This window comes from Erithacus rubecula (assembly GCF_903797595.1).
Source record: "Erithacus rubecula genome assembly, chromosome: 12".
NCBI lineage: Eukaryota > Metazoa > Chordata > Aves > Passeriformes > Muscicapidae > Erithacus > Erithacus rubecula.
The window spans coordinates 3,409,310-3,481,074 of NC_136664.1; the positions used below are offsets into that span (position 1 = coordinate 3,409,310).

The window sequence follows — 71,765 nt, forward strand, 5'->3', positions numbered from 1 at the left end:
ATGGCAAAGCTCACAGTGAGTGCAGGCACAGCCTCACCTGGAATGGGCACAGGGGAATTCTCACCACCCCAGCCTGCCTTTCCTTCACATTTCCCATCCTGGTTTTACATGCACTCAATTCCCTCCAGACACACCAAATATTCACTGGCAGCCATTGGGACAAACCTGGAAACCTCTGTTTAAACATGATGACACAAAGATAAGAGCTCATCCTCTTTATCAGGGCAAGAACAAGGCATTTTGCAGTGAGTTTAAAAATCAGAATATATGGTTTAATATTAGTTTTGGGTGCAGGGATTGAGCACTTCAGTACATGACATTAAACACCAGGAATAAAACATTCAGCCTGTAGGTTTGAAAGTGAGAAAGCTTCCAAAATGGGGATAAAAGAGTAAAGACACAAAAAGCAATGGCTTTCTGACGCTGATGTGTCAGATGGTTTTTAAAATATTCTCAATCTCCCATCTCTCTTGTTCCAGCCACTCTTTGCAACTTTTCACTTGTCCTGCACTCCTTGCTTTAGCCTCTCAACCTTATTCTGATTTGGAATATGTCAGATATCTCCTGAATGATTTTTGGTTTTATGCTTTTCCTTTGCACACACTCAAGATGTAAATTTTATCCCAAAAGAGAGTACAAACTTCTGAGGAACCTCTATGATAGTGCAAGATATTATGATTTTTAGCCCTGGCCAAAAGGTAACAAAAACATCCATTGTGAAACTAATTTTCATCCCAAATCTTCTCTAAATTTGTCACTTAGAATTCCCTGTACAGCTGGCATGTTGCACTTTGAGTCAAGTGAAATATTTTATTTCCGTACTGTCTTTTTAAAAAACATAATATCAAAATTAACACCCTAAAAAAAACCAACACACCAAACCACAAGTTCTTTGGAAGTGTTTTGACATTTCTTGAAATGATTCATTTTGACTTCTCTTTCACAACTACAGTTTCCTGAAGTGGGTATGGACTCATGCAAAGTTTTTATTCTATTCTTGTGACAAAATATTCTTGGAAAGTTTCAGATACTGAAATTGCTCTGTACTTGCTGCTTTTTTTTTTTTTTTTTTTTTCTGCTCCTCCAGGTCTCTGTTTGGATTCCCAGCTCCAAAGTAATTTGTTTTTGTAACTGAATAACCCCAAACCTCACTGAGGATCCTAAAAATCGTGTTGGATAAACAAATGCCCATTTAATAATAATAAATGGCCAATGAGATGGGCATGAAACAAGCTCAAAAGTGATGATTTTAGTGGAATTTATACTAAAAGGCCCAACAGAAAACCAGATTATGGGGGTAGAAAAACAGGTTTGTGCAAATCTAGAGCAAAAAGTTCCTTCCCCAAAGTAACATCTGAAATAAAACTGCTTGAAGGGACATATCCAGCCATAATTTTGTTGAAACATTGCATCTTCAAATTCATCCTTGTATTTCAAATAAAAGTGATTAAAGTTGCTGCTTATTCAAGCTTAAATATTTCAGTTTTTGAGACATTTAAATTTTTTAAAAGTACTTAACTAGAAGCATTAGTTTTAAAAACTGCCACAGGAGTTCTGAGTTTTCATGTTTCTAGAATAATAACCTATAGAAAATATATTTTTGTTGCATTTGTATTTGTTCCATGCTGTTGATAAATATCATAAATACAAATTAGCAAGGGAGCTGGCCTTCTGCTTTAAAGGAATATTATAATAGAATTACAACAGAAATAAACAAAAAGCCAGAGGTTGTCTGCTCTGCAAACACGACTTTTTCCATTTTATAAATCAACAGTTTGTCTTAATCTAATAGAGCAATGCCTATGGATAAATGTGTTTATCACATCACATAAATATCACATTGTCTGCAATGTACTGCAGTATCTCTGAACTCCCAAATGCCAACGTGCAATAAATAGCAAACATTGTTACAGGAATTAATGTCTGTCACAGCCAGAAGGATTTTACACCAGATTTAGATTTTTCAGAAAGTTGCTTTTATGCAATTTTGCAGAGAAGCTTCTTATTTTATAGCATTATAAGATGCTCTTATAGCAGGAGGAGTCTTGTCTTTGCTCAGATCCCACAGTGACAGGGTTAGAATGGCACAGAAAGCAGCTTTGGGAGGCTGATGAACCTACAGAGAGCAAAACCCCAATCAGGGAGCATTTATTATTTTTTTATTAATTTATTTAATATTTATTAATTATTTATTAATGAGAATTTATTTTCACATCCCCCTAAGTTCCCAGCCTTGATTACCAAACCCCTGCCCTGCCCTGGGCTGGGGTGAAAATCCTGCAGCAGTTTGTGGTGCTAAAAACCCGTGGGTGTTGCTTTTTAGGGTTTTTCCATCATGAATTCTCCCATGCCACCTCCAACAGCAATGGGAAAATCCATCCAGGGTCTCTCAGCTTTTCCCTCAAGTATTTTTCAGTGTCCCACAGTTTCCTCACTGCTGCTTTGTGGTTCCAGATGAACTCCAGCTCGTTTTGGGATCATTTTAGCACCACATCTTCAGGATTCTTTCAGGACATTTGTTTTCCACCCAAACCTCTTTCCCTCACCCGTGTGCACCCAATGCACAGCCTGAATAACTGAGGGTGATTTCAAATGAACTTCCACAGCTCTTTCATCTCTGAAGGAGCCCTTGGCCTCTTTTCTCTTTGCTCTCTTTGGACAGGGATGAAGTCAGAATCTTCTGTTTCTTCTTTAATAGGTTTTGAACTGAAACAGTTTTAGGTTTTGACAAGAAAAGGGAAGAAAAAAAATGTCCTTTCAAGTAGTAATTTTCTACTTCATAAGGATCAAATTCTTAAGATTCCTGCCTTAAAAGAGAGGAACACTGCAGGAAAGAACTGAGGTAATGAACATTTCTGTCACTCACCTCACAAACTCATTTTTATTCTACATTTTATTAGATGCTTGCCTTGCTCTCCTCCTTAAACACAAATGACAGATTATATTAGATGCATAAATTATATGGATTATATTTCTGTCACCAGTAAATTAGCTGTTAAATTTAGTTTGCATGATGCTATTGACAGGTCTCTGATTTAAGAACACTTTTTAGTATTTTTTTTTTTCTCCTTTTCTTCTTTTCTCTTTTGTCAAATTCTCCATCACAGTTTGGAAGAACCCAGCAAAGGTTCTTAATGTATGACACAGAGTTACAAGGACAGAAAGGCTGTGTTTCCCTTAGACAGGTGGGGAAATGAAGGCTTGTGAGAAAATATTTAATGCCAGGGAATTTTAGGATTTGCCATCCCTGGAAGTGCCCAAGGCCAGGTTGGATGGGGCTTGGAGCAGCCTGGGACAGTGGGAGGTGTCCCTGACATGGCAGGGGTGGGACTGGATGAGCTTTAATGTCCCTTCCAACCCAAACCATTCTGTGATTCTACGATTCTGTAAATTAAATAAATATTACATGATCACGCTGTGCAATAAATGCAGCTCTCGGTGCAATTCCATGTTTTAGTGCACTTATTTTCTTTTTGTCCAAAATATTCCCAAGCCCAAGGAGTGTTTCTGTCCCAAGGAGGAACCACACACCTGATACATTACAGATTCACTGAGGTTTAAGGTTCACTGTGGCTCCTCAATCTGGTTTTGCTTCCAGACCTCTGCCAAGAAACCATTCCTGCAGACCATGAGCAGCTGGAAAGTTAAAGCACATTTCATTTGAGCTCCAGAGCTCCAAAGCTCTGCCTGGCAAGGTGCAAGTCTCCCCCTGACCCAGAGGGATTGTCACTGGGGTTTGGACCCAGGGTGAACACATCCCCATGGGCATGGCTGAATGTCACCAGTGCTGCTTGTGCCTTCTGCTTTGGGAACTCCTCCCAGGCTGTGTGGTCCATGAAATACTTTCAGAGAACAGCCAGCATCTCCCACCCAAAATTCCAGAGGCAGAGTTCTGTCCCCATCCCAGCCCAGCTGGACAAGGGCTAAGCCTCAAGCTGCTGCTTTAATGAGTTATCAGGAAGCAGACAAGCACTTATACAAAGAGATGTGATGCCACATGTGCTCTGATAAGCAGTTTGCTCAAGTTCAGCAACTTGGAAAAGCTGATTGCTCAAAAAATTTACAGATTCAGCTCACTGTGCACTCCTGTATTTTCATGACAAATCTCCAAACCACCTCCCCTTTAAAAAATTTGTTGTTGTGGAAACCCCAGGAAGTTATTGACATAATCAAGCTTTGCTGATGTTATTATATTTGCAAACTAGCAGAGTTTCTATAGACACAGAATCATAAGCAAAAGATCAGTTTGAAGATGAACAGTTCTTCCTGGAGTCCTCTTTATCAAAAGTCCCAAGTATTCCATCCCAGGAATTAACAAACAGATATTTCATGCAGCTCTTTCCTCACTTGCACAGAAATATTTATTCTTCCTGGACTTTCCATGAGCTATTGCACAGCCTGAGGGTAACTGTGATTTACAGATGCCATGAATAAATAGATGTTTTAATATCTGGGCTGCACTCTGCTCCAACATTCAATAACAATCTCAAGGCACTTTATGCTACCAAGAATTTCTTCTCCTGGAAACAGCCACATATTCTCAAAAATTTGACAGCACTGGTATTCCTGAGCAACAAGAGTTGTCAACTGCACCTTTGATTTCTTGGTGATACTTGGAACTATTTATGTTGCTTCTGGTTTTCCTAAGAAGGGAAAAATCTGTGGCACAGCAGAGCAGAAAACCAAGGAATTCCCTTGGTAACACAACAGAAAATTGGAACTTTCAGCATCATGATGAAGGAACTGGGCTCCAGAGCTCTTTGTGCAGGGAAGGGCAAAAATGCATCACAGAGTTCCCAGGAATAAACACTGGAGGGTGAGAAGGAACCTGGTCTGAAGCTTTTAAATGGATCTTTGAAGAACTCAGCTCTAAAGGTTTGCTCAAGAAGTATTCATCCCAAAACATTTTAAAGTTGGAACTTTAAATGTGGTTTTAGCATGAAATAAGTGCAATAAAATTTTAAAACAAAGCAGCCCAAGTACTGCTGTTCTGTTAATGTTCCCACAGATACTCTATGGACATTTGGCAGGCTCAGGTGTTTAACAACCATCTCTTTTTACCTTTTATGTTCCTTTTTTATCAGGAGGTTTGCTTGAACTCTGAACCAGAATATAGACTCTGGTTCCTGCACAGAAAAACAGGGGCACACCAGGACTGTACCAAGGGCTAATTAACTCTGTCCCCTCCTTCAGCTCCCTGATCCTTCCCTGTGTTTTACTGGATAAATAAAAACCAACCCCTGCAGGAACCACCCAGAGAACCACTGGGCTTTAACCCCTGCAGTTCAACAGCAATAATCATCTCACTAATGACACACATCCCTTGCAGGGGTTGGATTTTCTTTTAGGACTACTTGGATTTTTTTTGGGAGCAGTTCACCAGCAGAACCAAATCATACTTGGCAGAGAACCAACTGAAATTATCAAAGCAGAATTATAGACAGCCATTTCTTAAACCCCTCAGATTTCCACATCGACTCTAATCTCCTCACAGCAGCAATTTATAGAAGGTTAAAAATCAAGCATGCAGAACTATGAATTGTGAGGCAGGCTCATGGTTTTGCACTCCCCTTTTATGCAAACACAAATTCCAAGGGTAGTGTGAGAAAGGAAGCTTTGAAGCTGATTTGAAGCATCCCAATTTAAAGAGGAAAGTCAAAAGAGAAGGGAAAATGCCATTTCTTTCCTTGTGTGCCCACGTGGTTTGCTGTGGACAAGACAAGCTTAAAAGAAAGTATTTCAATTTTGCTGCCATTCATGAGAGATTCCCCCACACCCACAGCTCCAGACCCCTTAAAAACTCTCATCTTGTTGGATTTAAAAAGTAAGTTTTAATCCTGGCTCTGCCAATAATCTTCTGAATGACCTTGAGCAAATCACTTTGCCTCTGTTCTTTCAGCCTAGCTCTAAAGCTGGATTAATTCTCACCCACTCGTGGTGGTGTAAAATAAAGATTGGCAGGAATTCTGAAGCACCACAACACGCAGGAGATAAGCAGGACACACTCCAGGCTTTGCATGGACTTTGCAAAGATAAGCTTAGACACCACTGCCTGTGAGGTTTCCAGGGAAAATATCAACATTCTCTTTCCAAAAGGGTTTGCATTTTTCATTCCAAATGAATCCCACCTGGAACTCACCCCTCTCTAATTACAATTTAAAGACAGTATGTACACTTTTGATTTGTGTCAACATGAATGAAAACACTAATTCCCTTTTTCCCACATTGTACTTCCTTCCTTTCATGATGCAAGGCTCTAGACTTGACTAGAAGTAAGAAAACATTGGAGCAGCTCAGTTTTGCAGAGCTGGCATGCAAAGGGAGCACCTGTAGCATGGCAGGACACCAAATGGTGCAGGAGGATGGCTCAAACACCCACTCATCTCACTCGTTTTTCCAGCCAGCAAGCAATTAATTTATGTTTTGAAACACAGTCACAAACTTGTTTTGCAAAATATTCCTATTAAATGCAAAGCTATATTACCTAGCGTTCCCAATAAGAATTTTAATTAAACTGTCAGCTTTCTAAGGGCAGAATTATCTAAAGCCTGTTCTCCTACTGGTCTCATTACAGCTGGATTTTGTTTTCATTAGTTTCTTTCTTGTGCTGCCTTTATTCTCTGCTCTCATTACAGAGAAGTTTCATAGATCAAAATGACACTTTTGCAGGAAACCCCCAATTCAGCCAAGGCTGTGGTTGCTTACAAGAGATACAAACCTGCTTATCAGGAGCTGATTTCCTCTGCATAAATGAACAGGAGAATCACAGTGCTCCTCATCAGTGAAATCATTAAATATCAGCATGGGCAGAGAGAAACTGTCCCAAAGGATTACAGAACCAATCCAAGGGGAATAATGCCCACTGCCACACAGGTGTCTGCAGGAATTTTCATTGCTTTAAGACCATGGTCTTCTGCTCAGATATTGTTTGTTTCTAACTAAGAAAGCTGCAATAAAAACCTAAAAACAAACCCCAAACTCCCTGCACACGTGGGTTATTATGAACCAAAGAGTTTGGTCACATCTCAGCACACAGAGATTCCAGTTCTGGTCACCAAGGAGCTGTTCTTTCATTAAAAGCCACACTTCATTTTCACTGTTTGGCTCTAGTTTGATCCCTGCTCTCAAAACTCACGGATAGTTTGTCCATGGAGCTGTGAGTTTACTGAGGGACATGATAAAAACATCTGTAAGGTGAAGAGCTTCACTCATCAGGCTTCACAACAACTGCATCAAAAGCTCTTAAAACTACCACAGTGACTGAGCAGGATCTCCTCAGCCCCTAAGTTAATACAGCTTTTATTTAAAAGTCCTTTAACCTGGTCTTGTGTGTACAAACCCTTGGGAATAACTGAACATGGCACTGAAATCTTGTGTGGCTTCAGATTCTACTTGAAAGTGCTTTAAAATCTCAAGGGAACAGGGCAGAGCAGCACCATTGCTCTCCTGGCTGCCCCTGAGCTGAGTTTATTGACAATTTACAGCCCTCAGCATCACTCCCTGTCCCCTCCTGCCAAATGTCACTTTCTTCTCACATCTGCTGACACAAGCCCTTGAGTATTGCCCTCTGTCATAGTAAACCTGATTTTTCTTCTCTTGAAATCAAAGCTATTTTCTATTTCAACCAGCTCTTGTTCACTTTTAATAACGACATGAAGAAGTGCAATGTAGTTTTAAAATTATGGTATTAGCAAATATAAAGTTACAGAAAAGTCAATAATTACGCATTAAGGTGCTAAAATTTAAAGTTTTTGGGGCTGAGAGATACACCAGCTCTATATTTAGATATCCTTTGGACTGCAAATTCCAATGTTTTTGCAGGGATGTAACTCAGCCACACTTTTCATGTGGACACACCTTAAGGACAGCAATAACTGAAACAATTCATCCCTGAAAGGTGAAAAGTCAGAGGGATATTTAGTGTGGAATTTATAATTGTCCAGCTGAGGTAATTAGTCTTTTTTTCCCCTCCTCTCTATTTGCATTTGTATTTTATAGAACACAAGGAACAAGAGAGGCCATTTGAAGTTCAAACAGGTTACAAACATAAAAATCTGGGGTTTAGGGGTGCCCTGCTCTCAGCTGCCCATGGGTCAGTGGTACTTTCAACATCTGGAATTCCTAAAGCTCTGCTGTCACCTGGGGCTGGTGGCAGCACAGCTGGGGAAGCCACTGGGAATCTCTGTGAGCCATCAGTGCACGTGGCCTCTTGCAAGCTGCTTAAACTCAGCTCTCTGTTTACTAAAGAACCATTAATTTTCCATGCAGAGCTTTTCTGTGCTAAGCTGCTGAAGACAATGACACTTGGTAATGATCATTAGTGTCTGCAAAGGTTTAGACCTGAATTTAGTGCATTTTGAGATAAACATTCCAGGATGAGGACTATCATTTAACTTTACAGCACGCAGGTGGGCAATAATCCCTAAGCAATGGCCTAGGAGACCTCAAAAGTATGAAAAATGTATTTTTGACATCCTATGTGCATAACTGCTTTTATGGTGGCCCTCGAGTGCAGGCATCATAAACCACTGAATACCTCACAGATGATTTATAGCCAATAAAGAGCTGTGTTGACCTGAGATGCAGCACAAACTTACAGGGTGTCCAAGCTTGCCTGCAAAAGCACTGGAAGAGTGCTAAAAGTGGTCAAAAAAATTTTTAAAAAATAAATAATGCAGCTGGTTTCACACCACCATAGGAGGCACCCTGTATTTTTCAGTTATATGAGCTTGCTTTGAAGCAAAACTCATGGTTTTTTCTCTCCTTTTTTTTTTGGGTTTTGTCCTTGGGCTTGAGCAAAAATAGTCTGTGTGTCAGTGAGTTACAACAATGCCCTCATTTTTTTACATTAATGCAGTTAATGGTGCCTGGCAGTGTAAGAAGAATAAAAAACTGTGCACATTTACGAATTGCTCTTTCCTGTGCAGCATCCAGACCATATTCCCACATTTCCCAGGACCACTTCAGAGCTCAAGCCCAGCTCTCCTTGATGTCACTTTTCCATAAAACCACCCAAAGTGCCAAGGAAAACCAGGCAGCAGAGTCCCACCCTCGCAGAGTGAAGAACCCTGCTGCTGTTCCCATGCCCTGATCTATGGCTCAACAGCAGCACCAATAAAACACTGAACAGCCAGGATTTCTCTTGGCTGGCTACAGGGTGCAATGAAGCTTTTGACTTGATTAAATATCCCACTTCCACTGTGGGATGCAGGTTTAGCAGTTTTGAATTCTTCCCCAGAGCACCGTGCCAGGTTTTCACATAATTAAGTGGGGACATCCAGACTGTTTACAACTGGGATCCCTGATGGGACTATTGTCTGAAAACTTTATGTTCTTCTCAAAATTACATAGAGGCTGTCAAGTTCCCTAATAAATTCCCTTCTAGTGCTGTTCCAGAAAGAGTTTTAAGCAATTTATGATTAAGGAAGCCAAATAAGGGATTCTCTCCCTCTTTTTTTAATTTTTGTTTCTACTTTCATATTTTATTCTTCGCCATGGGTTAATGGGTCTTAATTACAGGAGTAATTGAGAAAAAGCTGAAACAGAGCTATCTTAATTTGAGGCATAGAAATGAGCCCATTTTCAATATATTAATCTGTGAGATAATTAAAAAGCAAAGAAGAAAACTTGAGTTCATGACTGACAGACCTGCAGCGAGAAAATTAAGTTTGATACATTAAAAAGCCACTAAATCTGAACCACTGTCACCAAAATACCTGTGACTGTGAGGAAATAATCTAATAGCATATGAAACAGGTCTCTCTGGATTTTTTTTTTCTCCCTCACAAATTTAATAAGATGCAGCAGTTCCTTTATTTACAGGTCTCCATGCTTTAGCAGTCTGCTATCCCCCTGTCACGTCTCGTTAGGATGCAAGCAAAAAAATCAAATGGGAAAGGGGTTTCAAATAAATATTTCATTAAGGAGAGCACAGCAGTAGTCAAGGGAGGAAATGTGTACACAGGGCAATCCTGCATTTAGAAAAAAAGGAAGTGACTGTCCCCATTGTCTGTGTTCAGTGACACAGCTGGCCCAGCCAGGTGACATCAGTGAATTTGTCTGATGAACACAACAGTGACCACAGAATAATCTGAACTTCAACTGCAGGTGATGAATCCACAGCCAAAGAGGGGGAAGCAGAGCAGAGTACAACAAACACTTGCAATAAGCAGTAACAAAACATCCACAAGGGAATCACAGCACTGAGCATTTGTCCTTCCTTTGTGTCACACCTGAATGCCATTTCCAGAGAGCTTCAGCACTTCAGAGACACCAGGGGCTCAAATTTCCATGTGCTCATCCCAGCCAGGGTATCATGCAGGTACCACCTCAGCAGTTCCTCCTCCAGCACATCTATAATGTAGAGATTGGCTTATTTGGAAGATAAAAAGTACAGTTCTAGTAATTTTAAAAGATCATATAATTCATTGTTATTCTGCTACTTAATCTTTTAAGTGTTTTCTTGTCCTGAATGAACATCATAAAATGTATTACACTTCATATTTTCTTCTAACTTCCATTCTAATCTTTGTTAATCCATCCAAACTCAAACTGCTGATAAAAGCTTCTACTTTGAAGGAAACATCAAATAGTACAGCAATTAGTATGTAAAACAAGATTATTTCAGTGGATCAGCCTGCAGTTCCTATCCCATCAATCACTCCCAACCAGAGCATATGGGCACATTGATCCATGCATCAAAGGTGATGTCAGCATTCCATAGGCAGGAAGGGTTATCCATGGAAACACCTGAGCCCTGTGCACACATCCTGCTGCCTTGGCCTCATCAGGGATGTGTGCAGCACTGCCCTCTGAAAGCTGGAAAGTTAAAATCCTGCACTGTGAGTGCAGAGAAACCCCCAAATCCATCAGCCCCAACCTCTGACCCCTGGAAAAAGGGAGGGCAGGAGCACTGCACCTCCTCAGCACCACTGCACATCCCTAGGGATTTACACACTCAGTTACAAAGGCACAGTCACACACCAAGGCTCACAAAATCAGTCCCTTCCCAAAAATCCTTTCCATTTCTGATTCTGTGTGCTGTAAATTGGGGTTGTGGCCCTCACTTATTCTACTCCATCCTTCAGAGATTTCACCAGTACAGTATTTGCAAAAAAGCCATCTGCAGCATCAGGAAAATCTCCTGAATATGCTTCTCCTCTCTGATATAACTGTATTTGCTATCACATTAAATAAAATACAAATCTGCACAGCAGAGATTCTTGTGTTCCAGTCTGTGGGCAATTTCTTTGGGGTCAATAATCAATAAAAGCTTAAATGAAAACAATGAGCTCTACCCCAGCAGTATTTAGATCTCTAAGCAATGGCAGAGAAGCACTTTCATATACATTAATTTAAAATTCAGAAAATATTCCTTCTTTCCCCACACCCCAGTGCTGCTGGATGCCAGGCTGCTCCTAAATTCTGCTCCCTGTGAAGCACAGAGTGCAGGGCTCAAGGGGAAAAGCCTTTTGGAAAGTGGGGACAAGCCCCAAGTATCTGCTGCTCTGAGCTGCTGGAGGAGCTCCTGAGATGGGGACAAAGTGACTCCAGGCTGGCAGCAAATCCTGCACAACTCTTGGCTGGCACACTCCAGCACTTCTCACCTCCAAGATGCATTTTATTAGTACATAAACTAGGATGAGATCTGTTGCTGGCAGGGAGAACAAATCTATTAATTAAGATTTGGTAATAATTACCTCAGCACCCACTGATGAGTCGACAGCCTGGGTCAGCAGCTTCCCCAGGCTCCCTCCTCTGGAGCTCAGGGAAAGCTCTGCCCCCTGTCCAGGAGCCCTGACTGTATCCTGGCCTTGGTAATTATGGATTTTATAGAGTTTCCTGCCCTGATTTGAAGGTCCAGTCGGTGGGGAGAGAGGAACACATTCAGTGTCCTTCTGGAAGAACCTCTTTCCTTCCCCTGACTGTAGAAATAAACCCAGAGAGATCAGCTGAATGTATTTCCCATTCACCAGGAATAGCTCCTCTGCAAACATCATTTTAAAAGGTTAGATTAACTGGCTGACAGAGCATTGATTTAATTGTTGTTGTTGTTTTAAATTTCACACTTGCAAAAATGTTAAGAAACCAAACAAACAGGGTGTAGGAAATGCACAGAAACAATAGAAATCACCAAAAGAAGCATCACCCTTTCCTCACTGTGATTCCCCCCTGCAGAACTGTGGGAATAACATGGAGACACCTTAGTGGTAATTGAGCTTTTAGAGGCTTTTAGAGTTGGTGACAGATTAATAGGTTGCTATCATAAATTCTGACATCCTTGCAATTTCTGTATTCCTGGATTTACACACAAACTGAACACTGTAAACACTTCAGTGCCCCAGCTGCTGCATTACACATCTGTTAAGGCCACTGGTAACTTTATGAAATAACACCATGTCACAAAGCAAGTCAGCAATTAAACTGAGTCCAGGAACCACAACGATTCCAACAGATAATTTTCCAAAGTAATTGCCTCAAGGAAACTCTGACAACACTAAAATCAGGTCTGTTGAAGACAACAGTGTAAAAGTACTTTCATTGCCAGTGGTATAAACACAAGAGACTTTAAAGGAATTTGTTTCCTGATTATTAAGTTCCATGCTGTGTAAAGCAATTATTACAGCTCTCAATTTCCCAATCTTTGTGTTTATTAAAACTAATGAATGCTTTTAGCATACAGGAGACTAAATAAATTTGCATAGGGTGTTATAACAGTCATCCTATACTCATCCCAGTAGGCTTAAACACTAACTTTAAAATAAACATTTTTCCAGTAAATAAGCAAGCTGAAAACTGAACTCCTTCTTTAACTCAGTCCAGATGAATTGGAGTGGGCTGCAAAAATATTGTGAGCACAGAGAGATTGTTTATCCAGGGCAGTGCCAAGGTCACTTTTAGATAATCCAACACTTCCCACATGATCCATCCAAGAAATCCAGCCTTGGCTTCAGTAAGACACCTGGATTGTCAGTCCTTTCCCTGAGCACTGCCCAGCTCAGACTCTGCTCTGGAATCAGCTATTCATCCACTTTGTTATGATGGAGAAGGTCAAAACCAGAAAGTTCCTGTGGGGTTCTGTAGTGTTCACTGCCTGAGGCGCAGCCCCAGGGAGCTCAGCCCCACAACAAATGAAAAGTTATGTCCTTCCCCAAAAATCACAAATGTTTTGTTGAGTTTCTCATCAGCTTCAGTGAGATTCCCTCCATATTCAAATCCTGCAGCTTCCTCTTCCTGGTGTCCTCTGTTCCTCTTCCTCCTCACTCTCTGTTCCATGGTGTTTAAATATCTAATTTTTACTGCAAGCTGGAGAACAGGGAGACAACTTCTCATTCTTACACCCAGCCTTCCTGTTTCTGCAGGCTGGAACGAGTTTAATTTAGTACTTAGATGCCCAATTTCACACAAGTGTAAAAATCTCTTCATTGTCTCAGCAATGAAGGAGAAAAACTCCAAACATCAGTTTGAAATAACTGCTATAAGGGAGAATTTGCTACTTCACTGAATGGTTTGTACTATAAGCATAAAAGTTTCATGCAGGAGAAAGCAACTTAATAATCTGCCCTGTAAAATTCTGTCCATCTTCCACTAGAGCCAGACATAATTAAAAGTATCTGCTTAAATCTTTAGCCTCATTTTCCTCTAATGTGCCACCTAAGCCTGAACAAGAATTAATATCAAGGAGCTAAATGAGCTGGTAAATGCTAACAGAAGATTTATCTAGGGATTGAATCACCAATGAAGACTTTTCCAAGTGAGGAAAATACAAAATAAGGAAAAAAGGAAAGGGACATTTGTAAAGAGGTGGTGAGAAAACAACTCTGGCTAACATTTACCTTTTATTTTTCATACTAAAAGAGAAATTAGGGAGTTTTTGCTCTTTTTCATGGTACCAACATAAATGAGGGGTGGGAAAAGTGGCTGGAAACCTCTGTGGGAGCAATCTCTGATAATTACAAAGATTCTGTGGTAACAAGAGTGAAGTAGACTGACTTACAAATTCATGTACTATATTCCACTTTTATTTACTATCAACACTGTAACAGCAAAACTGAGCGTCACATAATAAAACAAACAAATTCTATGTTCATATGAACATTAGCATCTTTCAACATTGTATTTAGGACCCATGGCTGAAAAAAAAAAAAAAAAAGTATTACAAACAGTTTGACTTGAAATATTAGGGACATTTCTTAAAATCTCCAAAAGCTTTAGTTTTCCTTTTAAAAAATAAATTATAAAACATTAGAAATAGTCTCAGTCCACTGTCAGTTATAAATATTCCTAAATTTTGTAGAAAAAAATACATGAAAACCAGGGTTTTATGATAAAAGTTCTGATTCTCCAGTGCCCTAAATAAAACTCCTCAGGTTCATAATTATTGCAGAGAACTGCTCGATAGAAAGAGATTAATCACTTGAAACAAATATTGCCATGATCTGATTTCAGAGGCAGACACCTCTGCTGTTCAGGACTTTGTGTCATTACCTGGAGAACAGCTCACTGCAGGCAAATTAAACAAGAAAACCTCACAAGAGCTGAAGAATCAGGAAGGAAATCCAGGCAGCACAAAAGAAAACTGTGCAGCTGCAGCTGATCCTGGAGGCTCTCAGTACAAGCCTCCTGTCTTAAAGCCAGGTAATTCTATAAAAGAATGTTGTTATTTATCTAAAATTCAAATTAAAGCTAAACACAGCTCTGACAGTGGAAAGTTGCTGTCTCATTTTAAACACCCAGCCTGGGGAGCTGGAACAAAACCACCCTCAGAGCTGCCTGTTGGGAGGGGCTGAATAATTGAACAGCAGAGCAAAAAGCTGCAAAGATCCTGCTTTTTACTCAAGAACTACAGCAAGTTTGCTTTTCCCAGTACCTTATGAGATTCATGAACTCTTCCAAATGGGATACTCGCTCATTTAAAGTAATTTTGCCAACTCTGTTCTGAGTTATTGCAAAATGTGTTCAGAGCTTGCAGCACAGTTTCCCACTCTGCTCTCCCACCACAAGCACTGTGGGGAAAGAAAAACAGAGGAGACTTTTTACTTCCTCTTCAACCTGAAAAGGGCTGGTTTTCAGTTGAACACATAGATATTTTTAATATTTTCCAATAGATATTTTAAAAAAAATCTTTAGTTTGAGAAGTCAGAAAGAGAAATTTGTGCATAAAACCCATTATCAAATGGATTATCCACCTTTAGGATGGGTGGGGAGTGATGACAAATCTCCCTTGGATGAAACTTTGCAGACACAAGAAGAGATTTATTGGAAATCATTGGCTCCATCTTGTTTCTTTTGAAGTGAACTGAAGCTCTGCTATTCTCCTGAATAATAGCACAGTCAGTTTCTCAGCTCAGACTCTTGTCCTAAATACATTTATGTGGCATTCTGCATGTGAGAGCAAATACAGAAAAGGCACAAAACAAACCCCAAGCCACGGGACTACCTTCATTTCCATCATAAATCAGTTTGATATAGTGGAATTATTGAGCAGAGAATCCAGGGCATGTATTTTATTTTTACCTAACATTTGAACAGATTAAAGAGAAAAAAAAAAAGGATCAGATTGACTTTCCATCTTTTATTAGCTTCTCTTTTTGCTTGGAGACAAAATTTACAATTACTGAAGTGCAATTAGGCTCTTTCAATCTCCAATTTTCTAGTAATAACATTCAGTTTTCAGTAATAAATGTTTTCAAGAATAAACATCCACGGTGGCAAGGCAAATCCAGAGAAGAGGGGCTGGAATTTGGGATGAGGGACCCCTGCAGCCATTGCAGGAGGGTCTCAAAGCCTCAGGCTGAGCTGAAATGGGGCTCCTGCCCCTGGAGAAGGTGCCAGGTGAGGCTGGGCAGGGCTGCTGATATCTCATGCTGCCCCCAGGTCCTGACAGACAGAGATGTGTTTTCATTTTCCAAGCAGCAGCTGAAGCACAGAGTAAGTTTTCCCAGGGGAAAAAAAAAAAAAAAGGAAAAAAAAATTAAAAAAATAAGTAGAAGGTTTCAAAAGAAATGCCTTACTTGACAAAGCCTTACAAGCTGCACCAAGAGGTTCCTGAGGATGAACAGTGCCAGGTGGTTTTTATGGCTGTGGGTCATGCAAGAGAGCTTTGTTCTTGCAGGAATCCTACCCAAGGCCAGCCTGAGAGTGCTGTCAAAAAGGAAAGAACAGAAGCATTTCTAGATAGGTTTTTTAAAAGGAATTGATCCTGAGAAATGCTGCCCATTTTCTGGCAGGCTGGAGCCTTCATCTTGCATCACCACTCTCCCTCTGTGCCAACATCTCTATCTCAGGCTGCTTGAAATTTCTGAGTCAGAAACTGAGCTGGTCTATAAGGCTTTCAATGAATAGAAAGATTAACTAGACTCATTTTAGCACAATTTTAGGGCTTATGTCAACCAAATCTACATCAGATTGTGAAGAAGTTTATTATAGAATCATACATCAAACAAACACAGTGAATTTAAGATCATTGTTATAGAAGGAAAAGTTGATTTTCTAGCTCTCCTTTGTTAAAAAAATAAAATAGTCTGTCCACCTCTTTTTATGAAGCATGGCTAAAAATGTTTTATTTTAGTTTTCAAATGTAAAAAAATATACTTGTTTAATGGATCCCTATTTAAAACTGCAGAATTGCTATAAAGAGTGCACATGGAAATATCATCATGATTTTTGGTGGAAGCTCTTACCTACTCTCTCTCCAAAGACATTATCCTGGGAATCTCTCATAGAGGCTCTTTTGGCAGCCCCTCTCCTGGGGAGGTGAAGGACAATGACTGTCCAGCCAAACTTAATAGCTTTTTATTTAGCTGAAAATTAAGTTTTAAAAGTGGGAAGGGATTTTCTGGAGCTTAATTCCTTGCCAGTGAGATTCACATTTTTTAAAAAGGCTTTTTTATAGATTTTAGTGTGTCTGAGTAATGTTTTTCCTCTCTTAAGGGTATGATAGTTTATCCTATGACCCTCAGCTCCCTTTTTTTTTTCCCCTTTTGTCCCCTTCCTTGGGAATCTCTAACATATTGTTCTAAAAATTGTAATTAGGCAGCACTCTCTTTTTGTCTCTTCACTGACAAAGAGGACTTGATTCTCTCCTCAATTCTCATTTCAAATGCTGAGAATTACAATTCCCTGTGCTTTTAAGGACAATTGCTGCTCAATTCTAATCTCACTGCCATCAATGTGACCTATGTGTTTTGCTGGTTTAATGTCTAAAGGAGGCAAAATCCTTAAAGCCCAAAGGAGTCTTACCTTTGTAAGCCTAATCTGGGAGCAGGGTGGAAATATTTAACTTCAGTCATGAAAAGTCCTGACACACTTGAGAGGACTTTGGGCTCATGATGAGTTTATTTGCTAAAGAAGAATTGCCTCAGGACATGGGGAAGCTGCCCTGGAAATCAGATTTTTTTTTGTGCACCAAGCCAATGATGACACACTCGAGGCACAGTGAATTATTTATTTCAGGGCTGAGTGCTCAGTGGTGTTCCACAAACCAAACCCAGCGGGAAATATGGGAATTACAGGGGAGGAGGATACAGCAGATGGTGTAAGGCCATGAACTGAGACAGGGGAGATTCAAATTATGTTTGAAAATAAATTTATTGATTGTTTGGGAGGTCGGGTATTGGAACAGCTGCCAGGGAGGCGATGGAGTCACCATCCTTGGAGATTTCATTTGGATCTGGCATTTATTGCTGTGGTTTAGAGGTTACAGTGGCAGCGCTGGGTGAACACTTGGACTGGATGATCCTAAAGGTCTTTTCCAATCTTGGTGATTCACAGAATCACAAAATCAGCTGGGTTGGAAAATACCTCTTGTGACAGAACACCAACTCCACCCGTGGCACCAAGTGCCGCCTGCAGGGAGGTGCCTGCACCGCTCCCCGTGCAGCGCAGAGTCCAGCCGCCCGTTCTGAGGGAACGCCGGTCACACCCAGCCTGTCCAACGCGACTCTCCGTTCCAAAGTGCAGCGCCGTGAGGAGGAGCAGCCGCGACCTCCGAGCGCCGCTCTCGACATGGCGGCGGGCACGCCCCTCACACACCCCCAGCCCCGCCGCGCTGCGCTCGCTCCCATTGGCGGGGCGCGCTGTCCGTCTGCGCTCGCGGCCAATCAGCGGCGCGGGGCGGGGCGCGGTGCCTGCGGCGGGTGCGGGATGAGGCGGCTGTGCCCGCGGCCGCTGCTCTGGGCCGCGCGGGGCCCGCGCCGCCTCTCCTCAGGCGCTGCCCCGGGCATGGAGGAGCTGCTGCGCCGCTCCGTGCCGCCGCTGCCGCCCTACGAGACCAAGGAGAAGGCGGTGCCGCCCGCCGAGCTGCGCGGCGCCGAGTTCGTGCGCTTCTACCGCTCGCTGCAGCCCGGGCCGCCCCGCGCCGAGCTCCTCACCCGCCTGGCCCGCGACTTCGGCGTGGAGCACGGGCGGGTGGCCGAGGCCGCCGCCAAGGTGCTGCAGGCCCGCGAGCAGCGCAGGGAGCCCGGGGCGCTGCTGCAGGCCGAGGACCGGCTCCGCTACTACCTGAACCCGCAGTACCGCGGGCTCTTCCAGCAGCTGGGCCGCCTGGAGGGCGGGCTGCGCTTCCTGGTGGAGCTCAGGGCAGACCTGATGGAGGGGCTGGCCAGTAAAGCGGTGGATGGGCCCCACGTCAAGGTGAGGGCTGGCCTGGGTGGCTCTCAGGGAGTGGGGGGGATGCGGTTCGGGGCCTCCCGCTGGTGCTGCTGCTCCTGGAGCCTCGTCAGGCTGGGAGCCAGTCCCGGGAACCAGCTCAGTGCCGGGGTTTTTCCAGGCCTCGCCGTTCAGGAAGGACATTGGAGTGCTGGAGTGGCTTCAGGGGAGCGTCTGGAGGCCGAGTCCGAGAACAGCGCCTGATGGAGCTGGGAAAGGGACTCAGCCTGAGAAAAGGAGGCTCAGGGGGAATTCCTGGCTCCCCGGCAGGAGGGGACAGCCCCAGGCCGGGCTCTGCTCAGGGACAGGAGCAGAGGGAATGGCCTCAGGCTGGGCCAGGGCAGGCTCAGCATGGAATCTGCAGGAATTCCTTCACATAAAGGGTGATTAAACATTAGAACAGACCCAAGAGTTGCTGGAGTCCCCATCCTTGGAGACATTCAAGAAACCTTGAACCTATGGCAGGTTGACGAGGTGGTGATGGCTCAGGGCTCGGTGATCCCAGATGCCTTTTCCAACATAAACGATTCCATGATTCTCTGGAGAGACACCCCAGTGTCATTCTGTGCAGTGAAGCATTATTTTTCATGATGCTGTTTCAGTTTTTGTCCTCTCTTACGTTCTTTTCATGTCTTCCCTTCCTTCTTTTCACCACAGGACACTCATTTTCCCCTGTCCTTATAAACAGTTGAATTTCTGATGCTCTCTTGCAATGCACAGCGTGAAATTTGCTTAAAATGTTTCAGGGGTGCAGCTCTTCGAACCCTCTCACCTACAACTCTTCACTTTTTCTGTGCATTTTCCTCTTGAGAGGTTTGTTACATTTTGCTTGCTTACTTATATTTCAGCCCTTGAAATATGACTCTGGTGAAAAATTCCCAACATTATCATCTCAGGTAGCAAATCATCCAACGATTGCTTTTAAAATATTCTTCATCTTTCCATATGATTTAGAAAAAGTCAGTGAAAAGTTCAAGTTGTTGGAAAAAGATAATGAAAAAGAGAGCGTTTTCGTCAAATGGATTTATCTGTAAACCTGCTTCCATTATTAAGCAGTAGTTGGAATGCTTGTGTTGATCTACTGGAAAAAAAAAAAAAAAAAAAAAGCAGCATCACTATTAAAAGTTCTCTCTACAAAGTGTTTAGTATTTGCCTATCAAAAGTCCTGGGTAGCCATTTCATTAGTGCAGAGTTGATTTCTAACATAAAGACAAAAGTGCAAGAAGAGTTTTATTATCTCTGTATATTTGTGTCTGCACTGACAAGGAAATGTGGGAATAAAATGAAATGGATCTCCTTGATGCTGGTGGAGAATTACAGAATGCATTATGTGGCCTCCTGGGATTTTGGTTTTGCTCAAACAATCTAAAATTTCTTAGTCAGTCCTTAGTTTTTTAACTCTGTAATTTGAAAGACCTATTAAAACCAGGATTGCCCATTGCTGTGTTGTAAATGTGAAATATTTTTCTGTTTCCTCAGCACTATCAGCATAAAAGCAACTTGGACTGTTCAGATATTGGGTGGTGAAGGATTTCTATTTTGTGTTTGTTCAACAGATTGCAGGAAAATATCATATTTAAGTGATTAAGTCACTTGAAAGTGCTTGAGCACAATGGACTCATTGTCCAAATGAGCAGAAATGGAGAGAGGGGAAGAAATAATGATTTTAATTTTAAGGATAAGATGTCCAATAACATAAACCACAAGAGCCAGGAGACTTTCAGCACTGCCATTATCACTGCAGTAATTACTATTAGCAATAAAAAAAGCACAAACCAGTCCCCTTTAAAACTTATTCCAAAAACATGGGAAAATTCAACTCTTGTGAGGGGTATTTTATTTAGTAGTTTGAGAGGGAAAGTGAAATAGTTCTCTCATCAGAGAGATAAGAATAAAAAATAATTAATTGCAGGTTTTCATAAGAGTTTTCCCATTTGTTGCCCACAAAACAGGTACTTGATGTGAAGATTAAAAATGTTGTAATTTGCTGTCTTGTAGCAAGAACACAACGAGAAAAAATAATCACAATTTATTAGACTTGGCTAATAGAAATTGCAGTAGAGTTGGTAATTTGAAATACTAATCTGAGTATGTCTTGTTGCTCAGATTTAAGACTGGGATGCTGAATAATGAATGTGCTTGCTTTTCTTTTTAATGAAGTGTTGCAGATGTAATCTTTATGACTAAAAAGGTCTCTGAACTTAAAATAAGAATTTATGTACCAATAAATTTACAAAATAAGAGAACCTGCCACTAAATCTGCAAAGAAGAGAACCTGCCAGTAAACTTGCAAAATAAGAGCCTGTCCTTGCTGGAGTGAAGTTTTTTGGAAATGTCCTGTACACTGAGATATTAAACACAAGTCAGAATCTTGTTTAGATGACTTGAATTAAAGAGTTTTGGATAATGAAAACTTCTATGTCTTCCTGCACTGAAAAGTTTTATCAGCACAGAATTGTGGAATCCTGGAAAGTTTTGGGTTGGAAAGGACCTTAAAGCTCATCCAGTGCCACCCCTGCCATGGGGCAGGGACACCTCCCACTGTCCCAGGGTGCTCCAAGCCCCATCCAACCTGGCCTGGGACACAATTTATTCCTGATATTATCCCATCTAAACTCCTCTCTTTCCATCTGAAGCCATTCCCCCATGTCCTGTTGCTCTAGGGTTTGGACTCAGTGATGGTGGCAGGTCCCTTCCACCTGCAGCTGTTCAATTCCTGCACAGTGCCCTGCTGTTCTCTAAAACCTCATTAGTCACAGCTGACAGGTTGGTTGAGTTGTAATTCCCCATAAACAATATTTCTTTCTGCACCCAGTTCCACCTCTGCCTGCTGCACTGCAGCTGAAATGATGTTCAAAAAGCACATGGATGACAAGAGAGCCATAAGAATCTCTTCTTTCCCCCCACATCTGACAACTGCAGCACATTTCTCTGGTTTACAGTGTGCCCCTACAAAAGAAAACAAACCAAACTGAATCTCTGGAGACTTCCACTCCACCAAGGGATATTTGACCAAAGTGATTCATGGTTATTACCTGGAAACTTCAGAGCTGTACAGAAAGGATTCACAAGGGAGGTACAGAATAAACAAACCAATCAGAATATATTTGTTTAGGAAAAAGGCTTTGAAAACAAATTACTATAGAGGATTGAATTGTTCTATGCAGATGAATGTCTGTTTCTTCTGGGTTTAAAGTTTTTTTTTCTATTATATTAAGGAATAAACCTGTCCTTTTATTCAGTCTTGGAATACTTGTAGCAGTTACTGTGGCCAGTAGAAACCTACTTTAATGTGTGTCCTTTGACAAGTGCCTCTGCAACTTTCATGTTGATTAAGTTATAATAGGAAATTTTTTTGCTTTTTATGACAGTCCTGAGACTACATCTGAACTTAGGAAAAACATATTAGGTTTTCTGATTAGATTTATGTTTTTTCCAGTTGTTTCTCTTTAATGTAGCAAGCTAAAGTACATTGGAGCTTAATTTTTTATCTCTTTTATGTGCAGCAGTAGCTATTTAATAAAAGTTTGAATAGAGGATGAAGAGTTTTTATTTTGAAGTGAGTGGTTATTAAGTTGGTTTCAGGTAAGCCCATGTTTCTGATCAGGCTGTTGGTAAGTTGGTGCTGGTACCACACTGTGTCTTGTGTACAAGGCAAATGGAAGAAAGAAAAACAAGCTCTGGGATCTCTTTTAGGAATATTCATGCTGTGCTGAGTTCAAGAATACTTGTTAAATTCAAATAAATTTAGACAGGAAATCTTTAATAATACAGGCAGCAGGAAAGTCACTGGTAGGGAGTATAAAAATCACTATTACACTGAATATTTCTGAAAAGGTTTGACATTACAGTTGGGTTTCATCTCATACTGTTCCAAAGCTGGTTTGATTTTTCAGTTCTATTGTCTTAATGCTGCTGGGTTTTATTTTTCTTGGTCAAATATTTTCATGTTTCTAGAGAAGAAAAATTCTGTCTGCATCCTGTTGAAAGATGGTATTGAAATCTGAGCTACTGTGCAACTGCAGCCTTGTGCTCAAATCTGCTCAAACCTTCTACCCATTATCTGCTTTTTGTCCAAGTGTTTTGCCTCATCTGCCCTGTCCTTGCTTGCACTACAGTCAGTCCCTTCAGGGATTTTCCTTGCTTCAACCCTAGTTTGTGGTTAATCTTCTCAAACAGATCCATAAGTTTCCTTTAAGTTCCCAGTGCTGTAGTTGGATCACTCAGAGTTATCTTTACTCCCATTCCCATATTGTCCCTTGCTTATTCAGCAGCTCATCCCACTGTTGTGTTTGCAGGAAATGAATGGAGTTCTCAAGAACATGCTCTCAGAATGGTTCTGCACAGGATTCCTCAACCTGGAAAGGGTCACCTGGCAATCACCTTGTGAAGTGCTCCAGAAAATCAGTGAGTAAGTGCTAGAGAATGGAAGGAGTCCTTGAGGAAGAGTGGTGGAATGCTTGGGACTGCAGAAATCCACTGTTCCCAAAACTCTGCTTTTCTGAACTGAAGGCAAAGTGTAATTATGAAATGTTTGCATTGACATGCTGTGGAGCCCAATTTTAAAAATGGATTGAAGTAAAAAGGGATAATTCATGTCATAATTTGATCCCACTGGTAGAGTGCTGTCTTTCCTTCCAACCTTCTCATTTCCTCTTCCCACATTCCCAGAGGTGCTGCAGTTTGGGAGGAACTGGTGAAGTGCCCAGGATCACTTGTAAACTACATGTGAAGAGAACACCTTGATTTTTATACAGTGTGCTCTACAACATTGATATGTCAATCTGCAACATTGATTTCTGAATCCATGAGATTGATTTCTGAATCTGCAGCATTGATTTCTGAATCTACAACATAGATTTCTGAATTTCTGTCAAATAGTCAAAATTGTGATGAAGCTGAAAATTACTAAATTATGTGGTGGGCCACCTTGTATAAAATCTTGAAGAAAAATAATCTCTAGAATGTTCTGAAAGTATGTTACTTAAGTGTGGATGAGGCAAAGAGATCTTGTAGAAGCTGAGTTTTCCAAATAAAAATAATAAGTAATATTTAAATAATCTTCAATTTTGCAAACACACTAGTGAGTGGGTGTGCAATATTCCTTTATCATCCACTTTGTCATTGACATCAGTGGCAGAAGTGCTGAGCTTGTAGGGCAGCTAAATGAAATAATAACAGCAATAACAACGATAATAACTGACAATAATGGTAATAAATTAATAATAATAGTCATTTTCTTGTTCAATTTTCTCCTGGAGTTCTGAAGCTGTGCACCCTGTCAGAAACTGGGTTGATATGAAGCGTCGGGTGGGCGCCTATAGAAGGTGCTACTTCTTTTCTCACTGTGCCATCCCAGGAGAGCCACTGATTGTCCTGCACGTGGCACTAACCAGTGACATCTCCAGCAGCATCCAGGTACAGCCACTGAGGCATTTGGTATGCAGCAAAGTGCTCAGATTGCAGTGTGCTTCTTTAAAAATCCACAATTCCCTATAATTTGGCAATATTTGCTTTTGGTTTGTCTTTTAAGAGATGAGAGAATTGCCATGGAAAACTTAACAGGGATGTTTTGTCTGTCTTGTGTGTTATGTAAATTGAAATTTTGAGGGTTTGCTCAAGAGCAAGAAGAATAAGAAAAGAAATATATATATAGAAAATGAGACTAAAGTTTCAAAGTGGTTACAATTACTTCTGAAAACTTTAAACCATGTTACAGTTTTTTCCTGCATTTACTAATGAACAAGCAGCTCTTCCTACTTTTTCATTAGATTTTTATTGACAGTGAATAAAACAGAGGGGGAAAGTGTTAACACATTCAAAAGTTAAAAATAAAAACTTCCCTATAATGATGCTAATGACTATTATTCACATTTTTCATTTTTAATCCTTATTTTCCCAGGCCATAGTGAAAGAAGTGCCACCATTAGAGACAGAAGATACAGAGAAAATCACAACAGCAATTTTCTACTCCATCAGTTTGACTCAGCAGGGCCTGCAGGGGGTGGAACTCGGGACTCACCTCATCAAAAGAGTTGTCAGGGAGCTGCAGGTGGGTGTGCCAGGGGGGGCTCTGTTTGTCCTCCATTAGTTCTCAGTTCATGACACTGCTCAGCCAGGAGCTGCTGAGGCTTCCCCTGCACTTGGAACTTCTCCCAGAGCAGCCTTGGGAGCTGTGGAGAGCTGGAAGAACATTTCCTGCTCTTGGCTGATGTCTGCCAGATGTAGGTTCTGTTCCACAGTGACACATTCTCTGTGAATTCCCTGTGTGGTTGCCTGAAGTCAAATGAGACCATTTGACACAGCTGTGTTCTGCTCTGATACAATTCACTGTTGCCTCTCAGTTGAGTGGCAAGAGCCTGATCAAGATATTCTCTCTTCAAAGTAGCTGCCAGTGCCTTTTCAAAAATCTTACAGCTACTCCAGGAGCAGAAACATTTCCTGTTCATTAATTAGTTCATAGTTTTGTTTGTTACATTGAATTGCCACTGGTTATTTATGCAGTGTGCATGCATGCCCTGAATACATCTGTTGAGAAAAATAAAAAGGAGAGAGATTTCTTTGCCCAGGTATGTCTTGCAATAGTAAAGAAAATGCCTTAAAAGTCAAAAGAATCTCTTACTTTTTGCCAGCCAGTTCTCTGAATTTTGATAATATTGCATGCAAAGGGATTGTTGTTAACAGCTTTAGTACTTGGGGAACTTTCTTCCAAGCAACTGGAGAAAGGAGTGAGAATTCATTTACAGAAAGAAAGAGACAGTCACATTCCTCCACATTATTTTATTTAATAGTCTTTACTACTTAAATTGCTGACAAAGCTACCACTTAAAAGTAATGATCACTGCTTGTGTTTATTGTTTCACATCTGGATTAGTAACATGTTTAAAAACTGTGATTTAGAACTTCAGTTCTACTTACAAAAATATCTTAAAATTGGATGCTGCAAACTTCTAGTGCCAGAAAGATAGATTATTTAATTGCTGCCCTGAAGTTTATTTTGTTTGTTTTGGTTTGTTTGTTTTTTTTTTTTTTTTTTTAATTTTAGTTTTAACGGATATTTTGGCTGCATTTTGTTGCTTCTTGCATTTGGAATGGCTTTTAGATTAATTGTTGAAAGTGCAGTAGTCCAGGTATAATTAGGCCATGCCATCTGTCTGATCTTGACTAAGGGGAAATTGGAATAAATTCATGGAGTTAGCTGCTTTCACATCTGAAAAATAATTTCTGGGTAATTGAGTTGCTGTCATAAAATAACCCTATTGACATTTTATCTGTGCATCACTAATTGCTTGCAACACCAGCAGAGTTGTGAGTTACAAAGGCAAACAGATACAACATGCTTAGATAACCTAATGCAAGTTTTAAAATTCAACAGAAAAGTGTGTTTTGTATTTACACTTATGGCAGAGATTTTACATTTCAGTGTTTAAAACCCAGCCCCTCTTTAGTGTTTATCATAGGAAACCCTTTGCTGAGATGCCTTGAAATACATTTTAATCATAAAATTAATCCCTCAAACAACTTCTTTAATATTGAAAACTTGAGTGGTTTCCATGCAATGCCAAAGGTGGAGAATCTTCCTCACTACTCAAATTTCCTACACTGCTTAAAGGTGATGTGAAAAACATGCTGGTAGGAAATTGTGTGATAAACTGGACATGGACTGAGGTTTATAAATTGTGTGACAAACTGGACATGGACTGAGGTTTATAAATTGTGTGACAAACTGGACATGGGCTGAGATTTATAAATTCCTGCAGAGTCAGGGTTGTTCAGGCCATGTGATGAGTAAACACTCTTGGCCTGTTTTGCCTGGCTCCCAACATTCTGGAAGTCCTTTTCCTGTGGATTAATTGCACACATGTGCTCTCTTTCTCTCTGCTCAGGTGCAAGCAAAGGACTTGCCAAGGTTGTCTCTATTCAGGGTGGACATAATTCTTGGGAGCAGCATTACAGTCACTTCAGGAGGGACAAATGGTGCCCAGGAGTGCTGAGTGGACTTGGTGACAGCAGCTGAAACCATCCAGCCTCAGCAGAAATGTCCTGGGTCAAAAATCACATCTCATTAAGCCAGCATCCAGCAGCCTTTGTAAAAATAGAGTGAGGTCTCTGATAGGAAGAGGATATTTTATATCACTTTGCATGGCTTTGCAATAAATACCTTTTTTTTTCAAATGCTGCTAGATCACCAAGTTTTCCAGGTTACAGAAGCTGAGACTCTCTTTAGTTTAGCTGGTAGTGAAATGCATTGGGAAGAGGAGACCATTTGAAAGGACCAAGGATTTTATTTTTAATTTTATTTAAATTGATTATTTGATTGATTGACTTTTATCAATTTCCATTTAAGTTGACTTTTGTGGACATTTAATTGATCTGCAGAATTCTATTTGAGTTGTGTTGTCCCAAAGTGCTGCAAGCTCTTAAACCTTCTTTACCTTTACCTGACTTCTACCTTAGTGCAACCTGCTCTGACACTTCTGCTTGTGCCACTGTAACCTCCAAACTGAAATCCCAGCTGTCATTCTTAGTGAGGAAAACTCCAAACTGGACCTGGTGGGAATGTGTGTCATTAGGTCAGGAAAAGACATGCACAAAGTTAGGAGTGTGCTGAGAACCTCTCTGCACCAAAGCTTTCATCTGACAGGATTTCAAAAAACTGTACTGAAAGCTTGATCTAAACTAGAAAATGATGGCTAAAAATCAAGTTAGAACCATACTCCTTAATATCTAATTAATAGATAATTAAAATAGAATTTAATTTTTTAGAAATCTTGCTAATTTGCCTGCATTAGTCATGTACTCTGCTAAACAGGAGCATGTGTGGGGCAGCACTTCTCACCTTCAAAGGATGCCAAGCACTGATTCCCTCCTGAAAACATTCCTTGCAAATGGGTTTTTCTTAGGATTGTTGGGAAAACTGGTGAGGATTTCACACTCCAGTGCTGAGCACTGTTAATATGGTGCACTGTGGACTAATTGATGCCTGCTGCTTTTGGGTCTCACTAATTGAAGCAGATGGAGGTGGATGAAGTTGTGGCACAAAATGTTCTTTCTGTGTGCACTGCTTGCAGTTGGAATCCTTAACCTTTACCTGGACATAAAGATTTGGCATTTGCCACAGGAATTGTTCTGTATAATTGGGTAGAGGGGGGGATGTTCTGGAGATCAGAATTGGACCTGGTGACACCTGCAAGGGGCATCTTGGGAAAAATTGTGCTGCTCTCAGGAGCAGGTTATTCAGTTTTTGGCAGTTTCTTGTACACAGATAATACAGAAGGGGTTTGTGTGCAGGCTTCTGTTGTTTCTGAGCATATCCTGTTGGGATTATTTTGGGATGAATTCATTAGGCCACTGATACCACTTTGATCCCAATTCTCCCTGTACAAATCTGGGAACAGGCTGTGTAGGCATTCCATGCAGTCTCTTGTTTATATTAATGTATATAAAGCAGGGAGCAGGCATGAAAAATGATCTCTTGTATTTCTGAAATTGAAGCTTGTGTTGTTCCCAGAAATGAATTGGATTTTGAAACTATTTCAGACAACTGCAGAAAACCAAACAAACCCCAAATGGAGTGCAGGCAGATCATTTCTAGCAAGCTGGTGGGTGCTGGTGAATGAGGAGGTGGATGGATTTCTCATTAGCCAGACATTTAATTCCCAGTGTGTTTATAGGCACTCACAACAGTCTGTGGCTCTGCAGAAGGTACATCATGGCAATTCAGTCAGCAGATGACAGACACAGATAACTGTGCTGAAGCCTTTGAGAAAACTGCTTAGGATTTTATAGCCTGTGGCATTTGAGGGAGAAAACTGATAGCTGCTGTGTGACTCAATAGAATACTCAACAATTGGTGGCAGATTTTAGCTTTCTGCTTGGGCTGTTGATAATTGCTACCTTAATTTGATCTAGGTGACCTGGGGAGATCATAATTTCCAAAACAGGCTTTGATTTCATTGATGAAAAATGTGACCTTGGACTGCAGCTTTCAGAGTGCAAGACAGTTTCAGATGAGATATGGATAATGGGAGAAATCTGTGCTCTTCTGCAAGGAAAGGGAAAAAGAAAACAATAACAAAAAGCAACAATCAAACACAGAAATCTACCCCGAACCAAAACTAGCAGCTGTTTCTTAATGGTTGTGTGGGTTTCTGACAGGAAAGTAAACATTAATGGATCTCCACCAATAGCCTCAGAAACCAGCACATCAATTTAGGAAAACATAAATGTGCTCACTCCAGTGCATTTATTTATTTTTCCCCCAAGAAATGGATGCCTCAGATAAGCTTCTAAAGAAAGCTTTTATCAGATATGTAGTAGTTGGTACTGTACCTTCAAAATGGGGTCACTTTGCCATGTCTTATCTGTCCTGAGAAGTAAAAAGCCCACTATTTCCCATTTTGTGGTTTTAATAGAATAAGAGCTACTAACCTCCTGTGAAGTATTTGGGGCTGTCTTGGTGAACAGGTCACTCCTGAAAGTGGTGATAAACCAGGAGCAGTCAACATCCCCAGGAATCCCTGTCAGTTATTTCATTAGGAATTTTGCAGTGGTTGTTTTTACCACAGAGAGAGGGGAAGAAATAATCTATTGTCCCTTTTGTCATGGTGGGTGGTGCACAGGTGTCCTCAGGCTCTGCAGGCTGGGAGATGAAACTGGAATTATTACCTTGTGGAAGCAATGGGCAGAGCTCAGCTGCTGAGTGAGAACCTTGTTAGCTCTGTGCAGGAGGAAAACAGTGTAAGAAATGTCTGTAAAGGAACTTTTTATTTTCTGAAATGCACTTGCATGGAAACCTGATAGTTGGATTTCACAGATGGGTCTTAAAGACATCAGCTTTGGAATTACTCTTAAAAATAAAATGCCATCATGTCCTTTAGTGGGAACAAGTTTGTACTTTACTGGTTTCTACCCCTTTTCTAGAATTTCACTATCCTACAGTGTGGTAGTTACAGCAGTTGTGAGCATGACCCAGTCAGGATCTCCTGGGAGCTCTGATTACAACAATGGTGTTTTATTCAATAAGATACAGAAATGAGGGTTTCAAATAATTTGCTTGGTTTTCTTTATCTGGTTCTCTAAGGAGATGAAGTGTTCCTTTGATAAGGTGACACTTGCTCTATATTTCTTGTCCCTGCCCGGTCCCAAATGAATTCTGAAGCTGCCATTTCTAACTAACAGTCCCAGAGCTTCAGCCCAGGGCAGGCAGTGATTCTGTGTCACCAAACTGCAGTGTCAGTGCTGGAAGGCTCAGGCAGCAGGCACATCTTTGGGAAGGGAGCAGGTTTGGTGAGTACCAGAGCTGGTGCTTGTGCCAGTGTCCCTGAGCAGGCTGCAGATGGCAGCTGTGTGGAGCTCAGCTGAGCTCCCACAACCTGGCAGCCCCAGCTGAGCCCTGATGGCTTTTTAATGTTACCTCGCTAATCCTCGAGGTAGAAAAAGCACCATTTGTAGTCATTTAAAGACAATTTTCTGCTGACATTAAGATGCTTCTGTAATGTTGATGAATGTCTTGGTTCTTACCACTTCTTCTGTTGGAGCAGTAATTAAACCAACACGAGGGTGGGTTCAGCTCAGCTCTGTCTTCCCTCTGTTCCTTGCCCCCCACTGCTCCAGGAGGATTGCCTGATCTATTTTTTGTTCATTCTAAGTGTCAGTGAGTTTATTCTTATGCTGGTGAGCCCCAGAACTAACAGACAGTTTCCTTATGCATGTTTTGCTTTACATTTTTTCATAGTTTAATCAGAAATTAGTTGGAGTAGAGAAGAAATTTTACTTGGTTAAAACAAGTGTTACACTTGTAATAAAAAAGGATATTCACATGGTCTGTATTTCTTGCTGGTTTAGGGAATATCATGAAAGGTAGCTGGTCTGTATAAAGAACTTCATTCAAAACTTCAGGAAATACTTCTTTCCATAAAAATCTACAAATAGTACCTCATGATTTTACAATACACTGAAATAAACTGCCCTTAATTAAAAAAAAAAAAAAGAGATGGCTACATATAAAAATAAATAGTAATTAAATGGTTTTCAAAACTTGCATGTCTGTTTAAAAGAAATACTTTTCAGAATAACTTTTATATGGCCTGTGGTTTTATTTGTTTATTTCTGCCTGTAAAAGGATAACAGCAGAACCCAGTGCTGCTAAGTAGTGCAGAAGTACTTTTATAGAGGTGGGGTGTGAGGAATGGCATTCAGTCAGTGTTAAAATTTTGTGTGTGCTCCCAGTGCCTTCTCATCACTGACCTGTTACTGCCAGGGGGATTTTTTACCTTTTTTTTGTGTGCATGTATATCAGTTCCTTCTCAGGTTCCCTGGGCTTCACTTGCCAAAAAGCAAAGGCCACCAGCTGCCCTTTCACTCAAACTTCTCTGTGTCAATCATGACCAAACTCATGATGTATTTTCTCTCTCCTTTTGTCTGCAGAAAGAACTCCCTCAGATAAAAGCTTTTTCCACACTTTCACCTATCCCAGGATTCACAAAATGGCTCGTTGGTCTCCTCTCCTCCCAGGCAAAAGAACAGGGAAGGAATGAACTTTTTACAGAATCCGAGTGGCAGGAAATCAGTGAGATCACAGGAGACTCCTCCAGCGAAACACTGAAGAAACTGTTGAGCACCAACGAGTGGGTGCGGTCAGAAAAGCTGGTGGGGGTGCTGCACTCTCCCCTGATGAGACTCTGTGCCTGGTACTTGTACGGCGAGAAGCACCGCGGCTACGCCCTCAACCCCGTGGCCAATTTCCACCTGCAGAACGGCTCGGTGCTCTGGAGGATTAACTGGATGGGGGACAGCAGCCCCCGCGGCATCGGGGCCTCCTGTGGCATGATGGTGAACTACAGGTATTTCCTGGAGGACACAGCCTCCAACAGTGCCCTCTACCTGGGCTCCAAGCAGGTCAGAGCCTCTGAACAGGTGCTGGCCTTGGTGTCCCAGTTCCAGCAGAACAGCAAGCTGTGATTAGGCAGCATGAGCACTCAGAGGGAATGTTGCTCACCATAAAGAGCTGTGATCATCTGCAGTGTCTTTGCCTAAATCAGAATGGACCTTGTAGGACAGGTGGGCTCAGTTCCCTGGGTTATCAGGGTCTTGCTCACATGGCTGTGTTCTCACCTCTGGTGTGTGCAGAGTTGGAGTTGTGTGTTCATGGAGAGTAAAAATCTCCTTCACCAGTCACAGCCCAGGGGTAACTGGGATGGAAAACACCTGAGCCAGCATTGTTCTGTTAGCAAGAAACTGTATAAGCTGTCTTTGAAAGGAGCTGCACTTTCTGTCAAAATGCTGCTATAGATTGTTCAGAATCAAAGTACCTGGAATAAAGGTAATTTTTGGGTCAAATATATTACCAAAACAGCTAAATGTCTGTCTTTTATTTCTACAATATCTATCTTTTATTTCTACAATATCTATCTTCTGCACCTTCAGGAAAATCTCATGTAAAATTTCCTGGTATATTTTCCCTTTTCAAACTAAAACTCACTGAATCCTTGCTTTGCTGGAGCATGGAGAAGCTTTTCACTAATGTTGAAAAATCAGGATCTCAGTACAGCAGGTATGTTATGTTATATTTGCATGTTTTGGCTGCTGAAATTTAATGAGCAATAAGGAAGTGTTCAAATAGGAGAGGAGAACAAGCCACATTGTTACTTGGGAATCAGCTGAGAACTTTCTAAATATGTATATTATATTTTTGCTGTGGTAATGTTTTAAGTTGATAAAGAGATTTTTTTAATAAAGAGGTAGGTGTGATTTATAAACCAATAAACTAATTTTCTCAATAAATCATGGTTTGTGGATTTCAGCATCTCTCCTCCTTCATTTAATGACCCTCCTTGATAACAGTTTCACCACACAGTCATTACAGGCTGCTCCTGTTTTTAACAGTGATCCATTCTCTTGGCCTTTCTAGTCTTTCTCAGCTGCCTTGGAATTCAGGTTTCAAGGTGAAATTTAGCTGCTTGTATAAACACATGCAAGCCATTCTTGGCTGGCAGGAATAGAGCAAGAGAACTCTCTCTTTGTTCAACTCTTCAAGTTTGAGGGAACCAGGTCAAGTGAAAGAGTTCTGAAAATGCAATGGTTTTGAAAGATGGTTTTATTTTTGAAGCAGGAGGAGGTGTGAGAGCAATTAAATCTGCATCCTCCTGGCCATAGTTCAAAAAGAGCTAATGCTTCTGCTGTACTGCAGATGGAAATACAACATAATCCCATATTCTTAACAGCTGGACTCGAAGGATAATGAGTTTTTCCACTTGGAGCCTCAGACAATTGTATGAGAATTGGTTCAGTGACATGAAATGATAGTAGCTTATGAGGGGGGGAAAAGCAAAGCTGCTAATGCTTCGTTAACACTTCAGTTATTTCCCAGACCTGCCTGTGCAGATCTCACACAAACACAGCTCAAGGGAAGCAGGCTTCTCTCTGTTTTTATTCTGCCAATCCCCAGATCAGGAGGATGGATGCTGGCATTGGAGCATGGCAAGGAGATTCCCACCTGTGGCTCCAGGAGTGCTTTCTCAGCTCTGGTTGGGCATGTCACCATCAGCTCTGTCCCTGTCACCTGTGCAGGTGCCACCTTTCTCTGGATGCTGAATGAACCCCCTGCATCACCACTTTCACCTGCTGCTATTCCCAGGAGTTGTGGGGCTGAGAAGGAGATTGCAAAGCTGCAAAGCCTCTTCTGGAGCTCTTGTGGCCAGGTTCATTTGTTAGGTGACATCTGGTCTCCATCAGAACCACTGCACCTGCAGAGTGGTTTCCTTCTCAGCAGTTGTGGTTGTTGGTTGTGTTGTGCTTTCTGAGGTCACATCATCTGTTACATTGTCAGCTTAGCAATGTGAGGCCAAAGCTCCTGCAGGGAGCTCTGTGTCACAATCACAGCACCAACCTGAGTGCAAAAGGATTGTTTGGAGATGAAGGTGGGACAGGCTGCCCATAAAAGCCATCAGCTGTTAAGTGCTATTAGTTTTTTTTTTTCACTGGCCATTGATTTTTCTCTTTCTGTTGGATTTTTCCAGCTTGCTGCTGAAGAGAGATTTTAGCATGAAAGATGCTGAGGATAAAAAAATTAAACATTCACCATCTGTGCTGCTTACCAGGACAATAACTGTCCCTGGAGAGAATTGTACTCTGTCACAGAAGCCTTCACAACACTGAGAGAAGAGAAACATGCAGTTCCTGTCTCTCCCTGTCAGGGAGTGCCACTGCAGAGCCATTTCTGAGGAGCACAGGATGTGAAAGAACACCCTGTGTCAGAGTGTGGAGAGCAAAAAGGGGAGGCAGCTTTCCCTGAGCTGCAAGGGGCTGCTTGGAAAAACATCTCAGCTTCACAGCTGCATCCTGCCTTTGAAAGCAAATCAATAGAAATTATGTTGCTTTGTCACTTAGGCTTGTTTATGATCAACTCAGGCTGTTTTTCTTGTCACAGGAGCAGGGCCTCCCATTGTGCCACTGGTGTGGGGTTGAGTGGGACCCGTGCCCTGTGTGAGCAGTGAGAGGCCAACAGTGCCTGGGGCATGTTCAGTTTGCAGCTCCTTTGCAGCTGCTGGGCCATCACAGTCCTGCTGGAAGAAGAAACTTGAAGCAGACAAAATTCCCATGTATATCCCTGGATTTTTTTTTTATATAATATATAATATTATATCATTTTATATTGAGTGTAACGAGCTACAAAATGTGCCCCCTGTGGGAATTCCTCCTTGGGGAAAGGGGTAAAAAGGTGTAAAAGTAAAGTAAGGTGAGGGCAGTGTGATCTTCAGCCTCTTGGTGAATCCTCCTCCAAGAAAGGGGGATCAGGGTTATGCTCAGCATGCCAGCAGCAATTAAAACACTATTGTTTTCTTAGAATATAAGAAATAATCACATTTATTGTCTGGTATTTCTGCAGCTTCCAAAAAGCATTTGAATTTTTCAAGAAATTTGAACCCAGAGCTCAGTATTGAAAACCAGAAGATTTTATGACATTTTTATATTATGTGTAATACTAATCAATATCCATCTCTTCCTCTTTAGCATCTCTTAATTATGGGCAGAATTAACAAAGATAATCTCTGGAAAGCAGCATCTGTAGCTGAGAGGGATAACTGGAACAGCACCTGGTCAGATGGTGAGGAAATAAAAGATATTCTGCTTCAATTTTTAAGAAATGGCAAGAAAAAAGTAATTTTTACTAAATTGTTTAAGCTAATAGGCCTTTTTCTTTTTAAAGAATGAAAAGTACGAAGGAAAATTAAAGTAACTCATTTACTGAAATAGATTTGTGAAATTCTCTACTAAATGTGACTTTTAAACCAGACAACTCATTAAGGCAGCTACTGGGGATTAGATTGGAATTATTTACTGAATCTTAACCAGAGTCAGAATTTGGGAGTGTTGAGGAGAGTGATGGAGAAAAAAGAGAGACTGAGAATTAAAATGACACATGTTGTTTCTACCTAATTACAAAAAGAAAAGGAAATGATGCCAGAACTTTAAATAGGGAAAAAATCATTACATTATTACAGTCTGTATCTAAGAATATACTTAGACAGACTTCATGTTCCAGAACGGTATTTAAAATGCAATTGAAATATTTTAATTCTGTTTGATTAAAATTTTAAAATAAATGTTGTTGTGGGCTTTTTTCAGAGAATACTCTCCTGATGAGATGGCCTTGAAACTTCATATTTTTCCTGCAACTAAAGTTCTCCTAACGAGTTATGTTGGAGTTAAGAGGATGCCTTTAGGCAAAGGATAAAGTTTTAATTGGATTTTGGAATAATCATCTTTTGAGTCCTACTCAAACTTCAGATTGTGTTTGAAACACATTTTGCACTGTAGATCTTTGATGTCACACTCAAAATGTGCAGCTCTCTGCTGCATTTATGGCACAGCCACTCTGCAATGGGAAAGTGGTGGGTTTTGAAGAGAGGGAGCCTAAAAATCCCCAGTGCCACCCCTGCCATGGCAGGGACAGCTTCCATTGTGCCAGCTTCTCTGGGCAATGAGTAGGGCTGGTATTTTATTTATTTTATTTTATTTTATTTTATTTTATTTTATTTTATTTTATTTTATTTTATTTTATTTTATTTTATTTTATTTTATTTTATTTTATTTATCTATTTTTTTTTTCCATTCTGTGTTTGAAGCACCCCAGGATGGATTTACTGTCCTGGCTCCCAGGACACCCCTGACTCTCTTATCCCTCTGCTGCTGCCCAGCCTCTCTTATCCCAGTCTAACCCAGTAAAATTCCTAGATTTCCACAGATGTGTGATTTTCATCTCCTGCTGCTGATCTCACCCCAGCACTCTCCTTGCTGCTTTTCTTGGTTTGGCTCCCATTCCCCCTTTCCTCTCTTGGTGCCCAGCAGCAGGACTGGTGTCACAGGATTGTTTGCTCTCTTTGGGGACAGCTAAATGCTTCCAAGAATTCTAATCCAGCTGTGTGATTATATACAAACAAAGACTCTCAGAGGCTTCAGATCAGATTTGTGCAGCTTTCACAAAACCTGGTTATGTCCCAGTCTCACCATCAGGAAGGGAGAAGGTGCTGAAACAGAGCACAGTGATACCTGTTCCTCCTTACTTCATCCCCAAAGAAATATCCAGGGTTTTCCTCCCTGCTGAAAATTATTGCTAACCAAGGTATGGAGGTGCACAGGAACTTCCAAGCTGAATGAACTAAATTTTAAAATCAATTTCCAGGCCAGGCTAACTAGGGACAGCTGTGCACTGCTTCTGTGCCTCCCTTTCCCACACAGCCTGTGGAGGGATTCTTGAAGATCCATCATGGAAAAACACAGGATGTGTTTGATGATAAGGGACTGTTCTTGAGGCAGAGCAGCATAGGTGTACTTCTCTGTTTCTTAATATGCAGCTGATTTCGATAAGATAATAAATATGATAAAATGTGGTGCTGTAAACTCCAGTTCCCCAGCTGGATCAGAAGCCTGAGCAGTGCTGGGTGAGAGAGCCTTAACAGAATGAATGATGTAGGAGTGAAAGATTTTAAAGCAGAACAAGGCTCTTCTCGCTGCTACACAGATTCATCATTTCTTTTCCTGAAGGAAATAATTCTGAGGATTTGAGTCTATTCAATCTGACACAAGTGGCTGAGAAAGGGAGTATTGAAAGAGCAGGTTTTTGATATAAAATATATTGAAGTAAGATATGTGAGCACTTTTTCCCTGAAGTGCTCCCTCCTACGCTTACACCATTGTTAAGGTGATGAAATTTATTAATTAAGAGGAATTTATTCACTATGTTGGCATCTCTTTTGCTGTTTCTCTTCCTCCCTGGTACAGAGTGTGTCTCTACCAGTCTTCCATAGGCTTTGATGCATACACAGGAGGTAAGAGAACATTCATGTTGTCATGCTTATAAAAACATTCTCAATGGGAATAAGCCATTGTTGGAGGCAAATACCTGTTTGATTCTGTTCCATGAAGCAATCAAGCCCTTTTCTTTCCTTGGCCCATACTAAACTCAGTTTATTTATAGTAGGAAATATAATTTACAGTTTTGGAGGTTTATTTATATTAGGATAATAAATATTAGAAGAGAGAATGAATGAAATCTGAACTATTAACCTGTTCTGCTTGTTTTTTTTTTTTCTTCCCTCAGTGAATTTATTTACTGGCATATCAGTGAGTGTAATTCCCCATAACCAAGTTCATAAAGTGAGGGAGAAAAGAACACTAATTAGATAATCTCTGACTTTTATAGGATTAAAACCTTCCTGCCCACAGACAGACAGCTGAAATAGTGACTCTGTTGAAATCATCATTGAAACTCCTAATGGCTTCCACGGAGGCACTGGTGATTTGTCTGCCTCTTTGCTCATTTGGACTATCTTGATTTATCTCAGGTTTGCTCTCCCTGTGTGTGTTTATTGCTCTTGATGCAGCCTATCAAGCCATGCAGCCCCCTATGATAGCTCTGTGGAGATATATTTAATTTGATTTGCTGCTGTCCCCAGGAGTTTATTCCCTGTCAAACAGCTGCCTGTTGCAGAGAAACCTCAATACAGAAGCACATAATGGTTTATGGATGGAGCATTTAACAACCACCAGTGAGTGGCATATGTCTGGAAAATCTGTCCCCAGCAATGGCATGTGCAAAGAGCTTTGTTGTGCAGCAGTGATGGGGATCCAGCCACCAATGCAGCACAATGGAGAATTAGCTGACAAGTGCACTCAGGAGTTTATGAACACCTCTGCTGTCTCAATACCTCTGTGCTGTGCATTTTAGTGCATTAGTCCTGAGCAGGCTCTTAATAGAAGGAGAAGGTCCTTCAGCACTCATTCCTGTGCTTTGGTGCCCTGCCATTCCTCATCTCTCCACATCAGGGCTCGTTTCTCTCTCTTCCCTCTCCCTGCAAAGAAAAAAAATATAGACTGACTGAATGTCCACTGGGCATGACAAAAAAAAAAAATTGTGTTAACAGGGGATTAACTGAGGCTGCTGAAACAAGAGACACGGCGAGCACATCATTTGCATGTGTTAATGGGAGTAAGGGAATGAGAAAAGAGGAAGTGCCTGTGCTCCATCACTGCCAGAGCAGCCACTGGAGCCACCCTGACACTGATCCACTGCCCTGGCCCTGTGCCAGAGCACATCCAGCCAGTGAAGTCCTGCCCTTGGGGCCAGTGCTTGCATATTAATTCCAAACAGCTTCAGGAGCTTCCTTTAACCGAGTGATTAATTTCTGTTATTCCAATGTGTGTGTGGCTTCTCACATCCTCTTAGGATCATGCAGATGAGCAGGAAATCTGAAATGGGAACACTGGCATGTCAGGTGAGAATGAAATTTTCTGCTGGGGTTAAAAATGTTGCTTTAAGCCTTAATGAGGTTTTTTGGGAGCTGGATGCCACATTCCTGCCCAGCCCACCCTCCTTCCTCCAGGTGCCATCCTCCCACACTCCTCCTCAGCACTTCCTCCCCCTGGGAATATTCACACACACATTTCAGGGTTCTGAAGATCTCTCTGACATTTAAACTCTGAGCCAAACCAGCTCTTTGTGAGGAAATATCTCAGCTGATGTGTCAGGTGGGGACCAAGTTTCAGCACAGGAGTGATGGAAGGGTCAGGTAACCACTGGAATGGGAAAAGTTTGGGTGGAGAATCCCTTATGAAAATCCTGACCCCTGGATCAGATCCTGGCACCACTTAGAGCAAAGGAGATGGTCCATGTCTGCAAGGACACTTTGGGAATGAGGCAGAGCTTTAGGGGCAGATATTCTTTGATTTTTTGGGGTGAATTCCTGTTCCCAAAAGGCCAGAATTCTAACAAGTACTCTTGAAAAAACCCAAAACAACAGCAACACAACCAAAATGATTTATTTTCAAAGAGATATTTGCCATCAGAATTTCATTGGGTGAGGAAGAAAAACTCAAACTTCTCCACATCTGCCAGTCAAGTGGCTGACACATCTCATCTGAGCTCTTCACATGAAACCATGGCACATTACTGTAAACATCCAGGGAATTGCCCTTTCTCAGAGAGAAAAAAGAAAGGACAAATGATGTTTGCCTTCTCTCAGCAGGGTCTGTGTGTCCCAGCCAACGCATTTGTTCTGTGAGTGACCATCCCAGAGTGTTCTGGCAATCAGAGGCATCAAGGCTTTCTGAGGGGAAATTCTTCAGAGAAACTCATCCAAGTAAATCAGAAAATAGTCATAATTGACAATAGGATTAAAGTCCTGATCCAGATCTGCTTTCATAATTTCTGTAGGCAAAGCTGCTGCATCAGTGTGGCAAGTACCCATGTCTGTATCAAGAGTAGGTGAATAACTATAAATAATAACAACATTTTAAGTTAATTTTATTTTTATTTGAAAATTTTAAAGCTATGTGAAAAGATCATCTGTCAAGCTGTTTCATGTCTCCTGGGGTTGTCTTAGCCTGGTGACCATGTGAAAGTGCATTTTTGACATTTTTGGAGCCCTGATGAGCTGCAAATCTCAGTGCCACAAACAGAGGCTGTTCTGAGACCTGCTGTGTGCTCCTTGTGGTGCCTCCACATCCAGAAATTCCCATTCACACCAATATTCACCTTTCCTTTGCAGAACCCTCTGGTTCTACCCCAAATCTCACACAGGCTCCTTAGCTGAAGCCCCCAGAAGATGTCTACAGATTTTTACAGAGTTTGCAGCCTATGGTAGCCCTTAAAATTCTCTCAGATCTGAAGAATTTTGCTGTGCACTGTAAAATAATGCTTTGCTACTCTTTAGGCATTGTTTCATACAGAACTTCAGGCAGTAAATCCTTCTGTAAATTCAGTAAATCTTTCTATGCAATAGCAATGCACTGTCATATTCTGGAAAATTATTGACTGGGTTTTAGGTTTGTGGGATGTAGGTGCCTCCTGAATAACAAGAGTGTGGTTTGTGTGTTTTCAGCTGTGTTTGGTGCCTTTGCTGCTTCTTGGAGAGCACAGAAACTTCAGGGTATGGCAAAGAGAAATTTCAAAATACAAACCAAGTTATGGGCAGGGAATAATAAGCAGTGGGTGATTGTAGGAGAAAACTGGATTAAAGTGAAATTATCACAGCTCTCACTTCTGCTGGGTCAGTACCAGCCTGCCCTGGATCTCCTGATGTCCTTGAAGTTTTTCTTGAGGAATTTGAAATGTTGTTTTTTTTTGTGCTCAAACAAGAAACATACTTATGTATTTTTAAACAAGGTGTGTTCTGTCTGGGAGCATTGTTCTGAGGAGAATGTTGCTGTGCATTTCCAATGGGCAAAGAATCCAATTAGAGAAGCATGAGGAGGTCTGATAAATCCTGAATCCTGCTTGAAGTGGGAAATGAAAAATGTCTGGAGGCACCAACCAAGCATTCTTTTGAATGCTAACAAAAAAGACATTTAATGTTTTATGGTAAACCCATCCTTACAGGAACAATGCTGGAGAGGACATGGATACATGCTCGGGTTTTATGTGTTTGTACAGCTCATTAAAGGAGTGATCTGGGTTGTGTTTTGAAGCCTTTCTTGTGAACAGAGGAGTGCAGAAGAACACAATAGGTTTGGTTTGTACAAACACCAGCTGTCGAGTGAAAATCAGCAGAACCTTTAGAGGAATTAAAGCCTTTAAGGTTCAGTGGGACTTCTCCAGCTTAACCTGGATATAATTCCCTGAGTGTAAAACCAAATCACAAGACATGGAGATATGAATTAAAGCAGCACAAAGATGGTTTCTGCAATCCCTCTGTATGACAGGGGGTTACTGTTTGATAAGAGACAAGGAATTTATCTTGAACCTTGTCAGAGGGGATGGGGAGCAGCTGAGCATGGAAATCATCAGAAGGGAACAAGTAAGGCTTTAAATTCCTACCCTCCATTTTCCTCAGAAGCTTCTCCATCAGAAATCCAAGGAATTCTGCTTCTCCACTCATTTCTGCACCATGCTTTTGTTGGTAGCTGTGTACACTAAAAATGCACATTACCTGTTTGCAGGGGTTTTACTTGTCCAGTAGTGTCTGTAATTCTTTCTAATCTACTTAAGGGATTTACCAAAGCACCACCATGAGCTGGAGGGCATAATGCTGTTATTCTGTCATGGAGTAACAGGGATATCCTTCAGTATGGATAATGCATAATTGCATTCCTCAGCTCTTCTATTCTTCACCATCTCCTGCCTTCCTGCTCTTTGTTTTCACTTTGGGAATGTGACAGTTCTCTCCATCCCTGTTTGTTTACAGATCAATAATTCAACACTGGATATTTCCCAAGGAAAGCCCTGGGAGAGGCCCAGGTGGGACTCCCCACACACCAAGGGATTTCTCAGAACCCACAAGCTCTGTGGGTGTGTGCAGAGTCCTAATCCTGGGCTGGTCCCATTTCTTTGACCCAATTCCTGATGTACCCTGGTGAATTATGGCTACAGGCTGTGTCATAAGCTGGCAGGGATCACCCCAATGCAGGATCAGCTGTTGGCAAACCGGGAGATTTCCAGCACTAAGGCTGCTGATCCACATTTGGTTAAACCCCCCTCAGAGGCAGAAAACCTGTTTTTGCTTCTTTTCAACACCTCTGCAGAAGGTTTACTGTTGTCCTTGTTTGCAGTAGACAAACATGCCCAAAGATTGCAAGGTTTGGTGTGGCCATTGAGCTTACAAACCAACAACCACAATCCCTCCATCCTCCACTGCACATTTAAATTTATTTAATGGCAGTGTCATTGTGCACTGCTCTGTGCTTGTGGCTGCTCCCTGCACACTTCCCTCACTCCACATTTTCCCTGTTTCCAGCAGCCTGCCCTCTGTTTTTTACTCATTATTTACATTCAGTGCCTCCTGTTTGGTGAGAGGTTTGATGCTTCATGTAATATTACCTTTGATCTAGTGCCTGCTCTTGCCCCAAATGCCTTTGCCATTTTGGGCTCCCCACTCTTTGATATTCCTGATCTGCTTTTAAAATCAACACCTTTCCTTAATTACAGTCCCTCCCCTGCCCCTCTGCTTTGGAAAACTCCTGTTCTGGTTCTGGCAGCCTGTTTTCCTGTCTGCTCACTTCCCTTTGATGTCCCAGCCTGTCCCATGCACATTTGGATACAAATAATTTGGGTTAGTGTTATTGCTCCCAGCTGATATTTAGAAAGACTTGTGTTCAGCTTTCCCCAGACAAAAGCAAGAGTCAGCTTGCATGGGTATTTTATTACTCCCTGAATAAAGAGTTCTTTCATGTATTTGGACAAAATTAGAAAAAGTATAAATGTATAGCAGAGTAAGTATGGGTGCAAGTGTGCTACTAAATATATAAACATAAATAATCCTTGCTTTCTCTCTTCTTCCAGGCAACATATTTTTCCTTTATAACTCATCCCTGGAGAAAGGTCCATGAGTGAAAAATCATTGCTAACTTCATTTTTTGCCTTCACTGTGAATTTCTTTCCTGGAGCAATGATAAGAAATAATGGATGCAATGTTCTCCTTCAGAATCCATACTGTGCAACAAATTGTCTGGTTTATTTGTTGTTGCCATATTTAATTTAAGTATAATAATTTTTCTCCTTGGCTTATCTATTACATTTTAAGTTCAAAGGCTCTTGCAAACCTTTCTGCAACATTATTTTAGGAGCCGGATCAGTTTTGTAGTTAGATGTGGAAAGAAAGATTCAAATCTCAAGTCTCCCACTTCCTGGATCATAACACAAAATCAATCAGCTTAAACTGGCACAAGAAGAGAGGTTGAGCCCAAAAAGCAGCTGAGCCACAGAAATTCAGTGTTGGTTGCTCTTTATCCCTGCATGTCTCAATTTACTCTGTGCAATGTCTAATTCCCAGGGAAGGAATGTTCAGATTATTTAAAGGCTCCAAAACCTCCCCAGGATGGATGTGAGTCCAGTGGTGATGCCTCCTGTCCCTGAGAGATGCTTCTGCTGAAAACAGATTTGGAGACAAACCCTGCCTGGGGTTTTCCATCCCAGATGGGAAATTTCTGCCTTGCCAGCTTGGTTTGCCTCTCCAGGTAGTTTCCACATTACATTTTTGATGCTGGCAATTGTAGTTTATACTAAATTAGATTGCCATTATATTCTGCAATCTCTTTAATTTCTAAATATCTTCTTTAGGTGCAAATCAAAAAGACTGTCTTTCCTTTCTTGTGGGAATTTGAACATGTATTTGACTGTATTGTTATTAAATGCCATATGTTGATTCACTTGTAGTAAGCACACAACAGAGCCTTTTAAAAATAATAATAATAATAATAATAAAAACTAACTTATCCTTGCATCTAACCTATGTCTCATCTATCTTCATTTATTTTGAAGATATTTGCAATAACCTTTAAAACATTTACACGTCCCACACTTTTTTTTTTTCCCTGTCACCTATATATTTAATATATTTTGTGACTTCTAAATCAATATATCTTAGACCAAAAGCACCCAGCTGTTCAGAGCAGCCTTGAACTGATGGTCCTGGCTTGTAGCTGACAGGGTGCTTCTCATGCACACCAGGAACAGTAAATAAAAGACAAAGAAATAACCTGGGAACACAATCAAGAGAGGAGAAAAGAACCTCCCTTGATACCAAGGAGACTGCATTACACAGCCATGCCTCCAAGTGCCATTAGGATGCTGGGTCCCTGTTATCTGTAATTCCCAAAATATTTAATTTGCAGCTGTGAGCAATCTTTAACACACAAAGAGGCAGGGCTCATGCAAAAGCAATTTGAAAGTAAATGCTCCAACTTTGTCTCTCTTTATTGCCTGAGATAGGAGTACTTTAGAATATGTTTTTCACTTTTGTACTTTAGAATATATCATGTTCCTTATTTGCTTTGCTGTGTCTTCTTTCCTCCTCCTTTTTTTTTTTTTTTTTTTTTTTTTTGGTTTTAGGAGTGTAACAATCCAGGGTTGGTGACACAAACCTTCCTGGACATAAAGCTGTGCTGGGGGTTTGTGTGCTTCCAACTCCCATTGATGTGAGCAAGCAGGGGAATGAAAATATGTTGGTCAGTCTTGAGGTTTATAATGTGCTGTAAATATACTGTGGGCCATGGGTTTATGGGGCAGTTCTTAGGACAGAGTCACAATTTTTAAAATAACTGATCCTTAAGTTGGAGGAGAGCAAGCCATAAAGAAAATTGCATGGAGATTATTTTCTCCTGCTAAAAGGACTTCAACAAATGAAATGTTTCAGCCTCCATCAGGCAGCCTCTGATTCTGTAGATTTTTATTCACCTGCTTAACCTTGGGCTCTGAATTGTCCCATTGAGAGCTCCCCTGGTGCCCTGCTTTAATATCAATGAGTTCAGCTGAGTAACAGCAAGAAACCCTGGAGACAGATCAGGATGCTGCTGCACAAAATGCTGCACAGATCCACAATAAAAAACAAACTCTGCCCCAAAATCTTCCAGGTAAAGCCAAGAGAAAACAGATGGATGCAGGAAGCAGGCTCAGAGGAAGTGCCAAAATGTTATGAGCAGCCTGAAAGTCAAAAGTCTACCCAGGCCTGGCTTTGGCAAGGCTGAGCTTACAGGAGGGTTCAAAAGAGGAGGAATAAGGAGGGTGCAGGGCAGTGGAACACAAACACAGGCTCCCCTGGGAAACTGAAACTGTGGGATGAAAATGGTGCATATCCACAGATCTCTGCCCATGTGTTCAGGGTGATTTTTCATATGTTTCTCCTTATGTGTTTGGATTGTACAGTCAAATTCTATATGCTCGTGTGTGGGAAAATAATTAAAGATTAATGGGTATGTTCAGCACAAGAAAATTCTAATTATGAATGGGCTAAGTTCTTCAGCTTAGAAAAATGTTAAGGACTCATATATAGGACAATGTGAGAATAATTTCCATAAGATTGGTATTGCTTAAAGGCAAATACAACTTCCACTATTTATGCCTCTTCTCTCAGATGGTTGCTTTGCTTTTTTTTTTTTCTTCTATTTTGAGGGGTTTTTTTACAGTATTTCCTAATATCTTTCTGTTCTTTTCTATTCTCTCTGTGCCATGGTTGAGGAATTGCCACCATTAATATTTCACAAGCTCCAGAGTATGTGCTAAAAACATGGAAATGTAGAAACAAATCACCCTTTGGTGTTAATGCAATATTGTACCAAGAAGGGATGAGACTTTACAGGGGGAGAAAGGGGGCAGTAAAAATGTGTCTAGCAAAGCACACTGAGATTTTTTAACCAGTTTAAACAATTTTATCACATCCTTTAGTGAGTTATTAACAGTGCCTTCAACCTTTATATATTCCAATAACAACTTGATGTCTTCATCTTATCTTATGGAACTATAATTGGCTGAATCCAGGGCCCAGTGCCTGGAGGCCATAGAACCTTATAGACTTTAATGGCTCATTAGGTATTTATTCACTTTAACTTAAACAGCTCAGCCATCTGTGCAAAATGAGCCCTAAAAATAGAGTTAGAGGTTTTGGTTGTGGTTTGTTTTTTTGTGGTTATTTTTTAACCTAAAGGTAGCGTATAACTTGAACTGCCACTGAGTTCAGATTTCCAGATCTGCCAGTTTAATTTGGCTTTGCTCTCTTCCCTTTTCAAAGTGGCTTGTGGCTCTGTAATAACTTCTTATGCTGAAGGGCTATGCTGGTGGTACTGAGCACTGCTTGCATTAAACAAAATGCTTCCTTTAGTTAAAAACCAAGCCAACCCCCACTAAATGTGTGGTTAATGTCTTTGGATAACTCATGCTGACAGGTGTCATCTCTGCAGGCTCCTTCAAGCCTTTAATCATCAGAAAGCAGAGACTGGAGGGGTCCTAATTAATCTGAATTTTAGCCAGGGTGGTGGGTGGTTCTACTTCACTGTTGAAAATATCACAAGCCTGGTGCTACACACATGGTGCACCCTGGGTTGTGTCCAAAAACAGGAGGCTGGGAGAGAAAAAGGCTGTAAAAGGTAGCAGAGGGTGGGGAGGATGTGATGGTGAGCTCCTGTGGTGGGTCCAGCTGAAGCCTCACTTGGTGTGCTGAGCAGGAAAACCCCATTCTCCTCCTTTACTCACTGATCTGGAAGACCAGAGAAAAATGTGGTTTTCTCTGTATAAAAAAATATAGTTATGTCAATGAAAATGTACCACAGCCACAGTGTTGTTGTGTGGTTTTGTTGCAAATTGCTCTGCAAGGAGAGTTTCTCTTGGGCCTAAAGGAAGATATTTTCTACAGTGGGCTGGATCATTTCTCTGTGTGGCAGCCCCTGGTAGGTTCTCAGTGCCTGCAAGATTTGCTGAATTTTACTCTTCTCCTTCACTGCCCAGCAGTGCATGAGAAGTGTGCATGGGCTTGTGAAAATGAGAATTTTGTGTATGGAATTTATGGAATTTGTGGCTGCATTTGGCTTCTTGTGCCACCTGGGTCGCTGTGGGGAGGGAGAGCTGCTGCTCCTTGGGATGCTGGCTCAGGTAGATCAGTGATAATGGCAGGTGAACATTCTTTTCTAGAGCCAAGCTGCCCAATTTTCCACCCTAATAGATTTATTTTTTTTTTCTTTCCCATATCATCAGGCTCAGCCTCCACAGCCTAAGAGAAGTTTTATTTCATGAATGCATAAAAGAATATCTGGAAATTGCTTTTAAGCTGCTGTTTTTTCATGTTTCCTCTTGTTCTTTTCCATTATTGGGAATGGTCTGAAAATCTCTGTATTTGCTCTATTTTGTTGAATAATACACTGTATATTTTGCTGGGGGAGGGAGGCTTTGTAAAGGGGAAAATTATAAAGCTCTTAAAGTACTCAGGAATGAAAATGGTGCCTTTAATATGAAGAGATTGTGATGGGCTCTGAGTGCCAAAGGGAGCTGAGGGCTAAAATAAAGCACTGAGAGAGTTGTGGTCTGAAGAATGAGCAGGATGTAGCTGAGGAAAAGCAGGAGCTGCTTGTTCCTCCGTGGAGAATGGGAGCAGCAGTAAAATGCTGAAAGGCTCTGTCTGTTCCAAAGGGATCATTAAGGGGAGTTTGTTACTTTAATTCACTTAGAGCACTGCTTAAGGACAATTTGTTCCTGATTCCTCCTGCCAGCTGAAGAAATTGGTTTCTTTTGTTTTCCTCCCTTTTCCCCCAGTGAGACCACAGAAGGTTTTGGGAGGGAATGGCTGGAGAGAGGAGCCTGGCTCCTCAGAAAATCCCCTTTCCATCATCCCCACTGCTTTCTGCAGTGCCCACAGCTTCTCACACCTGATTGAAATTGATTTCAAACCAGTGCCAGGGGAGTGCATGAGCAGTGAGCTCTGTTCTGTGATGGGCCTTGGCTGCCCTTTCCTTCAATTCAGAGTTTCTCCTGCTCTGGGGATGCTCCCATTGCCCAGCACCTTCAAATTGTCTGTATTGTCTGTATGAAATGTCCATTATTGTCTATATGGAATGGCCATTATTGTCTATATGAAATATCTATTATTGTCTATATGAAATATCCATTTTTGTCTACATGAAATGTCCATTATTGTCTATATGGACTGTCAATTATTGTCTATATGAAATATCAATTATTGTCTATATGGAATGGCCATTTTTGTCTATATGGACTGTCCATTGATGTCTATATGAAATATACATTATTGTCTATATGAAGTATCTATTATTGTCTATAAGGAATGTCCATTTTTGTCTATATGGAATCTCCATTATTATCTATATGGATTGTCCATTATTGTCTATATGAAATGTCCATTATTGTTTATATGGAATCTCCATTATTATCTATATGGGTTGTCCATTATTGTCTATATGAAATATCCATTTTTGTCTATATGGACTGTCCATTAGTGTCTATATGGACTGTCAATTATTGTCTATATGGACTCCATTATTTTCTATATGGAATGCCTATTATTGTCTATATGGAATATCCATTATTGTCTATATGGACTGCCCATTATTGTCAATATGAAATGTTTCTTTGAATTTTTTTCTTTGAAAAGCAATGCATGTACATAATTAATACCTGGACAGCTCTTTAGACTGCCCCTCACCCCCAGTAATGTTATTAAATTCAGAAAAGGTGCCTTGATGTTTAATTCCTGCAGACTCCTGGGCTGATGGCAGTGAGAGCTGAGGCTCACCCCCACCCTGCCCATTCCCCATGAGATCAGACAGACCCCACATCACAGGGAGCAGAGGAACCACAGCCCCCAAACCTCTCTTTGCCTTCCATTATTGCCATTCCAAGACTCATTCTTAGGGTAATGGTTCTTCTGGGAGGAGGCACCACTGACCCAACATTTCCTCCTGATGAATCCCAGTATTCCATGGAGCTCCTGAGCTGGGCCCAGCTCTGCCTGGAGCTCAGGAGCTGTGTTGACACAATATATTTAGACTCGTGTAATGTGTTTGACTCAGCGCTGCACAACATTTTGATTAAAACAATTATCACAGCACAGGGTTGGTGTGGCACATGTTAAACACTCCCAGAGAGCCTCTGGCAGCTCCAGGAGGGCACTCTGCATCTGCAATCTGCATTTGGGGGAAGGATCCAGCTCCCTCTGGGGTCCCACCATGGGCTGGAACACAAATTCCAGGGAAATTTTGCTGGTTTGCTGGTTTGGGCTGGGGTAGAGCTCATCTGGAATGGGATAAAGCTCATTTGGAATGGGATAAAGCTCATGTGGGCTGGAATAGAGCTCATCTGGGTTGGGATAGAGCTCATCTGGGATGGGATAAAGTTCATTTGGGCTGGGATAAAGCTCATTTCCTCTGTGTTTGGAGTTCAGTGTGAAGGTGGTGTGGGCAGCTGATGCTTTTGGGTGGTGCTGACCCAAAATTGAGGATTTCCCTGTATCTCTGCAGGGAGGAGGTACAGAAGGGAGCACAGCTGGGCCAAATTGGGATATCCCCCAGCTCTGAGCATCCTGCCCAGTGTGGGACTGGGGGAACTGGTGCTGGGACAGGCTGGGCATCACTCAGAGGTTTGTGGGCAGCTGTATTGGACATCACCTGGTTTTGTAGGGTCTCATCTCTCTCTCCCTCTCCTTTTTACTGCCATTTAATCAGTACTTGCAGCACACTTTGCTTTGTTTCAATCATTAAAGTGTTTATCTGTCCTTACCTTGCCCCATGAACTTTTCCATCTCCTTTTCTCCCCCAGTTCTGCTGAGGCAGAGCATTGAGGGAGCAGCTCAAGGCCAACCCACCACTGCTGCCTTTCTGCAAAGCTCCAGAACAACCTGCTGATGTGGAAAACTCAAGGTAATCATGGTATTGTCCAGCTGGAATGAAGGTTCTGATGTGCTTTGATTAAAGCCCACATGAGGGAACAGCTTGTGTGAGGCACAGCAGACATTTCCTTAATTTAACAAGCCAAGGCAGGATGAGATCCAGTTAATTTTGCTTAAACTGTAATGACTCATTCCAATTGAAGTTATGGCCCTGGAGGTCAGTGATAAAATAACTGCCCTGTGTTGACTTTGAGCCAAAGCACAGTAACTCAGGGACTGAAGGCAGGATGGGACTTGTGGCAGAAACCTGGAGCCAGCAGAAATTCCACTCAGGCTGCAGCTGCTAAAATTTCACACACACACCTGTAGAAGAGCTTCCATTATTTCATTTCATAACCTTTCCTAAAACCTGTCCTAGCTCCTACCACAAGACTCAGGATGCAGGAGTTACCAAGTGATGCATTTTCACCTGGATTCTAGTGGAAGTCACATAGATTAAAGCAGTTTTTCCCTTCTGGTGTGAAAATTCAGTGAGGCTGAATGAGATCACAGCCTGTAATGACAGTGTTCACTGTCTCCTAGCACCAGCAATGATTAAAGCAGAATTATAGCATGGTGATTTCATGTCAGAGGACAATGCTTTATTAGAGTTTGATTTACTTAGTAATTTAAGCACACTGAATCAGAGCAGGGGAAAGTGCTTTAGAAGTAATTTTTTCCTTAGCCAGGTTATTTTTTTTGCTTTGTTCTGTCTTTATTGTGACCTTCACCAGACTGAAAGGGCTGCTGGAAAACAGGAATAGTGTTTTCTTAGGTTCTGAATCACCCCAATATGACACTGGTGGAGCAGCAATGTGCCAAGGGGACAGAGAAGGTCCAGGGGATGTGGAAAGAAGCTGATGACCTAAAAATGAGCATGGGATGGGCTCTTCTCCTGATTCCCATCAAGATGACAACAGCCACTCCTGATTAGTAGCTGCCTGCTGTTGAATCACCTTTAATTACTCAAGTGGGCATTTACATCACCTGATTTTCCCATTATGAGGTAAAACTGGTCTGATTTAGGAATGTAGGTTCTGCAGAGAGTCCAAAGGAATGGATTAAACATCTCCAGAGGTGATTCTGCTGTCATGGGCTCCTGAGAAAGCTTCTAGAAATATCTGAGAAATATCATCCCTGCTCCAGGGCTGGGATGGGAGAGGATCAGAGCAAGGTGAGCAGGCAGGGCTGCTCAGAAAATCTTTAACTTCCCATTGAGATTAATTTTTTAAATTTTTTTTTCCAGAAATTCCCATGCAAACACATCCTCTATTGCATTTTCTGTCCAATTAACCCCCTGCACCCCACCCTGGGGAAGCACTGCTGCTCCTGGGGCACTGTGACACCACCAGGGGTTAGCTAAGCAGTATTTCTGCATGTTTGATTGCCAGTTGGAGTTAATTAATGGGCTGCATGTGATCTCTATTAATTAGAGCGTGCTCAAGCCTTGATAAAGTGTGTGTCCTCCTAGCACAGCATAATGGCTTCACAAAACCCCTACAAACTGTGGTTAATTAGAAGTGCATTAGGATTTCAGTGTTTGGGGATGGGAGGGAAAAAAAAAAAAAAAGATAAAATACCTTTTTTTAATGGTTGTAAAATGGTTCTAAGAAAAGCCTTCCACAAAGTGAAGGTAAGGAGGGGGATTTTTAAAAGATGAAATGATTTGGTGGAAACAATTTTCCCTAATTTGACAGCTTTGCTCTGACTGTTATCTGTGGGAAGAGCAAGTTTAGGATGGGGAAAAAAAGGGAAGGATGGGAAAAAAGGCAGGAGGACACATTGCTTCAGTGGAGGAGAGGAAAGACAGGAATCTACAGTTGCTATTTCCTTAAATTTGATATTCAGCTCTTCCCAGCTGTGCAAACTCCTCAGGGCTCAGCTCCAGGCAGAAATCCTCATTTTGTTCTGCAATTAACATTTCCTGCTCATTGTCCTTGGTCTCAACCCACCTGAGGCTGCACTGAGGCAAACCCTGCCCAAACCTGAGCTCACACTCAAAACCAGGACAGCTGATGAACCTTTCACTGGTGGTGTTTGTTTCTTCATTTTGCCTCCTGCATTCCCACAAAGTTCCTGTGATTGGTGTGGGGTCCAAGCAGCAGAATATTTGTGTTGCATCCACAGAAACTTCCACTTTTTTTTTCTATTTTCATTGATCCAAACCCTGAAATTCTTTGCCCTTATTCTGGCACAGCTGCCCTTATAACCTACAAGATTTTAGGTGGTGCACAAAGAAGGTCTTGGCTCCATAAATCTCTTTAAAAAATAATAGCACTGAGGACTAAAAATAAAGGTTAACAGATTTATTATTTACACATATGTAAATTATACATAATATTGAATAACATTAAAATTGTATGAGCTGTGTGGAACTGACCATGTTTAAATGAGAGTTTTGCTCTTTCCCCTAGTTATCTGGAGCACAGAGCCCTTCTGCACCATTAGGAATTGAGTGTTTACCCTCATTCCCTGCAGCACCACTTGAACTCTTCAACTCCTCCTCTCCCAAGGATGAAATCCTGTGGCAAGGAAACTCCAATGCAATGGTGAGCTCAAACAGAGATGTGAAATTAATATCAAAGCAGATTAGGGAGTATTTGCTCAGCTGTTGTCATTTTGCAGGGACAAAAGCAATGAGAAAGTGAAAAGCAATCAGCTTCATTTTAGGAAGGCTGTTTCATTTAGCAAGCAGCTTGATGGAGGCAGATGCAAATGCAGCTCTGGTTATGTTTAAAGTGGTGCCTGATCATGATTCTTTTAATCTAAGGCCTCATTTCAAGTGACTGCAGGAAATGGAATAGTTGCTGGGGGGAATAGTAGCATGTGCTGATGGACAAAGCATTTGCCTGGGGAGACAAACAGCTTTCAGAAAAAGGAAAAAAGAGGAGAAAACCAGAAAAAAAAATAACGGCAAAATGGAAGAATTAAAAAAACCCTGCCACCTCAGTAGCAGCTAAGATTACCCAGTATTTCTTCCAACAAAGCGGGGGGAATGATTCTCAGCACTGTTGACTCAAACCATCATAAAAGATGTTTTTAGTGCATTGTGGAAACAAAATCAGCTTTTCCAGTTCCCTGAAGAAACAAGTGCCAGCCTTGGAGCACAACAAATTCCCCCTGGTCTGACTTCTTTTCCTCACACCTCCCTGGAGTGTGGCCACAGCTCCCTGCCCCAAAACCCAGGGATGCTCAGAGATCTCATCCCTCTGTGGGTCCAGCTGGGACATGGGGATTTCTCCCTTTTCCCTGGAACAGAAAGGTGGGAAGGGCCAAGAAGGGTTTAGAATTCACCTGTGTCCTGCAGCACTGAGAGGGACAGCCAGGGGAGGAGGATGATGCCTTCTGCAGGGCTACCTAAAAACAGAGGCCAGGCAGAGTTTAGGGAGTAAAAAATGGGTTTAATGAAGGATCTTCAGGTGCATTTTGGGCAGACAAAACCTCCCAGGAGCTACACCCAAAAATGGATGACAGGTTACAGGTTTTCACACTTCCATAAATTTGGTCCATTTGCACATTGGGGGTTAATCGTTCAATTACAACTTCAGGTAATGAAGTCATTTACCCCAAATTTGTTCCCCCCAACTCACTTTTGTTTACATTTTTTGGGGCCTGAGGCAGTGAGGTGTCCTTGATTGCCAGGCCTGGGGAGGAATTGTTTGGTCTGACCAAAATGGGAGAACAGCAGCTCACACTGGATATGGAGTTTGGAGTTATACACTAAAGAATTGCAGGATTCCAAAAATATACATACAAAAAATGTGCAAGCTAAAACCTTAAGGCATCAAGGAGGGGTTAATTTTGGGAGCTGAGCTGGAGCAGAAGGAGCACAGAGCTGCACTTCCCAGTAGATGGCTCCGTGGTATTCCAGACCTGCCCTGCTCTCCATCAAACCTTTTAACTCCCAACCTTTGCACCAAGCTTTGCCTTTTCACTCAGGCACTGGTGTCACACTGAGGTCTCTTTTTTTTTTTTTTTTTATTTTTTTTTTTTTTTTTTTTTTTTTTTTATGATTACTGCTTTTCCCTCTGATCATAACACCAGAAACTTCCAAGGTGGAATCCCAGGGTTTGGAATAATCCATCCCTGGGCTGAGTGGGGACCAGCAGCTGACTGAGCCCTACTGAATTATTGGCTGTACATCTGACCAGATAAAACTTAACAAAGCCAATCAAAGGCTTCAGCATAAAGAATGTACACTTCACAAATGGCATTCCCAGATTCTGAATTTTTGTTGTTTGGGGTTTTTAAATTTTTTTTTATAGAGGATAATATGGGATTGATGAGTCTTGTTATTTTGCCTATAAAGAGAGGTCTTAAATGCTTACAAAAGCCTGCCAAGTGCAGCCATTCAGTTCTACACCACAGAACCAGATGAGTTCTGCTCCAGTTATAAAATGCATTAATTCAAGATTATACCCCTGTATGCTGTGGAACATATGTAGGTACAGCACAAAGCTGACAATTTGTCAGGCCCTTTTCCAAGCCCTTCTCATGAAGAATGAGGTCCCATTTGGATCTATTACAAGTGAATAGGCTGAAAATCATGCCTTTGTTGCTTAACAGTGCAAAATATTGTTGTATAATTATTTTTGTGTAGTCCTCTTGCCCTGTGGCCTGGCTCCAAATGTGATTCCAGCTCCACCTGGCCCTAACCCAAGACTAGTCCACATCAGGCCCTCAGGATCCTGATTCTCTCATCCAGCTATGACCAGTGTGGTTCTGGTTCAGCATGGGCTGGTACGTGCAGGGAAATCCAAACATTGTTCCAGTGTCAGTGGTGCTCTCCAAAGATTGGCCATGTTCTTCATGGCTTTCTCCTTTGTATTTGGTGCTTCAAAATTCTGTATTCCTCAGTGCCATCATTCTATTTCTCTGCTTTGGCCCTTGATATTTTGAAGGCTTTTTGATTGTTCTGGTTTTAAACCTCAGGTTACACACAAGCAGCCAAACTACCCAACTTTTCTCAGAAATAACTGGCAAGAAATTCCTCTTCGTGCTGCACACAACATAAACAATTGCTAAAATATGCAGATCAGGAAAACTAATGATGTGTAATGCTACAATGTTTTAAATGTCTTAATTTAGTTTGTAGGCACTCAAAAAACCCCCAAAAACAAACAAAAAAACCCAACCCACTTAGAGAGCCAAGCATCAATAACATGAATCTGCTCCAGCTGAGCAATCACCTCTTGGTGATGAATTCTTAAATATTAATTTGCTGGATGCTATTCATCATGTGCAACAGTGAAGGCAAGGCAAAATCAAGGCTCTAAAAGGAGAGAAAAGAGGGTTTGGTTTTTTCAGCCAAGGTGCAGAATTGCCATTCTTTAGGCTGGCATGTCCCTCTCTTCCTGCCATCCATGGATGCAGCCTGGCTCCCTCAATTCCAGCAGGCAATTCCTTGTGAGGTGGCCAAAGAAATGCTGAGGGGTTCAATTTTGGGATGTTGGGATTTTGAAAGAAGTGCAGCTGCTGTTGGTGGAGGGCCCAGGGAATATCTCAGCAGAAGATCCTCTGTGATCAGTGTGGGTTTGCAAAGTGCCCCAGATCAGATCAGAGGGTTGGACTCAGCTAAATTCAGCTGGGGGAGGTCAGGCACTAAAGGTATTTCAGCTGCAGCCCTATACAACATCCCTGTCCTGTAGATGTAGGAAAAAACCCAATCATTTAACCCTGACTCCTGAAATGTCATATTTAAAACAGATCTAAAGTGATTCCTCATGCTTTTCCTCTAGGAAAACTTCACTCCTTTGTCCTATGAGACAAAGTACCTAAGGCAGGTGAACAGGAAGAAAAAGTGATTTATTTCATACACCCTGAAAATAAAAGGAACAGATTTAGGGAATTTTCTCCTGTGCTGAGCAGTATTGGTTGGGTGGGAGTATTTTAATGCACAGCTGCTTTCTGCTGCTGTGGTGATGCTTGTGCTATGCTCACACTTTTTCAGGGTCTTGCTGTGCTCATGAGGTTTGCAGGTCTCTGACTTGAGGGACAGGGAAATGTCAGGCCTGGTGGAAATTTTTTATTCTGCTATTAAAGAGTTTCCTACAAGTACCCCAGACTTACCAGACAATGCCAGTACACACTGGGGTAGAAAACAAAGAATTCTGCTTTTGCTACTTATTGGTGTGGGATTATTGAGAAGTGATTTCAGCCCCTCAGGGCCTCAAGGGTCTCATTAAAGTAACAAGTCTCCACAGAGCCTGTGATGTTACAATACTTAGTGACAGAAATAGGAATAAAAATCACTCCCTTTTCCTTGTCTTCCTGTTAAATGTGTCCATTTGACTGGAGAGAGGCATCAGGGTGGGCGTTTTCATTTATTTGGAAAGCAGAAACTCAGCAGAGAGAATACTCACTCATCTTCTGTCTTTCACAAGGGTTTATCCAGCAGTGAAATAGAGATAATTCCAGCTGCATTCTCCTGGGAGTTCTGTGGAGTGCAGGAGTTTTCCAGGGTCCTTCTCAGCTTTCCTGCAGAGCTTTCCATATTATTATCATTATCATGTACCCCATTATATTATATTTTGGTCTATAAGCCAAGCTGTGGGTCCATGGCTGGGGTTGCAGCTCTGTACCAGGTTTTGGTTCTCCTCCCCTTTGGGCTGCTGTGAGGTTGATGACAAAATTCCAAATAAAATCTGCTGGAAAAGCTTCTCCACAGGGGCTCAGTTTTCACATTTATGCCCTTTTCTCAGAGCATCCCTGCCTGCTCCTGCTTCCCATCCCCAGCCACTGAGAGCATCCAAGGTCTGTGCCACAAATCCATTTTTTGCTAAGGAGCTGCTGATGGAGAAGAAATCACATTCTGAATCATCAATTCCTCCAAGAGCAGAGTCTCTTAGGAACCAAGATTGCAAAATGAGGCAGCACACCCAGACCTTTCACTCTGTGCTCCTGGGGAACCTTGTTTTCCAATCCTGCATCACCCACTTGGCGAGTTGTTTACTTTCCTTTAGCACAAATTTTTTAAATGATACTTAATCACACCAAAGAGCTTTCTTTTCCTCAGACAAATTGTGTATTTACATACAATTCTCTAATTGCTTGCAACATGTTGTCTTCCAAGTGTAACACCTGCTTGGGGAGGCTGCTAATTTAGATATAGCAAGATAAACGGTGGAGTTCTGTGTTTTGTAAGGAAGGCAGAAGAAAAGTAATTTTAAAAATATAATTAATTAAAATTACATAATAATAGGGATATTTTTTTTTCATATTCCACAACAGCTCTCATAGAAAATGATTTATTTTCCTACCGATGAAATGAAAATCTCTGCCAAAATTTGGCCTCATCCTAGGACAGAAATGACAAAGGAAAAACATGCCTCCTGTTTAAAAATTAGGAGCCTTTAAAAACTTTCAGTTTTAGAGCCAACTATTCCTTGGCATAGGAAAATCAAGAGGCAGAGCTCTGTTCTCCCCCTCCCCTGTGCCCACCAGAGCCATGATGGAGCTCAGGCTTTTCCATCTCTGCTTTTTGCTTCCTTTCCCTTTCCCAGCCTCTCCAAAGCCTTTTTCTTCCATCTGAGTCCTCCTCCAGTGGGAATAAATGTTCTCTGAGGCTGCAGAGCCTTGTGAAATCTTGTAATTCAGAGCTGCTCCCCTCATTGACAAAAGTGGGTTTCTATTGCCCTTGTTCTGCTCTGTGCATCATAAACTAAAGGGAATATTTGGTTCAGGTTGCAAAAATCTTGGTGGAGATGAAGCAGAGGGAAATGGCCTGGGCTGAGCAAATCATTGTGATTTTCACTCACCACGTTGTGTTTATTGTCTGAGAGTGTTTGTAAGAAATAACTGTGTAGGGAAGTTGTGTCATTTTTTTACTCCTACCATTCCATTTCATTTGTGGCTTTTCTTCCTCTCTAGGATGTAACTTTGAGTATCTAGATGTCCTTCACAAATCACTGTTCTCTCAAGCTCATATGTATTTAAATCTAGTTTGTCTCTTTTTTTAAACTGAAGGGAAAACAGGATTCCACTCTGTCCAGGTGGATGGGTTCTCTTCTCCAAGCTTAGTTTTGGTGCATTCCCTGACAGTTTCCTATGGCTGCAGAAATTTTTTTACCTGTAGCCTCATTATTTGTTCTTCCCATCCTTAGGAACCACAGATTCTCACCTGAGCTGTTTTTAAATTAAATGTGACAAAAGCTGATACCCAAACTCAGCCAGCACAGAAAGGGGTTAATTGATCTTTGTGGATTTTCATGCAAGTCTGAACTCAGATCTTGTGTTTTCAGAATTTGCTTCCACCATGGAGAATTCCTGTGTCTGTAAAGAACAGAACTCAGATGTTGTGTTTTCAGCATTTCAGCATTCCTGTGCCTGTTAGGATGGCTCTGTTAAATTCACTGCAGTGCCTTTGGTAACTGTGCTCTGACAAATTGTAGTTATGCCACACAATGCAGGGCTCTGCTTGTATTTACAGAATATTTACAGAACTGTGCAAAGTCACTTCGTATATATATATATATTTTTTTTTTTTTTAATTTTTTTTTTCCCTGAGGAAGATATTTAATTTTACATCTGGGTCTGGCTAAATCCCAGGTGAATACAGGAGGGGGCTGTGGAACAACAGAGACTTTTTCTTTGTGCTTGGAGCCCATTCTGTGCTGTAGGCAAGCTACCAGCTTTGCCACCTGCAGCTGTTTGCAAGGCAGAACGAGCTGAGCTGATGCTCTGTGTCCTGTTCCAAGCACCAGGTGCCCAATGGCTGGGAGGTGTTCTTGCCATGGCAGGGATGTCACAGCCCAGCACAGAGCCCAGATGGCTCAGCCTGGAAATTGTCCTTTGCTCTTTGGCTGAGCTGGGCTCCAGGCTGAGAACAGGGGAACATTTTCTGCTTTAATGCTTCTGCTTGGGTTCAGAGTTCATTAAATCACTGGGGTCTGCTTCAAATTCAAAAGCCTTTGAACAAGGTCTTGAACTCCTTTTTAAGGAAGACACTGAGCTTTAGTTGTAAGGCACACCAGATTCACCTCACCCATCTTCTGGTCCCTGGTAGAGTTGTTACCTATAAACTTCATCCTTACATCCAGTCAGCACAACCTGTTGGAATTTTGCTGTGGAAAAATTGCAATGCTGATTAAATGAAAGTTTTTTGGGGTTTTTTGGGAATGTATTTGCTAGTTTTGCCAGGAAGCATTTCAGATGTAAAGCTGAATTTCAGCCTATTCAGGAAAGGAAGCAAGGCAGTGATCCTGCTTTATCCATCAGTCAGGATTCCTCTGGCTGGGAGGGCAGGAGGTTTCCACACTGACAGGACACAAAGTTTTATTCATTAGTATTAATTATAAGCATATTCATGGACCAGAATAACCTGCCTTTCCTCCTTTTTGTTGCCTATAAGTTTCTAAATTTTTTAATTACTTTGTGATTCCTGCCCTCTACTTCACTCCAAAAGTCTTGGACTCTGTTTGTTTTGTTTGTTTTTTTTTATTTAACTCTGGCTTAGTTACTGAACTCAGCTCTGAAAGTGACATTTTAGAAGTCTTATCATTCTTCTAATAGTTTAAATAAATCTGGAGAAAGGTGACTATATTCAGCTGCTGCACTTTTAGTTTTATTGTTGGTTTCTGAGTCTCAGCAGCCCCTCTTGCCATGCTCACTGTGACTGACAATGCAAAAGGGGAAAGCTGCTTGCCTGGTGCTTGTGCTGTGCAGTGAGCATTTCCAACAGAAATCTGCATTGTTTGCATTGGTCATTGGAGGGTAGTTCAGCTGGCTTGCTGCTTCCTGCCTTTATTCCCATAAAACCACTTAATATAATTGTGGGGACTGAGCCATGGCAAAGTGAGCTGTGATTCTGAGTGCTCCTGTTGACATCACTGCTCAGCTTTGGCCCTTGGTACAAATTTCATCAGCTCAAAAATGCACAAGCACAAGTCTCAAGCAGCAATCAATACTTCACTAATACTCCATAAAGCCCCACATCATACATTTCCATAAGTGATTAGAACTTGTGCTGTGCTAAATCAGAATGTGGAGCAACAATGCTGCTCAGGGCATTTGTCAGCACTGGAGCTCACACAGAAACTGCAGCAAAACAGAGCCACTAACAGGGACTCTTGCTGCAGTGAGGGGATTCTACTCCAGGTTTCACTGGGTTTGTTGTTCTTATCTTTTTTTTTTGTTTTATTTGTTTCTTCTTTTAGGGATGACAATGATTGTAAAAACAACCAACCCCCTCATCAGCTGTACCCATTCCTGGGATCTGAGACTCTTAGAGTTTAGTTAGAACAGTTCTTTTGGAAGGCCAATTCTGTGGTTATTTCAGTGATTTAAATCAGTGTGGGCTGCAGTGCTGCTGACCCCCAGTGACTCACACTTTCCCATTTATGATGTGATTATCGTGGCCTCGTGGTTCTGTCGTCTGGATGACCCAGCTGGGATGGATCACACAATTTGGGGACATTACCAAACCCATGTCAACAGAACTACAGCTCTTTGCACAAATTCCAGCAGGATTTGCATCAGCTCCTCAAAAGAAAAGGAGTTTCTCCCTCTGAATGCAGAGTCCCCATCTCCCAGGCTGTGCAGCATCCCTTGGAAGTATTTGTAAACATTTGAGCACTTTTATTGCTGTGCTGCTGCCTGTCCAGCCCTTCACAGAAACCCATTCTGATTTCCCATTTCTGCAGGGATGTTTATCTTCTTTCAGCTGTCTTGGCCTTCAGGAAATTGAAACAGAAGGGCTCAGACCCCCTGCCAGAGATTTTGTCTCACAGTGCTCTGGTGCTCTTTATGGCTGAATGATGAATACCAATTTAATTATACTTGGGAGCCCTGGCTAAGTTTTCTTTTGTTAAGTCAGAAGTGTGGAAATGAGTTCCAGCTTCTGTTAAAAAAAATTGTTACAGTACTACCATAAAATACAGAATTTCCACTGTACATGGCTTGTTCTACAGCCCTTCTAAATTGAACTCAATTAAGCTGCATGTCTCCTCTAGTGTCAGAGAAATAAAACTGCTGCAGTCACATGTGGGATGTGGTAATGCATTAAATCAGGAGATTGTCAATACCTCTACACCATGTCCTAAGGTGCCCTTTGCTGAAGCTCCTTTTAAATTAGTGTGGATGGCTGCAGGTGTAATAAATACATCTCTATATTCAGGATATTTATTATGGAATGGAACCAAGGGTGCACCATAATTTTGCTGCTTTAAGTCTTGTGGGCAATGTTTGTGAGCAGAGATGGATAAATGGGTATGATCACTGTAAATTTCCTTTGGTGGAACAAGTGAGGATCCTTTATGGGGACAGACTTTGTTTGAATTTTGTCTTTCTGTGGAAATAATACAATGTATGCTTCTGGAATAAGCTGGTGCATTTCCAGAGATTTCAGTGAAGTTTTATCCCTTAACACTGGCAGGAAATTCGAACTTGTTTTGGGAAAAGACAAACAGCAGAACAAAACATGTGAAAACCTGATGCAAATTTCCTTTAAAATCTCAGTGACTTTCATAGGCACTTCATGAAGCACTAACATTACTCATAATATCTGCTTTTGAGAACTTTTCTCTCTCTTATTGCTGCTTTTTTCCTCACACCCCTTAAAATTTACTAAGCAATGCTGGTATTGAAATGGAATTTCCTAATATATGTGCTCTGGCTGACAAAATGTCAGTAGACTGTTAAAATTAAAAAAAAAAAACCAAAACCAAAAAACACGAAAAAAAGAGGAAATTTATTTATTTCTCCCTGCAGAAGTGGGAGGAGATGAAAAGCCCCATTGTCAGCCACCTCTCTGGGTAGGCAATTAAGGAGCAGCAGTGCACTATTCACATTCAGAGCATAATTCAATAAATACATACTGCATGCTCACACTCCACAGCTGGTAATTACACACAGATGCAATCAACAGGTCTTTTCCAACATCTTTACAAACCTCACTGAACTGCTAAGAAACCTCCAAGGGGAGCACTCCCACCCCACACACTGCTCTAATTCTGATCCCTAAATAAATTAATAAATAGGAAAAAAAAAACCCAGAAAAAAAAATCTAAGGAGACAATTAAAAATTCAGCATGATTTCCATTAGAGGCAAGTTCCTCAGATGACACCTGTTAAAGCACAGGGATGTTTGGGGTGACTGTGATGCAGAGGGGACAGTGCTGAGGAGGGGGAGACATGAAAAGGAGATTTCCTTCCCCCTCCTCTTGAAATCTAAGGTGTCACTCAGAAATATCATTATTTTATTGCTGTGTGGGAGCAGCAATGCCTGTGCAAACCAAAATATTATTTTCATGTGCTTTAACAGCTGTTGAAACACAACCAACACTTGTGGTTCCAGCCACAGTTTTCCCTCTGTGCTCTCAGGCAGCATCAAATGTGAAATTGTGATTACAAGATGTGCTGTTTGCTTTTCTGAGTGGTGCAAATCCCTCATGATCAGGAGAAAATGAAAGATCTGAGAAGTCCTGGTGACCCTGAGCAGACTGTCAGGGGATGATCTGGGGGGAATTCATGTTTTCTATGGTTTTCCTTCCCATACTTCTGAAAGTTTGCAGCTTCCTTATCACTTTTGTGGTTCCAAAGAGAGCAGGGAATTTTCTCACCCTCTACTTCATTTGCTGGGAAATTGATAAAAAGTTGTAGCTAATGGGAGCCCGTGGAACACAGATGGATGAGGTGCTGGGAGAGGCACCAGGAGCTCTAACACTGATTTATGGGACAAGTGGCTTGGAGCCACCTGCAGTAAACCACTTGAGCATTGTTCACAGTCTTTAAATTACATCCCCAAAGTATTCCAGCTGCATGCTGGAGTCACCAGGCTGTGCTGAATCTTCAATTCCCCTCTGCACAAGGCCCAGCTTTAAGGGGACATTCATTTTGTGACAGTCTTTCCTCCTCTGAAATCCACATTTCCAGACCCTTTCCCAGTCCTAACAGTTTTTCTGGGAAAACTCACTGGACCACATCTTTAAGAGAAAAGTGATCACCTGGAATGCTGATGGACAATTTATTTCTGCACCTGGATGTGCTGAGTTGTGAGTGGGAGCTGTTCCTAGTCCAGGGACTGGAAATTTTATTTTTCCCAAACTATAGGTAAGGATGGTGTTAGAAACTCATGGGAAGGTGGGACATAATTTATCCCACAGGGATAAGCTGGCAGCAATCGAGTGATGAGCAGAATTATCTGCAAGGCAGAGGAAAAGGGACCAGGTTGCACCAAGCTAAAAATTGTGCTGAGTGCTGTGTTAGTAATTGTGTGTAAATTGTTCAGCCTGAGCTAGGAGCAAGAAATGTGCTCCTCTCACAAAAGAGATGATTCTGCACCATATGCTATGGAATGGGATTTTCAGGTACTCAGTGAAATTTGGAGTAAAAGCTGCATTACCTCTGTGAAGGATGGTCCTAAAGGACAGCAGGAGGGAGCAGGAGTGCACTTTGTACTCACAGCCTGATCCAGCTTCATTCCATAATCTCCTATAATTGGATGTAGTTTTCCTCCACTTCTTGAGCACTCATTTACCTTTGGAAAGGATTTTGTGCTCAATGGGTGGAAGGTGTTTATTAAGCACCAAGTATCACTTTGTTTAGCTGATGATTGAGCTGAGGGCCTTACACAGCTTCATAGCAGAGCATAAACCAAGGCAGGGAGAAGGAAACAATCCTTCAGTTCAATTAGAAATGGAGAGAGGCACAGCTCTGCTGAGTCACTCCAGCTCCACCAAATGCACCTCATTTTCTACCTCTGCCACCAGAGCAAGGACTGATGTTGTTTTCTTTACATCTAGAAAACATCAGCCCCAGAGCCTCCTTCACCCCAACCATCCCAAGGAGTTTTGAGATTTTGTAGGGGAATCATTCCCCCTGGGACAGATGGTGGCAATTGCTCACTGTGGGCAGAACTGAGCTGGGGTCTGAGCTGGCCAAGAACCTCAAGGGCAAAACTGAGCCCATGGTTCAAAAGTAACAGGTAAGGAGCTCTTTAGTACTCTCTGAAGAGGCCTTGGCAGGTGTGACAGGGTTTGTTTTGGGGTGATAGCCACCAGCCCAGCCAGAGGGGTGTGGAACCCTGCAAGGTGTGATCTCAGCCTGGAGCACCAAGCCAGCTGTAGGGCAGGGGCAGCTCCCACTGCTCTGAATTGCCACAGGCCAGGCCACAGCTGTTTTTCTCCACAAAATTCAGTTTCTGAGCTGAGCAGTGATCCTGCTCTCCTCTCCCTGGCTGTGTGGCCACTGAGCTGACAGCCTTTGATTTGCTGTAGCTCATCTCTGCCTGTCACATCTGCACATCCATCCACACGCTGAAGTTTCCTCATTCCACTTTGTTTCCCTGAAAGCAGCCAGCCATAAGCTCATTGATTCACACAGGCTCTTTCAAGGAACCCCCTGCCTCTGCTGCCTCTATATTCCAGCAAACACAAGGGTCAGTAGTTTTCCACACCACCATTTCCTCCTCATCTTCCAGCCTGGGCCAATTTTTCATTAAGGAGAGCTCAGCAGTAGAAAGAACACACAGGGCAGCAAAAGCAGAGTGGTTTTTTTCCATTTCCCACTGCCATAGGATTTTTTTAATTTTGAAATTGAAGCACAACTTGTGGCATGTTCTTCTTCAAGCCACTGGATTGGTGACTCTCTGTTGTCACCAGCAATCATGGATGGGGGAAAGGCAATCTCTCCCTGATCCTCCCTAGGCAAAGGTGATGGAAGCCTGAAAGATTATTCACCCCCTTCTACTCAGACAGTCTCACACGGTGAATTTTAATTTTATTAGCAAAAATATTTAAAATTTGCACCATCAGGAGGCTGTCTAAGCACTGCAGTTTATTTCATGCCTTTAAATCAGAGCTGTGTTAATCAAAATATTTGCCTTAGAATTGAACAACCACTTTGCTGGTTGACCTGGGCTGCTCCCTGAAATGCTCATGGAAAGCAGAGCCCCAGGGTTTGATTTGCTCCTGCAGATTTTTATTTTTCCCCATATGAGGAAAGCAAATGCTAATCCTTAACTGGGGACATTTCTCTCAAGTGATCAAGTGCCTTCTTTGCAATCACTGGGCTGGAGCTTGGAGAGGCTCTCCAGACCTGGCCAGGTGATCAGAGGGAATTTCATCCCCCAGCAGTGCTGAGCTTTGCAGCACAGGGCTGGTTTTGTCTGAGAGGCACAGCCTGAACTCCTGTGATCATCTGCCCACCTCCCTCCTCCTGCTGGGGCACAGAGCTGGGAGTTTAATTCAATTCTGGGTGTCTGAGATGTCAGAGGGGGAATTCTGGTTCCTTCCAGCACTGCAACGTGGTGAGTGGCCACCTTCAGTCTGTGGAGACACATCTACAGGTGAAAAATCACATTTTGGGAATGCACAGCTGTACCAGGCTGGGAGGCTGAGCCTGAAAATCCTAATTTGTGCAGGGATTTCCAATCTCCCCTCATACACTCTGCTTAGGCTCCTGGAGAACACCCTCCCAGAAGGAGATGCTGCCATGGGAACAGCAAAAGGAGCCCTTTAATATTCTGTGCATTGAGCACATTGCTATCAATATGCTTTTAGGATGGCAGCATTGCTGAGTTTAATGATTAAAGATGCAAAAGTGCAGTTTGGTTCTGTACTTCCCAATGAAAATTAGACCCTCCAGAGATTATGGATAAATGACTACATATCCCAGAAAGTAATTTGAGCAAGTTCCAGATCACTGACCAGAAGAAAATTCAACTACTGAACACAAAGACATGTTTGCAGCCATGAACACTATCTGACAGGGTAACTAGATTATGTCAGATTCTGCTTACAGGCAACTGAAAATAAATAAACCTGAAAAATTACTTCCCAGTGTATGACTGTAGGTGGTGAAAAATACCACTCATGAAGAATTATGATCCAAACCAGAATTACCTTTATGTTCCTAATCTGCTCTCAAGGCTTTCTTTTTTTTTCCCCTTTAAAATAATAATAACAACAATAATATAAAAAAAGAAAAAAACTACAACCTTAATATTTCTTACATGTCAGCTCAGACCCCCTTGGGTTAATACATTCCACAGTCTTGTTGTTTACTTCTCATTAAGCTAAATGTTTTATGCAAATCATCTGACATAAAGCCAGACGACCAATCTAGAAAGGCTGTAATTCCATCTGATGAGTTCATTCAACTGAAATCTGTACTTAATTTCCATAATTACACTACCCTATTCTCATAATGTGAACTGATTGCTGCAAAAACACAAAATAACCGAAATGCATTCAGATTTAAAATATGAAAATGATATGTCCCTTTGGGCACAAGAGTTATGTTTTACAAACAGTTTCTCTATTTTCTTTATTTTCTCCAACAAAATATCTCTTTATTTAAGGCTTTGCCAGCCTCATTTAAAGACTATTAAGATGATAAGAGCTGTTTCTAATGCAGTGTTGCCTTGCTAGGAAAAAAAAAAAAAGAAATTGAAAAATAAGAAAAAAGCAGGGGAAAAGAGAAGAAAATTGAGGGAAAAAATAAACACACCAGGGCATTAATAATTATATTAATGCATTATGATCAAAAGCCTGAAGATGACAGCCCTAAAAGTTAAGTCATTAAGTCACCAGAAAACCAGGTTTTTTTTGGTTTTTTTTTTAATTAATCTATTTTTTTTTCCTTCCACCTGGTTGTATAACCACAGTTGTCTGATTGACAACAATCACAAAAAGTTGTATTTAAATGGAGCAACACTCAGGACACCTCTTGGGAAGGGCAGAATGCAGAAGAGATGTTTGAAGAAATTAAATAACACTAACCTGATGGTGTCACCAACCTCTCCCACTCACCTGTAGCAAGGTGCTATGATGCAAAAAATAAAAGGTACATTTTATTTTTTTTCTGCCTATTGTGTAGAACAAACCATATTTCCTTGGAGTAGACAGAAAAGAGTGAGTATTTTTATGTAAAAGTCACTGATCCCTCTCTCAGGTTGACCCAAGAATTTCAGTTTCCTTCTCCAATATCAAGGGGGTTTGAATATATCACAATTTGTGACCCCCTGTTTGTCTGTCCCCATGGGTTTGTGTTACCAAATGAAATTTTTAATCTGGGTGCACACCCCTGCCTGGTGACTCTGTTTTTGGGAAGCAAAACAGCAGCAATCCAGCTCTGCCATTGATAATTGTGACTCTGCTTTGAAACCCTCCCTCCTCCTCTGTGGGGGCAAAAAAGCAAAATTGCAGTGGTTTTAAATATTTTGTATTTTTAATCATTCTTCTCTCAGGCATTTCTGAACTTTCCTGGCTGGTAGCTGGTTTCAGGCTTTGCCTGAACTCTGTGTGCTCTTAACTGGCAAGGAGTAGAAAAATGCAACTCAATTTTTTTTTAAACCTTCTAGAGGTTGGAGTGTGTAGCAGACAGTTCTGTATGATGGATGGTGAAACCAGTTCAATGTTCACACTGCTGTGAGCCTGGGCAATAAAACTGCTGCAGGAATTCTGTAGAATGCAGATAATTCTGCTCTTACCATGATGAACCTTCTGGGGGAAAAAATAAAAAAATTAAAAAAAAAAAAAAAAGAGAGCAGAATCACATTTTAGCTTTGTAATAAAAATAAGGAGTAATCCTGTTAAATTCAAGCTCATCCAGCTAAATCACTTGAGCTTTCTCATATCCCTGCTTTAAATATCCTCAGCTGACTTTGTTGAAATGAGAAACACTCCTGATAAACAGCAGCTCAGTGGGGAGAGGGGTGGCACACATCTGTCAGGGGTGGGAGATGCAGAATTCCACCCTTGGGTCAGAGACAACTTCTTGGGGCCCTGGAATCTGGGAATTCCCTAAAGAACTGGGAATTCTGCAAACTTGGGAATTGTGTTTGTGCAGCTCATAGAGCCCCTTGCTGGGACACTCAGAAGGAAGAGTGCCACTTTCTTAATTGCCACTATCACTTCCTGGAGTAACTGGTTATTCTGGAAGAATGAATTCTCATTTATTTAATTAGTTTAATGGCCTGGAAGTGTGTAAACCCAAAAAGCTCTCTGTGCTGAAAACAAAAGTTGCTCATAGCCTCACGGATTATTAAGTTTATATTTTTTTAAATCAGAACTAAGGAAAAAAAATATTATTCCATAAACCAAGTCATAGGAATTTTACAGTTGAGAAAAGTCCCTTTAAGAAACTAAATTGCATTTTGCTTGTCTGCAGGAAGGGCTAATGAGGCCAATTTGGAAAGGGTTTCATTTGTTCTGAAAAGTGTTGGCCATTGTAGATTCCTTCATCTGTTGGAGACAACGACCTAATTTGACTCCAGATGAGCCTGTTTTGGATCCAGCAGTTTGGATTTGTGTGCACTGAATGATTCTGCTTTTACTGGGCTTATTTGCATGAAGCAATTTGGATGTAGCTTGGCCATAAAAAAGACTCTTGCCTGTATTTTCCTGGAGTTTTCTAAGTGATAAACTGTAGTATTTACTTAATGAGGAGTATAAGAATATTTTTTTCATTGTTGGTGGTTCCCTGGGATTTACCTGAATCAATCTCAATGTTATATTGCAACAATGTTCAGCAAATACATATTTTTTGTTTATATCTCTCCCCCCTTTCTTTTCCTGCCACTCAAAATTACAGTAAGATGGGTTGGGTTTGCATTACACAGAATTTCCACGGGTTGCAGCACAGATTTGCACTCCAGTTGAGCAGAGAAAACCATCAGCAGCATTTTTATTGTGGTTACAGGTACTACCATGTCAATTTACCACACAAACAGCACTGCTTTTATTTTTATCTTGAATTTTCTCTTCATGGGATATCTGTGTGCCTCCCAGAGCTGCTTTATTGCCACCACAGCTCTTGTCCTTCCAGCCCTGTTCCCACCTGTCTGCTCTGCCTGTCTCTGCCTGGAAATACTTATTTCTTGTTTATTTAATGTGCAAAGTGACTATTTAAATTAATATCCAGCTTATAATAACAGAGAGCGTGGTTCTTAAGTTGTACCTGCAGATATTTTAAATATCAGGCATTGAGAGCAGAGGGGCTTGAATAATCATGAAGAAAATGCCTCAGAGAAGGATTTTCAGATTTTCTCTTAGGCACATGCTTCTGCCTCTTTACAGTCCAACAGGGCTTTAAAACCATCCCTTAAAAAGGAGTTTTTAATGTTTTTTCACTAGGCGGAACCAAAATTGTTAGAATGAAATAAAGGACTAAAGAGAGACTTGGGGGATAGGTGGGATCATTATATAGAGGGAAAATATTTAGTAGGAAAATAAGTATTTAAGAACATCTGCAAATATGATTGCATTTTACCTGAAGCTCCTCTGGAAGCAGCTTAATGTTTTTCCAGGCTAAAGGGAAATTCATTGGTAGAATCTCTGCTCTGCTGGATGATCTTTCTGTGAGAAGTGGATCAGGGTGGAGAAGGAGGAGGGAAATAGAGCTGCCTCTGGGGAGGGAAAAGGGATTAAACTGAGGGGTGTGGGTGGAAATCTCCTTTGCAGTCTTACATCAATTTTACAAACCCACAAATTAATTGATTCAGGACATCTTAAACCATTGGAAGGTTTTGCTCACTCCTGGTCTGGAAGGTTTCAATGAGAATATACTCTGAATACTGGCTCAGTAATTGCAATTCATGTACTGGCTACCAACTGAATGCCTAATCAGAATCTATTACTTCAGCTCCTCCTAAAATATATATGTATATAGGTTCTGGAGTGTAATTCCACACAAATTATCTGCCACATCCACAGATTTAGCCCCCCTAATCTTCAGAGAAACAATTGTGCAGAGCAAATATTGGCACATCCTGTGCACGTCAAGCTGCCACCTCTGTTGTTCTGGGTTTTGCATTGCATTTGGAAAATAAACTTGATCTTAATTTTTCTCCAAACATCACATGATAATCCCTGCATGTTTGCTTTACAAATATGCTGTCTAATTAGTAGATTCTAATTAAGTTTGTATGCAAAATGGTTCAATCAGGTGCCCATTTCAAGCATTGGAACCTTGGAACCTTTGGAACTCCCAGAATTTCTCATGGCCTCGAGTGACATGAGAAAGGGCACGAAGCAAAAATGATGTTTTAAAGCCCTTTAAGTTCATGTGCTCCTGCCTAATGGATTTAGTAACAGTTCTTGCAGGGCTGGTACAAGCTGAGCCTGAAGAAGCCTGATCAGGTCAAGATGCCCAAGATCCTTGGGATCATCACCAGGGTCTCCATCTGGCTGAAAATTGAGTGACACACCCAGGATTTTAAAGCTGGTTGCACAGGTGAAGCCAAGCACCTGCCCCAAAGTCACAGCCCTGCAGAGTGTGCTGTGAGTGGAGGAGGAGTGGGGATTGGGAATGATCCTGTTTTCCTGGGGCAGCTCAGGGAGTGGAGCAGAGCTGGGCAGGGGCACAGGGGAGATCAGACTGCGCTGCAATCCCTGTGCCAATTCCCAACCTGCTCAAACACCTCCCCAGAGTGCCAGAGCTCACCCTGCAGCTCTACACCAGGCTGCATTGTGCCCAGAGAAGGGATAAACCTGTTATCTGCTCAGTCCCACTGCTGACAGCACGGCCGTGAATAATGAGAGCAGAATTCGCTTGTTAATCCTTCATGTGCAATTAATTTCTCTTTCAAGTACATGCTCAGTTCCTCCTTGAGCCCATGTAAATTACTTGCATCTGTAGCATCCCTTTGCAGTTGTTTCCCAGCCCTGCTGTGTGTGGTGGGAGGAATTACCTCTTTTCAGGAGTTGGGAATGTGCTCCTGGCCATTTATTCCTGCTTTTGCATGGATAAAACATGGGTGAGTGAGAAGTTTTTGCCTCTCCATCCTTTCAAATTTGGCACATTTCTGTCATATCCCACCAAATCATTCTTCTCCTAGGCTGACTAGTCCCAAGTTATTCTATTATTTCTTTTATTAGACAGACTAGTTTCCACTTGCTGAAATTTTTGCACTTTTGAGATGGGAGAACCGGCCCTGTGCCCAGTATCCAAAATCTTTCTGTGCACAGGGTTGTGGATTCCCTCTCCTCAGGGCTGAGATATTCAAGTCTCTGGGATGTCCCACTCAAGGGCTTTTAGACTTGCTTTGGCTTCTAAATAATCTTTCTGATTTTTCCTTTATTTCTTTGCCTTTTGTAGGCAACCCAAGAATATTTCAGCAATATTGTTTTTCTCTTTACACAATTTGTCTGTGTGCTTTTGTAATAATTCCAATCAAGAGGAATCATAAAATAATGAGCCAGCATTTCCTCCCTTTTTGAATTCCTGTGGAACATGGTTACTTGGAAGCCAGTTGTGTCTCTGGAGTTTTCCCTTTTTATTCTCTGAAGGGCAAAACAAATAATAAAAACATGAAATCTGAAACTTTTTAATCAATATAACCTTGGATCTCTCTCTGTTGTTACCCAGTCCTTGCTATTGATGAAATCCAACATCCTCTAAATTTGCAACCCCATCAGCAGCAGGTGGATTGTGGAACATTCTCCTTTATTTTAATTGGTGCTTCCTGGACATTTGGCTGCCACTGGGACCAACAGTTGTGCCCCAAAAGGTAAATCAGAAATGCTTCCCTCCTTTTGAGGTGTCCCCTCCAGATGGGCTTTGTTCTGGTTCTCAGTGAGCCTTTTGTGCAGGAATGTTCACCTGTGAGGCCCTAATGAGCACTTGGTGAAGGCAGGAATATTTCACTTTGATCCTTTGAAGGGATGACAAGCTCCCTGCATAATCACAATGGCTTGGGCAATCAACCTCAGCAGGAGCTTATTTTCCACTTCTAGTTCATTTATAATCCATACAATATTTCTCTGTTCTTCCACTAAGGATATATCTTCACTTTTATATATATTTTATATGGACTTTACATTATGGCTTCTTAGATGAGAGTCTTAATGTGAGATCATGCATACATTACCCACATACAAATACATTATACATGTTCTGTTCACTCTCCTTTTCCTTCCTCACCTCTCATGTACAAGCTGAGTTACAAAAATGTATATTAAATGCCTGCTTAGGGTATTCCTACTTTTCTGACACGTTACTTGCTTCTGTTTATTGGACTAGAATGGAGATTAAAATTGGAAAAGATATTTTCATAGTTTGCCTACTTTGGGAGAGAAATCAAAGAGAATGAACTGATTGCTGCATCAATGGAGACACAGATTTAGTGTTAGCTTGCAGGAGAGACTGATTGGAAAGAGGAATGATTTTGGTTAGTAGCTTACATTTATGATGGATTATAAACCACAGTGATTTACTTTTTAATGCAGGGGGAAGGACTGTGGCATTTCTAAGCTTTGATTCAGGGAAGGAATGAAATATTCACAGAGTTCTCAGCACACAAGTGGCCTGTGTTATTCTAATAAAAGTCCCCAAAGGTTGTAAGTCAGGCTCCAGCCTTGGCAGCACCAGGGCTTTGTAGCAACCTGACTTTTTAATAGCAGCCACTGGAGGAAGGATGAGTGGGAATTAAGGATGCTGAAGTGAATCATCTGTTGAATTTGTGGGTAATTAAGTGCCCTGTTTCTGAGCACAACATTCTGGAGGACTTTGAGACATCAGAAGTGCTGCACAAAA

The 71,765-nt window shown here is 41.5% G+C and overlaps 1 protein-coding gene and 2 long non-coding RNA genes across 4 annotated transcripts; all 3 read left to right on the plus strand.

Annotated features, from left to right (window-relative positions):
• The first annotated feature begins 18,132 nt into the window (after positions 1–18,132).
• On the plus strand, positions 18,133–32,380 carry MLYCD (malonyl-CoA decarboxylase). The gene is made up of 5 exons (XM_079316430.1): positions 18,133–18,633; positions 22,947–23,059; positions 23,910–24,066; positions 24,551–24,700; positions 31,078–32,380. Exons 1-5 carry the CDS (start codon positions 18,145–18,147, stop codon positions 31,609–31,611), a joined length of 1,443 nt encoding a protein of 480 aa, XP_079172556.1. The 5' UTR covers positions 18,133–18,144; the 3' UTR covers positions 31,612–32,380.
• Positions 32,381–39,240: 6,860 nt separating this feature from the next.
• LOC306807012 lies at positions 39,241–40,835 on the plus strand. The gene is made up of 2 exons (XR_013775621.1): positions 39,241–39,290; positions 39,699–40,835. It is a non-coding gene; the product is annotated as an uncharacterized lncRNA (long non-coding RNA).
• An 8,345-nt stretch (positions 40,836–49,180) lies between these two features.
• Positions 49,181–53,966, plus strand: LOC306806952. 2 transcript variants are annotated; one of them, XR_013775607.1, is made up of 3 exons: positions 49,181–49,284; positions 51,707–51,841; positions 53,558–53,966. It is a non-coding gene; the product is annotated as an uncharacterized lncRNA (long non-coding RNA). The 2 variants fall into 2 exon arrangements; XR_013775608.1 differs by lacking the exon at positions 49,181–49,284 and adding an exon at positions 50,793–50,925.
• Positions 53,967–71,765: the final 17,799 nt, after the last annotated feature.

Bases quoted from the DNA above. Each gene is read 5' to 3' on its own strand.
- MLYCD (XM_079316430.1), top strand. From the start codon at position 18,145: ATGAGGCGGCTGTGCCCGCGGCCGCTGCTCTGGGCCGCGCGGGGCCCG. The intron at 18,634-22,946 runs GTGAGGGCTGGC...TTGTGTTTGCAG, and splicing joins TGGATGGGCCCCACGTCAAG to GAAATGAATGGAGTTCTCAA. The intron at 24,067-24,550 runs GTACAGCCACTG...TTATTTTCCCAG, and splicing joins ACATCTCCAGCAGCATCCAG to GCCATAGTGAAAGAAGTGCC.